We start from the raw sequence: 60,948 nt of genomic DNA, 5'->3' as shown, positions 1-60,948 counted from the left end.
CCTGCTGATGCTGGACTATATCAGTGTATTTTTCTAATGTGGTGCCTTTCCTCATTTTAGGTTTGCCCTGAGGTTCCTTCCTGACTCGACTTGTTTCCAGAGGCATTTTTTTTGCCTTTAGCACTGATGGAAATTACCAATCTAAAGACTTCAGTATATTAATACTGTGTATTTGTTTTTCTGCCTCTTCTTCTGGATTGAGGGGTTGCAGCTTAGCTCATGGTGGGGCTAGGAGAGTCTTTTCCTCTGTCTTTTATGTTTAAACAGGCACACTAAAGGAGCAGGCTTACCCCTCATTTGCACCTTTACTGCATCCCAAATCTGGAGTGATGATGGCCTCCTGCTGACGGACTGGGCTTGTCAGGAGCTGGCAGCATGGAGTGTTCTCTAGTGCTGGTCTAGCTCCGGGGAGGGATACAACAATGGGCTCTGAATCATAAAGACCTGTGATTTTTACCAAGAGGTGGTGCTGGGTAGAAATGCCAAACTCAGACTGATGTTTCTGTAAAAATGCGGGCAAGCTGGAAGGGGCTGGGGGGAGGGAGCACGAGTTATACAGAGCAGATCATTTAGTCCTGTCTGGCACTAGCAATAATAGCAACAATAGTAATATTCATCATCATCACAGCATTCAGATATCAATTTCCATCTTGCAATTTCTGTGTGTGCACTGACTCATTTATTTTCCCTGGTGAGACAGGGAGGAATTGTTAGCCCATGGCAGATGTAGTGAAGCAGACATCCCAAGCCCTGTGGAGTGGGCCAGTAGAGGGGTTTGGTCAATAAATGGGTCCCTGCCTTCTGGTTCCACATCCACAAGACTCTGTGTGGTAAGTGTCTACTAAAAGACGACTACTCTGTCATGGTACCCCAGCCACAAAGGACTTGGTGAATCAAAGTTACCATCTCTCTGAAACTATTTGAGATGATTTTTTTTTCCCTGGCAAAGCTGTTATGGTGTGTGGGCACATGGGAAGGTATTTATCACCACTGCAAGCTCCTGAAGTCACGTTACGGACTTTAATTTTCAGCACTGAGGCTCTGGCACCTCGCAGTGGGACTAAATCGGCTAAGAAGCGTATCTAACCACGGAGCCATCCGTGTGACGCATGAGCCACCGAGTGCAATGAAAGGCAAGCCCGTGGCTGAAGCCTTTTTCCCAGGCCAGCCTCCCCCGCTCCCAGCTGTGCTGGGCAGGACCCTCTTTGCAGCGATGGGACCGTTGCGTCTGCAGCTCCGTGTCATCGCCGGCTATGCCTGCGCGGATTCAATAGCAGCCATTGTCCTGGGGAAAGGTCACCCAAGCCAGGCACGCAGACAGCAGCGAGCATGGAGGCTGCTGCTGGAACAACTGAGCACGGGGAAGGGAAGCAGGGGCAGAGGGCAGAGGGGACCAAGGGGATGGAAGGGGCTAGGACGTCGGAGGAGGTCTGGGTTGCCTTCTGCTCAGGGGAGGTTTTGGGTCCATACGTAGTGAGGAATCGGCCAATTTCCACAGGGTTAAGCTTGTGTTTGTGTGGGCAGTGCCTGAACCCTTGTTGGGAAACATCTAACACCAGAAAGCTCAAGGCTTCCCTGGGCAATCTGCTTTTCCCATAACTGGCTGTGCTTTTCTTTTCTTCCCATCTTGAGCGCAGCACTTGCAGGTCTTTAATGGCTTTAGCACCACACCTACAACAGACATCATCTAGTCTCCTCTTACAGTCTCAGTCCCCAGACAAGTGCTGTGATTTAGTATGTCTGACCTTGTGCTTTGTGACATAATAAAGGAATGTCCTCTACACAGGATCCCATCACCTTTATTGTCCCAGTGAGGTGCTGTGTTTGCAATGCTAGGGATTTTTACGTCTGTTCAGCGAGACCTTCTCTCCCCAGCCTGTTAGCGTTGGGTCATTTTGTGCTTTTTACTGAAGTTTCACAGAGAAGCAGGGCTGGAGCCATTCTGGCAGTCATTTCCTTTCCCCTCATCCCCTCTCTCTGGAAAACACACTGGAATTTCTCTGACAAATATTCCTCCAATTTCACGATCAGATGTCTGGGCCGTGAGTCCCACCCTGGTTTCTGTAGCATGGCTTCTACCAGCCCAGGGTGGGCGTCTGACTCCACCAGTTCCTGCCTGCAAGGATATCCATGAAACCACTCGCAAAGTCAAAGCAATTGCCAGCATTTTTTCCTCATCTATTCATAGTTCTGTAGAGCTTTAGTCAATGTTCTGGAAGCATATGCCATTGGGTGATCATCTTGCATTTGAACAGCTGCTAATCTCTGCAAATTTGCATTCATTGGGGTTTTTAGCCTCCTTGTTAATCTCAGGGCATTTGGTTTTGGGGTTTCTGTAACAAGTATTTTTTTAATTTTCGAAAGCAGTTCTCTTCTCATTATCGGAGGGATCACCCTGGGACAATCATTCTCCAGGGAGAATAGAATGGAGATAAATTAGAGATACATTTAATTTTAATTCATTTAACATGCCTAAGATGAGCTGGAGGGTGGGCAGGGCGGCAGGGGAGAAAGAAAAGTGAGAGCAGTTTGCCCCCGGGTACCCATTAAGAGAGGCCTGGCTCATTACATTATGAGACATCCTCATTTAGGAAAGATCACAGACTTGGGTTTTTCTCCAGACCCTGTGGAACCTCGCTGTGCCCCTGGATATGTTTCCAAATCTCCGTTTTGGGATCCTTCTTCCCTAACTATCACTCCCCAACCTTCTCCTTGTCCTTCCTCTGCCAGGCAGGGACTAGGGGGGTGAAGGCAGAGCTACTTTTCCAAACTCTGCTTGCAAAAGGAGGTCCACCAAAGCACGCGGCCAGCAGGAGACCCCAGGAGAGCAGACTGCACAGTGCTGCTTGCACCGAGCTGGTAAAGCCTCCAGAGCCCAACTTCCCCTGGCTGAACCTGCTTGAACCTGCCCTTGCATTCTGCCAGGCTTCTTTACGTTGGCACCGGCTCCTCTTCAACGAAAAAATAAGGGGACTTTCCCAAGCATCCTACTTTAGTGGTACCAAAATGAGACAGCTCTGAGAGTGGACTATTCTCAGCTATGAATATCCCTCTGCCTTCACCAGGCTTGACTCTGAAAGGAGTTTTGGTGGCTGCTGCCGTTTGGGTCGGAGTTCCTCTCTTTGACTCATGTCTTCTTCAGACTCCAGTTATGATTTCTGGTCAATTTTATTCCAAATTAGCACATCAGCTGCAGGCATTTATAAATTCTCAAGACCTTCAGAGACATGCTTCTGTGAGAGAGCTCAGTTACTGAGAGAAGGGTCCTTGCAACCTCCAACATGAGAAAAGAGAACGGAAATATTTCCGCTTTCTTTGTCTTTGGCTCTAGAAAGAGTTTGTGCCCCATCCTCGTGCTGAACAGACCCTTTTATTTTGATTGCCTTATGACCACTTCTTCAGAGGTTTGTCTGTGCTACCTAAAATCCCCCTAACTGCTATCAGAAAAGGACCAAGCAGCAAAATTGAGTATTTTCTTCAATATATCCATAATCCTGGGACCTTGTTGCCGAAATGGAGTTGTTTAGAGCTATTTGAGATGTCTTAGGGTATTTGAGACACATGAAGGGGGCTGGCAGACCTGCCACGGGACTTACTGGAGACCAACACCCATCTGGAGTATCAGCCGGAGGCCAGGCAGGACATGCTACTGCATCTAGAATGAAACTGGATACCAATATTTGGGCAACTGCATCAAACCACAGCTGAGTGAGTTGCGAGTGCATCCACAACTCGAACGAAACAACCTCAGGATGAATAAAAATCCAAGAGCTGAATAAACATGGCACTACCAAGCCTTGCGAGCACCCTGTCTTCTCTGCCAAATCAAATCTGGTTCTTGCACTAACACTGAATCGAGCTGCTTGTCAGTTCTGCAACAAAATAATTTCATCCCCGCTCAGGCTGGCCATCTGTTCACTCTTTGGATTCACATGATTTTATGCCGTAGCTCTGTAACCTGATGATCAATAGCTTTGCCATTTCTGGCAGCTGGCATGCTGCATAATATCTTTCCCAAGTGCTCTTCTTACATGGATGGGTGGAAGGAGCCTTGAGATTTCATGATGATGTTAACTAGCAGCTTCCTCCTGCTGCCACCAGCATGGACCGTGGGTCTCTGCCATCTCTGCCTCTCTTGCTTGCAGTGGCATGGACTATTTCAGCTCTTCTGCCCACCCTAAAGGACCTTGCTGCTATAGGGGCATCTAACCACCTGCGGCTACCTCCTCCCATCCTCAGCCAGCAAGCTCCACCCATTCTGCTTCTGCTGGAGATTTAATTGACTTTGGTCACTGTGTAAGCGTGCTGCGACTCACTGCAGGGCTGATAAGAGCCTAAGTTTTATTTCTCGGCCTCAATTGCATGACGCTGATCAAGGTTGCGGTGAGTTATATCACTGTCACGTGGCTGGGGCCACCGTGTACTGCCTGTGCTGGCTAGCCAGCGTGTGCTGGGACCGGCACAAAACCATGGTACCCCTAAAGCAAAGCACACGGTTTTCTATTCCCTGGGGGATCTCTGGTGTGTTTGAGAGTTGCAAAACCCAAAGGCGCTGTGATGGGCGCTCAGGTGAGGGCAGAGGTGCAGGGGTGGTGGGGGACGTGTGCTTAGGGGTGCCTGGCGAGCTGTGGGGCAGGGAGTGCCGTGGCCAGGAGCCCCCATCGCATCCCCATGCGGTCAGGGGTAGGGGAGGAGAGGCCCCCTGAGGAACAACAGAGCATTGAGCTGCCATATCTCTCCGGGGCGAGGGAAGCGGAAAGGCGATAAGAGCCCTCTCGAATGAGGAATTCCTTCTCACTTTCCCCTTTCTGTTTGCCTTTCATCAGAGATAACACAAATCTCGGGCAGCTTACCGGGACGCCGAGCTGCCAGCACAAGAAGGGACAGCCGCAGCCACCCCTGCATCCCCCCCCCACCGGGAACGTGCCCACACCTGCCACTGTCTGCAGTGGGCTCCCACGGGAGCAGGCTGACCACAGCCTCCTCTCCTTCGTCCATATCTGACCCGTGTCCTCAGGTCCCCTTGCACGACGCCCCATCGTTTACTATCAGGAGCTGTAACTTGAGGAGCAATTCGGAAAAGAGGAGTGAGATTATGGGCAGTAAAGCCAAGGTTGATAAAGATGGCAGAATAGTTGGGTAGCGTTTCATTGCGGCACTACCTGCCTGGGGGGGGAGTGGGGAACATCTGAACGCCTGCCCGCACTGTCTCCAGCCTGGGCTGCCCACACCGTTGGGACAGTAAGTCCCTCCTGGCTCTCAATGTCCTTGAGCCCTCCAGCTGCATCACATGGTGATCGTCTTTCCAGTTAGCACTCAGCAGAGGCTCCTGCAAGCTTTGCCCAGCAAAGCCATATGCTGAATGAGGCCCTGAGTCCATCTCCTGCCTCCACAGATGTGGTGGGTTTGAAATAAGCAGAGCTCTGGGAAGAAAAGCCCAGAGGAGCAATCCTACCAAACCACAAGTTCCTTCTGTAACTACCTGAACCATCTCCAGAAGAAGAGGCTGATTTCCAGCTGCCTTTTCTAAATCTGAAGATGACCACTCTGACTGCTTAGTCCGATCCCCTTTTCCCCCACCCTGCATGACACAGTCCAGAAAATCTTGCTTGCCAAACCTTTCCCCTAGCCTATGTTATTGTGGCTGTGATACCTCCAGCAACCGACCCTAGCTGTGTGGCACAGCGAGGTACAAGCATGTTATGGGCTCAGTGGGAGCTCTCTGGGAGACAGGAAGAAGAGAAAAAGTTGCCAGTAGTCGGACCCAGTGAGGCTCAGCCTGTTGCCAATTTTCTCAGCTGCACGGTGCTCGGGAATCCCAGAGCATGACTAGGCTTGCTGGTTGCTGCCTCAGCAGATGTGACTGACAGTTTGGCTGGAGATTTGGGCTGCAGTGGTGTCCCAGCTCCACACCTTCCTGCCTACGCCCCTTTGCCCACAGTGGAGAGATTGGCCATTTGCTCTGGCACTTCAAGAGGAATAACCTGCCAACTCTTAAAGGTGGGCACAGACATCCAGGCCAGGGTCTACCCATTGGTGTGAAGAAGCAAATGAGAGAAAAAACAAGAAGAGGCTGGATGACAGAGTAAGGAGGCAAAAGCATGGAGCTGGTGTTTTATCCTTGGCCTGGGTACAAACCCTTGGAGCGGGAGAGGGATCCTTGCTCTGTCCAGAGCAGGATCTGGGAATGTTCCCTTGGTGCTGTAAAAGACTGTAGCTGGAATTCAGTCCTTTTAGTCAGGGACTCTTGAGTACGTCTTCCAGTGAGATGACTCGGAGATTTCTCTGTTCCCTGGGGTCACCAGCTCGTGCCACTCAGCAATGGGCAGTGCCCAGTCCTGTGGTGCTGCAGCTGGGACACAAACACTGGGATGCCCAGAGACAGGCTGCTGGTCCCTCAGCCATGACAACCTCTGAGTCACTCCTGCTGTTTGTTGCCAGTCCTTGCCAAAGGGAAGGCTGAGGAGAGCGCAGGAAGAGGGGGTGACTCATCCTCAAAGCCCAGGTGGCTGTCCTAGCCAAAGGACACCTGAGGGCTTCCGGCGTGGCAGGAAAGCTGTAGGAAGGCCAAACATTCCCGGAGGAGCCATGTGGAATAACTGCAGGAGAACAAGGGTTTCCCTGCCGCATTGTGTGCCTCTGCATCTGGGAATCTCATCAAGCCCACGCGGCAGAGTGAGCTCATAGCCAGCCAGGGTGGGAAGGAAAACCCAGGGCTTTGTCCACCCTGAAGTCCCCTCCAGCCATCGCTTTGGCTCCCTGTTGTGCTGCCAACGCTGGTAGCTGAGCTACTACCTCCTTGTTCCACCATGATGGGGGCGATGCCTCATTGTGGTGGGATAAAGAGGTAGGATGGTCCTCTGCAAGCATGCTCTTGAAGGTACAGGCACATCTTCAACAGCATCAGTCACCTCCCTGCCACAGCACACCCCTGTGCCAACACCTCCAGAGATCAAGTGGTCAGGAGAAGGTGGGGAGAGAGAGCACTCAGGAGAGCAGAAAGAAGGGAGGAGAGAGAAGAAGGTATGGATGAGGGCAGGGTAGATGGTGATCCAGACAAGGGAAGATGGAGCCAGCCAGGGAAAGCCTGGGACTGGGTTTTGGAGAAGTAGGTGAGATGGAGGTGGAACTGCTGTTAATGAATGCTGTATGAGACCTGGCAATTGAGATAGATTGTACAGCAAGATTAAAGGTCATGGAAAGTGTATTACAAGCCCTGCATTGCTTTTATTCACTGGAGACTGTTGGAAAAACAAGCAGGAAGGCAGCACAATGGGTTCCCCAGCTACGGACATCTCAGCACACATTTGAAAGACAATGGAGAAAACTATTAACTCCAAGAGTCCTCTATCCTGTCTCCAGTAAGATGCATGCCTTGTTTTGCCTGACTAGGAACTAGGCATCAAATGGACAATGCCAATTAAAAAAAAAAATCTCTTAGAAATTTCTTCAGGGGAAAAAGGGTGTGGGGAGAGGGGAAGAATGATGCAGCTCCGGGATTAAGCGCAGCCTGAGTAAGCTGGGTCTTCAGCAGATGTTGACTGGCAAGGGAAAGCAGGTTTGCACATAACCTGGCTTGCTGCTGTGGGATTCCTCGGTCCTAGATAAGGGGTGCTTTGTTTTGAGGACGTGGTCTGCCTACTTGTTCCCACGATCCCCAGGTACTGGTGACCAGCCAGGTCTGCAGTGGTGTCCCACCTGGCCATCAGCGATCCATGGCTTGGTCTGCAAGCACCATGTCTCCATCCCAGCAGAGGGGAGGGCTAGAAATCCAAGCGCTGTGGAGGAGAGGGCACTTAGAGAGAGTGAGGACCTCAGGAGCTCAGAAGAGAGAGCTGGCCGCGCTGGGGGACCGTGTTTCATCTGCCCCCCCCGGAGATGGGAGGGCAGCCAGTGGGACCAGGCAGTGGGGAGCAGCAAGGAGGGTGCTGGGGACCTGCAACCCCTCTTCTTGCTCTGGCACTCGGTCTTGGCTGAAAGGACAAGGTCAGGAGCATCCTTGCTTGACGTCTCTCCAAAGGTCTATCCAGGAGGGAAATTTGCAGCCTGTCACCTGTCTTAATTAGATTACCTAATTAAATTGCTCTTCCATTGGTATTCCTCTCTCTGATAACAGATGGTGGCTTCCTTTCCCAGGAACTGGGAAAGCTGTGCATCTCTCCTTGTGTTCTGCCACATCCCTGCTCAGGACCGCATCCCCTCGTCTTTGGATAACCATCGGCATTTCACAGGGCTCTGCTGAGGATTTTAAAGTTCACACAGTCACGTTTGTCCGTCGGGCAACCAGAGGGACCCTCAGGGCCTATACCACCTTCCCTGCATGAGGTGACCTGAGACCTTCAGCTGCGAAGGACTTGTCTGCAAACAGAGGCAGACCAAGAAGCACGAGTCCCCTTGGGATTTCTGATCTCCATGCTGGCAGGGCTTCCCCACACCTCCCTGGGAAAGCACCACTGGGGTTCACAGCTGGCTTGAGCAATGGCAAACTCCTGCTCAGGTGGGCAGTGGAATTGAACATGCTAATGTGCTTGTAAGGTCCCTCAAAGATGAGAAGGGCCTGGCATGATGCTCAGGCTGGCCTCTTGCTTCTTCTGCTGCCACGACACCAGCCTGTTTGCTCTTCCAAAAGTCCCAAGGCCCATCACATCGTCCCCATGGCCTCTCCCGGGTCAGCGATCTCGCCACTCTGCCACTACACCACTCCCCACTCAGTCCTGGCCCACATGTATCCTGTTTGCCTGGGCTGGGAAGGTTTCAATCGCTGGTTCTCGTGTCAAAACGAAAAACAGGGGGCAGGGGGAAACAAGCGCTATAGGCGGAAGAAGGCTAGGAGAAACAGAGGAGGTGGGAAGAAGTGTGGGGCAACCCTTCCTGGGAACACCTGCTGCAAGCAACCCCCTCACCACCATGGAGCCCCAGGGAGGTACCGTCACATCTTGGCTCTGGAGGAGAGGGGATATCCTTAACATCACTTCTTAAGGTATTTTGGCTGAGCATCCGGTCCCCTCTTCCTCTCCCTGAGTTCCTGTCCTCTGCAATGAGCAGTGACCTCAGCTCGCTCAACGGGTTGTTGAATTCAGAGATATGAGACCTCCCTGTGGTCCCTTCTGGGCCAGTGGGCTACTTGGTTCATTTCCTAAGTCTAGAAATAACCTGTTATTTCAGAAGATCCTTCCCAATCTTGAAATTAGCCTCCTTGAGAGTGCTATGTTTGCTGCTTTGACTCATATACCCTCTTCCTCCTCCTGCCCCAGCCTGGAAGGGTCTCAGCCTCTAATTTAACCACAGGTTGATGAGGTGCTATGATGTTGCAAAGAACTGGAGAGTCTCCAGTTGAGCAGGTCCTCTCTGGAGGAAAACAAAGCTTTACGCAGGATGGGGAGGTTTTGCCAGTCCCTACCTTCTCAGCTCTCCCTGGTGTACCTCAGCGATCCATTTCCATTGCCCTCTATCCCTCAAGCTTGTTTTTGGGGGGCACCTCTGTCTCTGAAGGTACTCTGAGTATCTACTCCATTCCCAGCACGGTCCCCAAAAGAGACGCCTTCCCTGATCCGACAACATCCCTGCTCTAACCTCCATTCAGTGCATGCCATTGCCGATCTCCCCTTCCTCTGCATGCCCTTCCACGTTTCCCTTCCCAGCCCTGCTCCTGGGCACGCGTGACAGCCCCAGGTCTGTTCTGCAGCAAAATGTGCCTCCATTCCTGCCTCCAAGACACACCAGCCCCTGGCTGCATCCTACTCCCTGGGAGCACCTTAGCTTCGTGATTCCCAGCCCCCCTGTCCTCGGCAGCCTCCCCCCGCTCCACCACCTGCCCCAGGAAATGCTGTTCAATATGAAGAGCAGCGGCACTGGATCCTGCTTCCACATCAGCATTTATCTCATGCCGGGCTCCATCCCTCAGTATCCAGCACACATCCTTAAACCTTTTGTATTCTGCATAAACATCTTTGCCTAGATCTTCTAAAGGGCCAAGCAAGAGAGGAAGCAATAGTCTACAAAGAGCATGAAACCTTTGCGTCATGGTCTTATCCATTCGTCCTTCACGGATGCAGACAAGTCCGGCTGTGCGAGACTGCGTGAGGCAGGGGCTGCACAGGGAGCAAACTGAGATATATAGGGTCTGAATGTGCTGTGAAAGGCCAATGTGTGTCGGTGATAGATGTAGATCCCAAATTTCCTGCTTCTTGAGTCCCCAATTTCCAAGCTGGGCCCCACAGAGCATCCCACAAGCCACCCCACACCTGCAGCATCGTTCCCATAACCGGAAGCCCAGGAACCACCCCACCAGCCATGGTTTTCCCTGCCTTCCCCAGTTGGCAGAGCCCAGTGGCCATGCCCTGCCTGCCGGGCAGAGCCTGGCTCCTGGATCCATGTACAGGGAGCAAACGTGGTCCATCCAGGAGGAAGAGCAGGTGCGGATAAATTTGGAGTGTAAGGAGGCGGAAGAGGACTCGCAGGCTGGCGGAAACCAGCTGCGGGTGCTGGGGTAGCTCAGAGGAGAGGCAGAACAGCAATACGGCAAAGGGCAGGATCGCAGGAGCTGGGGGGAGGCTCGAATGGGGAAAGGGGGGTGAAGCCGGTGAAGAGCATCCGGAGATGTAAGTGAGGTCAGGTAATTCCTCATATAGCAGTTCCTGCGCCGCTCTGGGAACAGACAAACAAGGCCTTCCTTCCTCCTGGCTTCCTCCTCCTCAGCAGCTCTCCTTTTCAGGAGATGGGGCCGGCCAGACCACTCCTCCCGCATCCCTGACTGCTTCCCTCGGGGTGACTCACCTGGCCCTCCCTGAGCTCCGCGGCTTCACACCTCCCTGCCCCGCCATGGGCCGCGCGGGCAGCCTGGGCAGGGGGGTCCTGCCTGGGACCCACGCAGGGCAATCACCCGCCGGTGGTGGCCCAGGGTGGCACAGAGCAGCCGGGCAGCAGCCAGCGTTGCTTTGGGCAGAGGTTGCAAAGCACCTGCTCGCCTCCCAGCGCGGTGAGGTCGTGGCTGCTATTTTAGGCTGGGAAAGTGCAGGAGAATAGACCTGAAATCTGCCTGCAAAGCCACGATGGGCACTTGACCAGGTGTCAGCTCCAGCGCTGGCGAGCCCGAGTGGCGGTGCTATTTTAGTGATGTATTCTTTCCCTCTGCTAGGGCTATTTTTGGAGGCCAAGTGGGTACCAAAAGGACCCGGATACGTTGCAGATAAGGGGCCGATGACATTTGGGCACTTGTGTTCTAGCCACAAACACTGCTCACGAAGGCAGTCCCTGGGGATAGCAGCACTCCCAGCAGCAGCAGCATCCTGGCTGCTCTGCCCTTGCTGCAGGCAGCAGGGTAGGGGTGCTGTGAGCTCCCCCCCACCAACAATGCTGCCCTGCATGGCTCCACAGTCCCCGGTGCTCTCCCTGAGGTGCTGAGCCTCACGGTGTCAATGATGGGAGATCCTTCCCCCGGCTCTGGAGCAGGGACTGCACGTGCCATGGGGATGGGGTTATGGACCAAGGAGGTCTGCATCTGTTGGGGCTGGGATGAGCTCTTGCTCCTCAGCCACGGAAGGTTCAGAGATGTGAGTGCTGCCCCCTGTAACACAGAAAAAGAGGGGCTTCGTTGCAGGCAGCTGTGGTACACGCCCTTTTCTTGGAATTAGGGATACAGGGACTGGGTGGGGGGAATTTCCTTGGTACAAGTGTGTCAAGGAGAAGGCTGTGACCACTGTCATTGCTTTCCACCATTACGAATGAGACCAGGGCTTAGTGAGCTCCCTGGCCCAGCCTGGCTGGGACACCCGCATCCCGCAGGGCCAGGGGCTGGGAGACACAAGGGCTTTGCCCCGTGGTGGGAGAGCGGGTTTCCTGGCCCAGAGCCGTACAGAAGAGCCCTTGGCACTTGGGATGCAGCACTGCTGACCCACATCTTCAGGAGCAAAAGTGCATTGGGGCTTCCTTGGGACACAAAAGGCGCAGCGGATGGGGACATGGACAGAGGCAGCTCGTGACTCTGCAAGGCAGAAGTTTGCACGTTCCTCCTGGCCCTGGGTGAGACTGGCGGCCAGGCCCTCTGGCCTTTTTACTCAAAGTTTCCATTTGTCCCTATGGGACAGAGGGCCCGTTGTGCATGCGGGGTGTGGGGACAGCCCCCTCCTGCCATTTCGGGGTTGGGGGGAGAGCTTTCAGACTGCAGCAAGGCTGATGCCCACGCCACCACTGTGCACTGCTCTATTCCCATGGCCGCCCGCGCTCCGCCACGCCAGCCGAAACTCCTGCAGCAGCTGCAGCCAGCATAGAGGACAACCCCCCCGGGTCACCCTCCCCAGGGTTTCTTCATGCCAAAAACATTGCCATTGCCTGACTGCTTCCTCCTCTCCCACCCTGGACCCCCCGAGGTCTCCTTGCACCCCAGAACTCAGCACGGGAGGCTCGGGCTGGGGGGAGACAGAGGCGCAGCACGCCGGAGGGACGGGAGGTGTGCCGTAAGCTGGGACTGAGACGACTTGTCCGGGCCGTCTCCGGCGCAAGCCCGTGCATAAGCCCTTCTGAATCTCTGTCTTTGTTCCCCTCGGTGGCGTCAGCGACTCTTCGCTCCCTCCAGGAGATGATTCTGCTTCCGTCGCTGCTGTTTCCTGTGTTTCTCTCTCCCCGCTTGCTCCTGTAGAGCCAGGCAACACCAGCACAAAAACAGGATTCGAGCTGCTGGAGAATTACCCTGATAACAATGGCTGAGGAGACAGTCCGCTGGATGGGACCCTCCCCAGAGCCAGACAGAGTGGGGGCCCCGGCTGGGTCACACCAACCTTTGGCACCCCCTCTTCCCCATCCTCTGGGGCTGCTGGTGCACGGAGGGGATTTCAGACAGGGGAATGAGCAGCCAGAAAGGGGAAATCCTGGGTGACCTGCTGCCTGCTGGCAGGTCCATCCATCCCCACACCTTGGCCATGGTGGCCAGGGAAAGCAGCTCCCATCCCCGCTGCGGGTCGGCAGAGCAGCAGGGACCATGCCATGCTCTTCCTTGCCAACCCAGCTCCATTTCCCAGGGGACAGAGCATTTTTGGAGAGCAGCTAAGGGCAACTGTGATCTGGCTTCATCCACGAGCAGAGGAGAAGGCAGCAGGCATCCTGCTTGCAGGCAGGATGGAGGAATGGAATGTCTGCAGACATGCTCCTGTGCAGCAGTAGCCCGGGACCTGCGCATCCATCCCTCCACCCCAGGCATGCCCTAGGGAGAGCTGGGATTGCTTAGCATCCCATACGGAGAGCTGAAATATGGCAACCCTCACCCATGGTCCAAAATCCTTGCCTGGATCTTCTGAAGGAGGTCCCATCCGTGGCTGCTGGCCACCGCTCCCTGCCAAGGAGCTGCCACCCTCCCAGCGTGCTGGTGGAGTCATGGGAGAAAGCATCACCCACTTTGCTTCGTGCAAAGCTGGCTGGTGCAGCTGAGGAGAGGGAAGGAGGGGCTTGAGCGAGCCTGGCTGACATTGCCTGAAGCAAGCCAGGCAGCACGTGCACGGACCGATCCGCGGGCAGGTCTGGAGGCAGCGACAAGCACTGCGAAGGAGCTGCAGAGCTGGAGCGCAGCTGGAGCCCAAAGAAGACATGTCTGCAGCTTCGCTCCAGCTTGTTCAACAAGCCAGGTCCGTGCATACACGTGTGTGTGCACCGTCCTTCCCCTCACAGATGCTCGCTCACCCCTAACCAAGTGCTCCCTTCACCTTGTGCAGTAGGGACCCACAGCTTGGGGGCAGCAAAAACTGACTCTGGGTGACAAAAACCACCCAAGTGGCCTGTCCCCGTCCCAGCTTTATGTCACGGAAACCACGCCACCATGCCCCACTTTAACGGGGTGCCTGGTTCCCACCAGGGCTGTGGACACCTCAGAGATGGCACAGTGCCCTGGAGATGGAGGAGCTCAAAGAAGTCCTGCCTGCTGCAATGCCCAGCAAACACCAGCCTTGCAGAGCGAAGCTGGAGTGGGACGCTATCGCCAGCCTTACTGATCCCTCCCGTCTTAGCCCTGACCTTGCTGTTCCAAGGGGAGATGGCCACCACCCTGTGCTGTAGATGCCCAGCAGATGCACAAGACCTCGGAGCAACTGGTGGGACCGAAGCCAGTCATAGGCATGTATCTGTCCTGCCAAGGCCAGGGGGGTGTAATCCCCTGGTTACCAGCAGTGCTGCTGATCTGTAAATTCCTGGTGAGGGAGGAAAAGCTGACTTTCGGCCAACACAGGAGGTCTCTGACCAACAGAGGCAGGAAATAGCTATGGTAGGTGAATAAATAAATGGTGGAACCGTAGCTCTGCCTTACATGGGCTTCATGGGGAGTTTTCCTTTGTTTTTCAGGTTGGCTATTTATACCACAGAGTGTGAAAATGGTGTCAGCAAAGGCTCTGCTCTTCGCTGCGAAGAAAACCAGCCCTGAGAATTTTTGCAGGACTGAGAGACCTCCTTGAGCAGTGAGACTCAGAGGCTGTTTGCAAGGCTGGCGGAGCTGGCAGGAAACCCCAGCTGCCATGCAATTCCCGAGGAGTCCCCTCTGCTTCCACACACCTGGCTCGGGGCGGGGGGGGGGGCTTGTCCCAAACCCATCCAGGATAGAGCTCTGCCCCTGTAAAATCCATCTTGCCTCCCATAACCCTTCCCAGAATGTCTCCAATTCCTTCCCAGCCTCCCGTTTCTCACTGTCTTTCTATTTTACCCCCTTTTTCTCTATCCCATTCTCCAACGCAGCCCTTAAGGGTTTCAGCTCCAGCCTGCTCATCCCAGTGGTGTTGTCCCAGGTCTGGTTTTGGGGATAAGAGAAGAAGGGACAGGGTGTCTCTCTCCTTGTGGGTCTTTGCCACTCCCCTGGGAAAGTCCAGGAGATATTTCGGAGAGCTGAGCTCCCAGCCAGGTCATGCCCACACTCACACGGGGTGGGAAAGCACAAGTTCGGCGCAGAAAAGGAAGGTCCACCAAGTTCAAGCTGAGCCTGCCCAGCAGTAGAGGAGGGCAGCAATGGCCCCGCTTTGGGAGAGAGGAGGAGAAATACACCCTCCCTTCCCACTGCGCTTGTCCTCTGCAATTAGGAGTGGTGATGATGAGCCCACAGGAGCTGTTTGGCAGCCAGCGAAGCCTCAACTGTCAGCCCCGGTGCCCGCAGGCAGGGGTGGCCGGCGGCAGGGTGGGAAGGGAAAAGCCAACGTGAGTTCAAGGGTTGCCGGTGTACTTGAGACGAGAAAAACTCTTGCTGGTGACACATACATCAGGTGTTTCCAGACGATAACAAAACCTGCCTGAGGTCATCGATATTTAATTAGCAATGGGCTTGGTTAAACATTATCCCGGGGGCAGGAGGGAGGGGAAAAGTGCTGAACTGGAGAGAGAGAGATTTAACTCTTTGCAGAGGAAGGGGAGGAGGAGGGAAGGCTGCCTACAAGGAGAAGGGATGTCTGTGGTTGGACCCCATCAGACTCTGACATTAGGCTGGCCAGAGGGAAGGGAAAGCTTTGGGGTACACATCTCTCAGGTGTCCAAGGGAAAGAGCTGCTTTGCCCATGGAATCAAAATAAGCTAAAATTGGAAGCTCAGTGCTCCTGCACCCCAACAGACTTGGGGTGGCAGAGCATGGCTGCTGGAGCAAAACACTGGTGAGCGGGCAAGGCCGGTGGCTTGTCTGGTTTCCCCGCTGGAGCCCTCCCGGCTGCGGCCGTGACGGCGGCTGGGGCACCGCAGCGTTTTTTCTCGGCTGGCTGAGTCATGGCCCTGCTACCTGCGTGGGTTCACACCTGGGCCCCTGCCTCGCCGCTGTCTCCTCTGTTTCCTCCGGTGCCTGAGCCCCTGGCACCCATCCCATGCCCCTGCCCTGGGAAAATCCAGCTCAGCACCCTGGGGCGAGGAGGAGGAGGAGGAGGAGGGAGGCATGGGGGGGCCTTACCTAGGGTTTCCTTTTGGGAGGAAGGCTTGAGTTAAAGAAGAAGGGATGCTGAAGTCTCAGAGTGTGTGTGTGGGGGTGTGTGTGTGCATTTTGGTCCTCCAAGCACAGTCTGACACCCCGGTGCACTCCTGGAGGAGATGCTGCAAAGGTCTGTCTCATTCTGGGGCGCAAGGAGCAAAGCAACAAGTGATGGAGGGGGAAAGATGTGTCGCCAAGGGAACGGCACTGCATCGGGGCTGCAGCTTTGGTATCCTCACGCTCCCTCCGCAGCCCTGGCCGGCACTGGGCAGGAGCTGTGTGTGTGCAGCAGAGGAGCTGTGCACAAGGAGCCATGATCAACGGAGCTGGATCATCCTGGTCTCCGCAGGCGTTGCATACGGCTGTGAGGGGAAAGCTGTGGACCCCGAAACAGGGAGAAGGCTCCTGGCTGCACGGGGCAAAGGGCTGCCAGTGCACCTCGACATGGAGCAGGGCAGGACCCAGGTGAAAGGGTGCCGAAATCCCACTAGCACCCACCCCACTCTGTCCTTCCCCAGCCCCTCACCGTTCCCCTGCTGCTCCCTCCCACCCCCCTCCAAAATCCCCTCTTGGCTGCCCCGAACCTGACACCCGTAATTACCCCTGAGATCACAGGGACCTGCTGAAAGACTGAGCGTGAGCCAGGCTGGAGGGGGGGGACATGAAAAGCAGCCGCAGCCCCTGCCCGCAGCCGGGCCCCCCCACCACGCCAGCAGCCCCCCGGCACCGCGGACACCTGGGGAAGGCGGCTGCCAGGAGAGGGGAGCGGGAACCTGCTCAGTGACCGGCCGGCATCCCCAGGGTCTGCTCCTGCCCTGCAGGGAAGCCCCGCTCAGAGGGGAGGAGGATGAAGCTGTCCCGCTACCCCTGCACCCCTCACCCACAAGCTCTGAAAATGGAGGAGGGTGGGAAAAATGAGCAAATCCCCCATTTGGGTGTAGAAGAAATAGCAGCAGCGACCCCGCCAAGTCTTCGAGTAAAGGAAGACACTGCAGCCCCGGGCGGGACGGAGCGGGGAGGCAGATGCATGGATTTCATCTGTGAGGAGCAAGGAAATGTCCCAGAGCTGTTTGATCTTATTGTATGGAGGGAAGCGGGAGTGGGCGTCCAGCCTTGCTGGAACCAAACAAAGATTATAAATACCTCCCGCCATCAACAGCTCCTCGCCGACCTGACCCATCAGGGCCCCGGTTGCTGGCTGATTCCCAAGGGGAGAAATGAACCTTGGTTTCCATCCAGCCCTCGAACACGGCGGTGGGTAGGAGCGCAGTGCACAGGAGACAGCTCTGGCCACAAAGCTGGGGGAGGAATTGTCCCTGTGGGATGATGTGCATGGGGGGGAGCCTCTCCCACCGGCTGCATACACGGCTGCGCACAGCAGGAACGTCCCTTGTTGGCTTAATTCAGTCTCTACCGCTGCTAGTGTAAGTTAAAAAATATATATTAAAAAAGCCCTGTGATGTGGCAGCTGGGTGTGAAGCAACACCTGAGTCCGGCGGACAGCCGTGGAGAAGTGTCCCCATGTCCCTTAGGGCACTGGGATGGATCCCGGCGTACGCCTTTTCCCACGTCAATCCTTGGGTTTGAACAAATGCCACATGCGTGACCAAGAGTGCTGCCTGGCATCGGGGTGCTTTGGGACTTGCGGGGAGCCGAGCCCCAGTGCTGCCTCTCAAGTGGCACCTGGGAGTCCTGGGGAGCCTGGCACAGCAGCTGTCCCCATCAGGGAGGGCAGTCCTACACTGCATTTTGGGGAAGTTGGTGGTAGGGGACAAATTTAGTCTTAGACAAATTCAGCCGCCACAGAAACACGTGATTCCCCAGCACTGCGCTGGTGGGGGTGGGATGAGAAGACTTCCCAAAACTCACGTGGGTTCCCATAAGCCCTGTGCCTGGCCAGGGAGCAGCGCTGCACTGCGACCACTGGCACCCAATGGTGGTGAAGCCGTGGTGGCCACGGGATGGGGGAGCTTCAGCCTTGCCTTTGCCTTGGCACAGGGAGCTGCCTGTCACCCCTCAGCCTGCGCGAGGAGGGCCTGACCTCCTCGAGGACCCATCTCCCCACCGCATCCATCCCCCCCCGGGTCCTGCAGGCACTTCTAAGGGTTGATGAGAAGCCAGAGAGTTGTCAGGTACGAAAGCAGTCCTCAGGCCGGTGAGGCTGCAAATCAAACACACGCTGCGTTCGGAAAAGCCCAGCGGAGCTGCTCCGGCAGAAAAGCTGCTGTGCGGTGCATGAACCCAGCCGCAGCTCCCCCGGGGCAGCTTCGTCAGCACCTCTCCCCTGTCAAGCATACTTGAAGCTCCCTGCCTGTCACTGGGATCAAAGGCAGGGGCCAGGACAGGAGGCAGGGGTGTCAGCTGGGCCACTTGTGAAGCTGATTGCAGGAGCCAAGACCTCCAACTTGAACCCACATTTTTTTTTCCCCCTCCAGGTGTCCTCACGAGCTTCTAACATCTCCGCTCCAGCATCGCAGCTGTGTCTCGTTTCATCTCCAGTGAGGGAAAGAGGCAGCGCCGGAGCCAGATGCACCCCGGGAAGCCTGGAAAAGCAGCTCCCCTCCAGAGGAACGCTGGGACCCAGCCCCTGCGCCACTGGCAGCTGGGGAGCACCGGGTGCCGGGAGTGAAACCCAGCCCCACTTCCCAGCCACAGACCTCCCAGCACCAGCTGGGATAGGGCACATTCCCACGGTGCCCAGCACTATTTCGGCAGGGTCAGGGCTGTGGCTGTCCTCCCACGGCTCTCGGGTTGGTCTGAGCATCACCGCGGCACGGGATTTTTTCCTGAGCAGACAGGGATGTTGTTGGCCATTTTGAGCAGGGAAGATCCACTCAAGCATCGCCACCACGGCACTTGGGGAACTGCAGGGGGTGAGACAACTGTGCCAAAAAGAAAAAAACTCTATGTTAAGAGAAAGTGGTTTAAAAAAACCCCGACAAACATAAGCCACCCTAAAACCAGTTTCTGGGCTCTCAGGAGCTGCTGGACCAATGTGTGACCTGCACTGATCACCTTATTGCACTGGGGACTGTCCCCAAAACAGAGGGAGGATGCTCTGCAGGGGGGACTAGGGCTGCCAGGTAGATGCAGGCATTGGGAGCAGGAAGCTTTGCCAAAGCCAGCTTGGCATCCCCTGGCTTCCCCCCCACACCTGGATCCCTGGAGGTCCCCAGTAAAGTGCTTGGGCAGCATCGCAGGGCTTCAGGGAGCCCTTTGGAGGGGCGGAGAGAGACCACATAGCCCCAGGTGACCTGGCCTCAACTCAGCAGGGTTTTTCTCCAGGCCAGCCCCACCAGCAAGCCCTTGGGGACAAGTGTCCCACACACCATCTACAGAGGGAGGAGCGCCACCTCCTGACGTTGGGTGTCCTCCTGTCCCCAGGATGGAAAAGGATTAAAAACTGCTTTTGTGGGTTTTTTTCTAAACCCCAATCCAGTGTTTTATCAGTCAGCGACCATTGCTTCAAGAGTAAACGAACCCAAGACTGGCACTGGGTCCCAAGCCAAAGCAGTTCCTCCTGCTAGATGCGTGCCAAGCATGTTCAACAAGGACAGCGTTTCTTCAGGACTGCTTCCGTCTACTTAGGTGCCAAATGTGATTGAAAATTCCCTCCACCACCATTGCCACTTCAGATACATTCACCAGCTCCTCAGCCCCCAATGAAGCCCTCACCACAAGGTTCGATTTGGTAAAAAGAGTGCTTTTACAGATTTCTATCAAGGTGGCACATAGCTCATCACAGATGCTCATCCCCAACCATTTAGCCCAATAATCCCAGTTCCCCCTGACACACCTAACTGACTTGAAGCAGCAGTAGCAGACAGGGCTGGCTTAGAGCTGGGCACTTGCTAGCCAGCTAGCACCTACATGGTTCAAAATGTCCGTCTCAGACCCAAGCAAAAAATATAACCTAAGGCTCCCTAAAGGGCAGGAAAACTTCAGTCTTGAGAGCTGCCGATTTGAGACTTGTGAAAAAATAAAATAAAATTAGTGGGTGAGACCTCTCTTGTTACACTTGGCTGAAATCAGGCAGCAGGTTCATGTGTTAAATGAGGCTGACAGCCAGCCAGCTTATGCAGTCATCGAGTCTGGTTTCTAGGGAAACAAGGTAAATGTTTTTCCTCCTTCTTGCCACCTTTTAACTCTTAAAAGGTTCTTACACATCACCCCAGGAAACACTCTCTACATCCACCTTTCCCCCATTTCAATTAGAGCAAGCAGCATCAAATCCAGCGCATCTCAGAGCGGCACCGCACATCAGTGTGTAGATCTGGAGAGTTATCGCCTCTACCACCACCACATCTCCAATTATGGTCAGCGAAGGATCCACCGGCAGAGTTATCTAAATTTACACCAGCCTCAGTCAGGCCATGGCCCCAAGCGCCAGTGATCTCACTGTTGCAGCTGGAGGCAGACAAGCACTTGGGGCCACTGCTGCCTTTATTGGTATAAGGCCTCAGCTCCCGTAACTGCAGCGCTTTGGTGGGGACGGGTGTTATACACAGAGCCGGTCCTGCGCATAGGCGCTACATCTTGTCTGCCCTTCACCATGGGACTCGGCTGGGAACACTGGCCAAACCGTCTCCCCAGGAGCCGATGGAGTATTTTGAGCCACAGTAATGCAACACCAGCAGCAGCCACAGCTCTGCCGCCTCCGCCTCCTCCTCGCAGGGGGGTGGGATGCAGAAGTCACTCACCCTCCTCCCCTCGCCGGCAGGCCTGTTACCCATCTCCAGGCAGAGCCCTTCAGCAGGGGTGGGAAACAGATTCAGGAACAGCGAGCTGCTGTGAGGTTGGGATTTGCCTCTCGCTGCTCTCAAGAAGAGCAACAAGCTGCACTTGCAGTGTGCAGGTTGCATCTGTCACACAGAAACTGGAGGGTTTCCATAGCAACAGCCAGCATCAGCCACCTACCTGAAATTTAGTGATGTTTCAACAATCTGAAGTAGTTTCATTAATTTCAAAACCAGTTTGAATCAAGGCTCTCTAGCCATCTGGCAGAAGATTAACATGTGGAATAACATCAGTAACTGCAAACACGTTTAGGGCTCTCGCTGCTTTACTCTCACACAAGCAGGTAGAGGAGCCTTGCTCTGCCCCAACATCTTTACTCTCTAAAAACAGCAATGGCAGCTTCTTCCTCCTTGCAGGAGCCCCGCTCCAAGTTGGATGCTCACTTGCTTCTTGGGCTGGGTTGGTACCACACATAGGGCCTGCAGCAAGAGTAGCAGACTTGACACAGCTATTTATAAACCAAGAGACCAAGTTAATTTCTTTAAAATATTTATTTTTTGGTCTGAGAGCACACAGGCCACAGAACACAAGAGCATTCCACATATTAAGCTGTCTCCTCTTTTGCAATTCGATCTTTCTTGAGTGGTCCCTGAAAAAAAAAAAAACCAACTATGTTAACAGCAGTCTGCACCAAACACCACATTCACATCCTAACTGCAATGCTGCAATTTCTTCTCCCCTTGCTGTGAAGGAATTAAGGCAAAAGAAGTCCTCAATACTGCAGCCTGCTGGAAATGCCAAGTCCCATCCCTACAGCTACAGGTTTTGGGGGAAAGCTGAACTCTGCACAGCCATACTGCACCAAATCCATGACTTCAGATGTAACACAGGAGAAATGCTGGTGCCACCTTGTGGGGAAGCTCCTGTGCAGCCCCCAAGCAGCCAGACAGCACTCTGACCAGGCGAGGCCCTGGCACTGAAGACTCCCAACCCGCTTTCTACAGCAAGTGACAAATTTCTGCCCCTGGCCCACTGCAAGCACCATCCAGAGCTGCTCTCAGGAGAAATGCAGAGCCGCTCCCTGCAGGTGTCAGATACTATTCAGTGCTTATTCCACACCTCATCACTGACTTGGTCCCAAACACAGCAACATCCCTCAGGCACCAAGCACTGTCCCAGGGGAAGCAAGACCCCAGCCCCTTCTGTGGTTATAACCAAACTAGCAGGATGAACCATCTCAAGTAAAGCTACACTTAAGTTTCACAGAAATTTTGGCCCTGTGGCAGTCCAAAGGTCAAGCTGCCAACTGCCATTAGCTGAAAGACAGTAGATATACAACACAAAGCTGTCAGCTTCAGAAAGCATCCTTACCATGAAAGCCTTCTTCTCTTCAGCTGTCTGGAAGCGGCCATGACCGAATTTGGAGGTTGTGTCAATGAACTTCAAGTCAATCTTCTCCAGGGCCCGGCGCTTAGTCTGCACAAGCAGGGACTACAAGACAGATGCCAGGTGAGCATGCAGCAGCACCCTTTCAGCCTGCTAGTTCTTATCCCCTCCATGGTGAACATATCCCCAGTCACTCTGACCTCATACTTCCAATATGCAGCTTCGGCCTTCATGGCTGAAGGCTGGTCAGCTCACACCAGCAGGCGAGCCCAAGTCTGCCTGCCAGTGTCCATAACAGCCCACGGGAATTCTCAACCCAAAAGCAGGCCCTTCACTACAACCAGCCCAGGACTGATTTAACTGGAGAAAGGATCTCGTACTACTCCCGAGGTCATTAATATGAGGTGGGTTTGCGTGCATGGGGCTTTTCTTTCTAGCTGGCTACGTGCATCCCCACAGCAGCAACCTGTACAAGAGGCAGTGCACTGAACTTAAGCTGTTCCGGCCTATTCGACAGCAGGTTGCACTACTCACCTTGCGCAGGGTTAGGACCCTCTTCTTGGTCCCCACAACACAGCCTTTCAGCATGATGAAGTCATTAGTCACCTCACCGTAGTGGACAAAGCCTCCCTGAGCAAGGACAGAACAGTTAGTGCTCTGGATAAAGCAGGACCAGTGATCACATCTGCCTACAGCTTTATGTTCTCACACCACTTCTGGGGCTTGGCCATTCCCACATTCATTGAAACCCCAATTCCTTTTGCTGGTCAAGTCTCTTGATAAAACAATCTACTTGTTGCTGTAGGACTTTTGCCAAGAACAGCAGCAACAAGAAGAGGCTGGCAAAACAGCAAAAGCTGCTCTCCTTGCTAAGTTATTCCTTATTTACAAGCATAATTTCTAGGTTTGTAACATCTCTCTCTACTATTGCCACATATCAAATGTAATTAGCACATTACACAAGTCAATACTGAGAATGACTAAGCACCACCACCTCCCACAGCAGCTGAGTTTTATCTCAAGAGCTTTTCATTCAATTATTTTGCAACTTATACCAGGCCCATTTGCCTCAAGATTGCAGCTCACAAGCAGACTCTCTCCAGAGAGCTGCAATAACTCACCAGAGGGTTAATGCTCTTGTCAGACAGGTCATAATCAGTTGATGCATTGTTTTTGATCAGCTTTCCATCCTTGATTTGGTAACCCTGGCCGATCTTGTAGATCTAAAAATGCCAAGAATTTCTATTTAGCAAAAGGTAGGAGAAAGAGCCTGTCATCAGCCAAAAGGCAGAGTTTTCTACATAGGAGTGGAAAACAACATCTGTTGCACTTTGAAAACATGTGGCCATACATACAAGAATTTTATAGTTATCCAACAGAATGGACTATGACTACTGCCCCAAGATGACATTCAAACAAACAGTGAAATGTCCAAAGCAAAACTCTCCACTCTATTCACTGTCGCACAGCGAGTGACCTTGGCCAGCTCCCATCTCCTCCCAGCAGTTCAGACACACAAACCTTCTTGTTTATTTCAGTCCGGTGGTGATAGCCCTTCTGACCAGCCCGGGCCACAGAGAAAGCCACACGAGCAGGGTGCCATGCACCAATGCAGGCCACTTTGCGCAGACCCCTGTGAGTCTTGCGGGGCAGTTTTTTGGTGTGCCAACGGCTGGTAACACCTGAAACAAGAAACAAAACAGCATTGCTAACTACTGTCGAGCTGAGATGTCACCAAATTGTTTAACCAGAATTTAAGCCACCTTAAAAGCTGCTGTCCCCAGGCAACAAAAGGGAAGCCCAAACCCAGCATCCCAGGAATTAACCACATTTCCTGGTGAAGCACCCTGCCCCTGGACCATCCACGCTCCCTCCCTGGTTGTCCCTGGGCTGTGTTCTCAGAAGGAAGGCAGCATGGAATGACTCCTCACGGATGTCAGGCGCTGTGCCCAGCGCTTATTCCATGGTCTCATCATTGAACCATGACAGCAGTATGAATTTACATTCTCAGCTCTTAGCCCACACACTTGTGAAACCTCAAGGCTCAGGGCTAGGATTTCATTAAGCTCTGTATCCCAATCACGGAGGAAAACTTCCATGTGTTTACCTTTATATCCCTTGCCCTTGGTGACTCCAATGACATCTATCATCTCATCCTGGCCAAAGACAGTCGACACAGGCACCTGCTGTTCCAGCTTCTCCCGGGCCCAATCCACTTTCTCAGCAACAGTGCCACCGTTCACCTGGATCTCCATCAGATGAGACTTCTTCTGTCTCAGGGGAAGCAAACGCATCTAGAAAACAGGAAGGATGAAATTTAGCTCCTGCTCTTCAAGATGGATCTTAATATTAACTAGCCCAGTATCCTTCTAGTCCTGGCCTAATCTGTTCACTAACTAAACATATCCAAGATATACAACTTCCACATACAGAAATAAGAGGTCCTACAGTAAGGGGAAAGGCTGTGGTGTGGCTCTAATAAGTCACAGTATGTGAAAGTTATATGCTGGCCACAAAATTAACAAGTGCTGCTAACCCCACAGCCACTAGCTGAGCTCCATCCAGGAAGGGCAGGAGATTAACAAGGGGCAGCGATTTTAACCTGAAAGAGGGTAGATTTAGGTTGGACATAAGAAAATTTTTATTATGAGGGTGGCAAGACACTGGCACAGGTTGCCCAGAGAAGTGGTAGATGCCCCCTCCCTGGAAGTGTTCAAGGCCAGGTTGGATGGGGCTTTGGGCAACCTGGTCTAGTGGAGGGTGTCCCTGCCCATGGCAGGGGAGTTGGGACTAGATGGCCTTTAAACGTTCCTTCCAATCCAAACCATTCTGTGATTCTTCGATAAAGCCTGCCACACTGAAGGACACTTTGGGTAGGGTCACATTTACAGTTACTTCTACTATATTTAGCACAGATACAAGTATCAGTATTCAACAGCAGCTGCAACACTACCTTTGCTGTCTAGTATGAAAATTAATTCTAGTGAAATTACCAATGTCATAACTAGATATCTTACTGCACTTACAGCCAACTCATCTGACTGCATTTCCCAAGAAAGTCTGGCAGAGCACTGACGGCTAAGGGAGACACCACCACACCACTCAGCAGTACACCACCGTCAGCTGAGCAACAGAAGCCACCAAAAGCCTCCTGAGTGTTTGAAGTCCCTATAGAATATAGCCTGAAGTGACACTGACCACACAAACCCCAAAGTTAAGTGTTCAGCCTGTTAATTAAGAGAGCCCAATTCTACATGGCATCAGCACAGGACTGAGCCCAAGAAGCTCCCACATCCTGTAAGCACATGCTTTGTACAGAACGAAGAGTACCAGTTATTTGTATCACACTTAACAGTAGGCATCAGGCTGCAGGGGAAGGCAGAAAACTCCCTACAGAGATGGATCAAGCTTTCTGCTTGATGTCTTAGTTGTTTCCACTGCACACTTGAGTCCTGCAGACACTTACCTGAGTGTGAGCCATGACTCTAATAACCTGGCAGTATTTCTTCATGCTATTGAAATCTTTCTCCAACTGCTTTTTGCCCTCCTCATCTTGCCATTTCTTGCAGTATTTGGTGAAGGCCTTCTTCTTGGACTTGTGCCTTCAGGAGCAGAGTAGAGACAAGGTTTGGCTAAGCCCTTCATCAATCCCCCTGGGAAATGGGGATGAGCGGAAGGAGCTGCCACCTCAGCTGATTTCGGCTCATTGCCAGCTTCTAAGGACTCTTTTCCACTGGCAAGCGGAGCCTGGAGCTCATCAGACAGTGGCAAAATTGCCAGAGCTGAGCGGAGCTGCCATGAATTCCAAAGCACATTAACATTCACAGTACAGAAGACAAAAGACTGTAGAGAGATGTCAAACAGTAACAGAAAAAAACATATCTTTAAAGTAATTGTCAGATGACTGCTATCTGCTTCAGAACACCATAATCTCCCCTCTCACAAGCCTGAGCTATGCCTGACAGTAAGGTCGTTACTGTAACACCCTTGAGATTGTTATTGCTCTACTCTGACGTCTTCTCAGCCTGCAAAGTTCATAAACAGGCTGTAAGCTCTAGACACACTGGAGCCACACTTGGGCAAATGTGCATACTTTGAATCACAACAACAGTGCCTGGAACAGTAATCAGAAGTAACACTTGTCTTCCCCTTTCCTGAGAAAACAGGGCTACAGTCAGGACTCGACACTCAACAACAAGCGCCAGAGGCGATTTCCTTATGTCCGCCCGTCGAAGTATCATCACGTGTAGCCTTTTAAGGAGATCTCAGGCAAAAAGACTGTCACCCCCACGCCAAGAAGGGCACTAGCTAACATTATGTTCTCACCTTCCCAGAGCCATTCCTACAGCCTATCCCATTTTTAGGCCAGTTTATCAAGGCCAAACACTAATTGTTGAAAAGGCTCTTCAAAAAGCTGTACCAGCATAATCTGCAATCCAGCAGAAAAAATAAACCATGGCATGAGAATAAGGCAACAAGGGAAAGTCCTGCTCTTACCAGTTCTTGTAGAAGCGACGCTTACACTCATCACTGATGTGCTCAGCAAAGATGGTCTTGAAGCTGCGGAGACCACGAGGAGTCTGCACGTAGCCCACGATGCCCACAATGACCATGGGAGGAGTCTCCACTATAGTGACTGCCTCGACCACCTCCTTCTTGTTCACCTCTGGACGAAGACGGAGATACAGCACAACAATTAACATCATTATTGGCTCAAACATCACCTGTTCTTCCTCACTCACAAATCCTTCACGTGAAAGGTTAAATGACTCAAAGTCTTTTCACAAAGGCAAAGATGATGCACGGAAACAGGGCCAACTGTAAGTGATAATGCCTTGCAAAAGTTTGAGGCTGGCTCAGTAGGAAGCATGGACAAAGCCTTCTAGGCAAAAATGGATTGTAGCGAATAACAGAACTACGTTCAAGATTTGACAATCAGCAAAAAGCCACCCAAAGGCAATTTACTTATGCCTGCCCATCAAGAAGAGGTCACCATAAGAAGCGTGTTACAATACAGCTAAACCAAACCGTCAGGCTCCAATGCAAGTCACTGCACGTCTCAGAAACAGGACCATTAACAAGACAGCCACCACTAAACATGAAGTCTTGCTGCTGGGATGTCACTCCCATCAAAGTGGGAGGGGTTTGGGTGTTTATATCCCGCCTACTCAAGGGCTCTGAACAGGGTGAAGTCAAGATTCAAGAAATCCAGAGCTACTAACAAACAGGTCATCTCCCACCATTCAAAAAGAAAACTACCTTCTGTAATAAGAGGAACATTAATACGTACTGGATCCAGGTCTGTCAACTTCACGGACGATGTGGGTCATGCCAGCTTTGTACCCCAAGAAGGCAGTGAGATGAACAGGCTTGCTGGGGTCATCTTTGGGAAAGCTCTTTACCTTGCCCCTGTGCCTGCTACTGCGTTTGCGGGGCAGGAAGCCCAGAGAGCCATGCCTCGGAGCTGAGAACTTGCGGTGAGACTAGAGAGAGAAAATAAACATTTAGTATTTGCTATAGAGACTCACTTATACCCATTGGCCAAGACCAGTTCTCTTCTTGCCTTGAAACATGAATACTATGTATATACAAGCTATTTTGCATTCTAGAAATTCTACTCAGTATCAGCTGTTTGGCTTCTGAATTCCATTATGTTACAAGAATGTAATCCTCATGCCCCAACCAGGTCCCTCCTAGATTTCCTCAACATCCTCCTCTCTCAAGCTTATTTTAAGACATCACCAAGTCCTACTCTAGTTAGGGAACCACGCAAGCTGTAGTTTGGCCGCAGCATGCCACAAGAATTTCAATGCATCCCAGAAGCCTAGAAAATGGAGAAGCACAGGTAACAATTTCCATTTTAAAACCTGTAGTAAACCAGTATTTCAACATCCACCTTTGAGTCAGTCACTTTGAGTGCAAGTGCAGGGTTTTTTTTCTAAGCTGTTCTCCTCAACTACCAGGCCTGCATCCTCCCTCTGCAATCCGAGAGCCAAGGCTGGGTTCTACCCAGAGAACTCTCTCAGCCCAACAAAGAATTACCCACCCAATCTCACATCCAAATTTAAGAAAAATATCGTACAGCTAAATGTGGAATAACCGACAGTTAAGAAATATGTCTGTCTCTAAAAAAATGCTCGACACAAGTTGCCTTAACCAGACAAAAGTTTACCAGCCCCAAAAAGGGCTTGTTATTAGGATTACAAATTTTGTGGCAGGGCCCAGAACTAAATTTTGACACCTACAAGAAACTGAAGGCTGCCAGCACAACACCTTCTCATACGAGTAACATAATCAAACACGAAACTTGATCCTACAGATGAAAGGTGCCAAACGGCATTATCAGCCTGACTGCTCCGTGTGCTCTCACCCCCCACCACGGCCTCACTGCCCTAGCAGGGGCAAACAAAGCCACGTCTCGCTCTGACCGCGCTCCTGGCCTTCAAACGCTCTGTGACCCGACTGCCCGGTCACGCAGCTCTCTAGAGAAGACCCCTCTCCTACAGAAAGGGACAGCAAACCCCGCCGCGGGCAAACCCAGAGACCCCGAGCACCAAGCAGGCCCGGCCGGCGTCCCCAAGGTAAAGCCTCGCCCGCCCACGGCGGCTGTCGCGGCCGATCCCCGAAATAAGCCCCGCGCCGCCTTCCTGCAGGGCCCCGGCACGGCGGGAGCGAGGCCGGACAGCCGCCGGAGGGGGGATGGCACCGATACCCGAGGGATGGCGCGGCCAGGCCCGGGCAGCGCCACCGCCCGCAGCACCCACCATCTTGTCCCCGCAGCGGGCCGGAAGGGCCGAAAGCTGCCGCGCGCGTGAATTTTATAGGCGCTCCGCCCCCCGGTGACGTGTGGCGCAGGTGCGTGCCGCGCGCCGCTCTCGCGAGAGCTCCGTGAGGCGGCGCGCGCGTGGCGCTACGGGTGGGGAGCGGGGCCAGAAGTGTGTGTGGACGGCCATCCGCGGGGTCTGCCCTGGGCCACGGAACTAAAACCCCACCAAGGCACATTACGCAAAGCCATGATGTCCTGGTGTCATCGCTTAGATATACGTAACGTCAGAAAGCGTGTCTCACTGCGGTCCTCCTCCTTGAATAGGATAGACGTTTCCTTTCCGCAAAAATAACGTGCTTGTTCCAAGCAGCTGCCTCGGCCGAGCAATGATGCACAGTAAAAACATGGCAGGTGCTAACGTCACGCCACAAAAGGGGAACTGAAAACCAGAATTTCTGTGGAACCTGCCTGGAGGCGCTGGCATTTGTGCCATTGTAGCCAAAAAGATAGGCCTGTAATGAAGGCCTGCTTGTATTATACATAATAAGAAAATGTAGCCAAGAAGAAAGGCCTGTAATGAAGGCCTACTTGTATTATATGTGATAAGAAACTACTCATTATTACTTTAGGTAGAAGGCTAACAATTCTTAGAAAGAGCACCTGCTACACATCATGAGAAAAAGGAGGAGCTCCAAGACACTTCAAGGTCCTTATGTACGTACTTTGCAGAAAGGGAGGACACTAATTGCCTCCAGCAACATCCTTATCTTTCTGAGGCGTATAGCAAACAATTACCAACACCGAAATACTGAGAAACTAGGGGAAAGGTAATTTGGGCCAGGGTCCCCACGACCACCGGCCCATAAGCCCCCTACCCAAATTATACCACCGACTCAAAAGATAGAGGCGGAGAAAGGAACTGAGCATGCCTTCTAGTTTGCATACTAGGCAAAGAAATATGAACCAATTATTGGAACGGGGAGTGTACCACTTTGTAATCTTTGTAACATTTGTGTATAAATATGACAAGAGAACCAGCATTAGGTGTGCCTGATTAGAGGAACTATCCTCCTGACACCCAGCGCTGCAATAAAGGAAATGCCTGCTTCTTAATACTAAATTGGTGTTAAGGAGTTTTCTTTCATTCCCGAATTTCGGTGACAGTTTTGGCGACCCAGATGGGACAAGGCTTTTGAATCTTGATGGATCCATGGGATCATAGGACCTCCAGCCGGCACCGAGGGATTCTCGGGGAGACCCTTCAATCCCCTGGACCGAAGAGTTCTGAGCACGTTCCCTGGGACAGGTAAAAGGCATTTCTCTTACTTTTTAAATGAAATTTAAGATTTTGGGTTAGAGGCCCCCTTAGCCTTCAAGTAAGCCATGGCGTGAGCTACGCGAGGGGCTATTGTACTGTGATTTAAGATTTTTGAAAAGAACTTTTGAAAGGTATTGATCAATCAAGAATTTGTCTTTTAATTGTTTTGTGTTGCTTTTGTCACCTTTGTCATTTGTCAATTTTTGTTCTGTGGGGTTTTTTTGTGGTATTGTTTTGTGTTACCTTTGTTACTTTTGTCATTTGTCAATTTTTGTTCTGTGGATTTTGTGGTATTGGTGTTACGATGGGTAACCAACCTTCAGTGGATGGGGGAATATTAAGGAAATCTCCCCTAGGGTGTATTTTAAAACATTGGAAACAAATAGGAGGGGACCCTCTCACAAAAGGACAACTAATCAAGTATTGTAATCACTGGTGGCCAATATATAAATTGGATGATCAGGAAAAATGGCCCAAGAATGGGACTTCGGAATATAATACAATGTTACAGTTGATATTGTTTTGTAGAAGGGAGAAGAAATGGGATGAGGTACCTTATGTTGATTTGTTTTTCACCTTGCGAAATCATCCTGAGTGGCAGAAGGACTGTGGTTTCATACCCCAGGACCCCCTGGTATTGGTGTTAGAAAAGGAGAACGAGAAAAGCAGGAGGTTGCGAAGGTGTTGCTCTGCCTGTAGTATAGGGCAACGGTGTTTGAAGTGCGGGCATGATGAGGAGAGCGATTTGGAATTAATGATTGCGCCTGGACGGAGGCAGGAAAGGGTTGAATTTGATTATAAAGAAGGGGGTAACCCTGAGGCAGATGTCCCTGCACCTAGGCAGGATAATCATTATGCCAGGGTAGAAGGATTCAGTCCGATTGCGGGGAGAACAAGGAAAAAGCAAGGGGAATCTAGTGAAGTGGTACAGGCTCCCCTGAGACAGGGAGTAGAGAATAATGGAACAGTAATGGTTAAAGTTCCCTTTTCCCCACAAGATTTAGACACGTGGAAGAGAAATGCAGGTTCCTATAGAGAAGACCCCGAGAGAGTGGCTAGAGTATTTGAGACTATCATCTGAACACAGGATCCCGATTGGAATGATATACAGGTGATATTGGATACACTGCTAGATAGTACTGAGAAAAGAATGGTTCTGGGTAATGCACAAAAAGAAGTAGAAAGGGCAGATGCTAATGGGGATTTACAAGGGACAGTAGATGAGAACTTCCCAGCCACAGACCCTAACTGGGACCCTAATCAAGAGGGACCCCGGAGACTCCTGACTAGATATCAGAAGTGGATATTATTTGGAGTAAGACATGCTATGCCAAAGGCTGTGAATTGGTCTAAACCGTATGAAATTAAACAAGAACCAGCTGAATCCCCATCTGCTTTTATGGAGTACTTAAGGGCTACCGCCCGGAGATACACGAATCTGGACCCAGAAGTGCCGGAGGAAGCAGTACAGCTAGCCTCTATTTTTATGGGACAATCGGCCCCTGACATAAGAAGGAAACTGCAGAAACTAGAAGGAGTTGATTCAAGAGATTTAGGAAAGATGTTGGAGGTTGCATGGACGGTTTTTAATAACAGGGAGAAAGAGAAGGAAGTTAGAGAAGAGCAACGAGAAAATGAACGAGAGCGGAGACAGGCACGGAGAGACAGGGAAAGAGACAGTAAACTGATAGCTGTGCTGCGGGGAGTGTCAGCAAATAACAACTTCAAGGGAAGACGACAATACTATGGGGGAAGAGGCGGGATCCCTCCAGTACAAAATACTAGGAATACCTTGGGGAATAATCAGTGTGCATATTGTAAAGAATCAGGACATTGGAAACGGGATTGTCAGAAATTTAAGGACCGTTTTAGGGGTCCTATTTCTATTAGTCCAGAGGTTCTGGAGGAGGCACGATACAATCAAGAAGCAGCTCCCTTTCCACGTCAGTTCCCCTTAACTAAGTCCTGAAGGAGACCGGGGGAAACCTCCCCAGCAGAACCCCTGGTTACAGTAGAGCTGGGAAAACAGAAAATAGATTTCCTTGTAGATACTGGGGCAACTTATTCTGTATTAAACACTTGTCAAGGAAAATTGAGCAATGATGCAGTAAATGTTGTGAGTGCCACAGGGAAAGCGGAACAGCGTGTCTTTTTCCATCCTTTAAATTTTAAGCTTGGAAAACAATGGGTAACTCACCAATTTTTATATATGCCTGAATGTCCTATATCACTCTTGGGACGGGACCTATTGAGTAAATTGGAAGCACAGATCACCTTTAAAGATGGACAAGTTCAACTATTAATCCCTGAATCTAAAGCCATTGAGGCAAGAGTTTTTATGTTGCAGGAACAACCTAAGACTAATGAAGGAATTCCCAAGGAGATGGAGAATACAGTAACACCCTTGGTATGGGCTAATGGGGTCCCGGGTAGATCCAGAAGAGCGGAACCAGTAAGAATTATCCTTAAACCTGGAACAAATCCGGTCAGACAAAAACAATACCCATTGAGGATAGAGGCCAAAAAGGGATTGGAAAAGATAATACTCAACTTTATAGAATATGGGTTGCTCATAGAATGTGAATCAGAGTTTAACACTCCAGTCTTACCCATTAAGAAACCAGGGGGTGAGGAATATAGGTTAGTACAAGATTTACGAGCTGTGAACCAAATTGCGCAGGACATTCACCCGGTGGTGGCAAACCCCTATACATTACTTACAGCCCTCAAAGATAAACATGAGTGGTTCACAGTCCTAGATTTAAAGGATGCCTTCTTTTGTATACCTCTCGAGAAACAGAGTCAGGCTATTTTTGCCTTTGAATGGGAAAGCCCGACCACTGGACGAAAAACTCAACTAACCTGGACTGTGTTGCCTCAAGGATTCAAAAATAGTCCAACAATCTTTGGAAACCAGTTAGCTAAAGAATTAGAAATATGGAGAAGAGACCATCCTGGAGGAGTTATGCTGCAATATGTGGATGATATCCTATTAGCAGCAGAAACCTGGGAGGAGTGTATACAAATGACTATAAGCTTGTTAAACTTCTTGGGACAAGGAGGATACAAAGTGTCCAAAAAGAAAGCACAGATTGCAAAACCAATGGTCACTTACCTGGGATTTGAGATTTTACAGGGCCAGCGGAGATTGGGAACAGATCGGAAAGAGGCAATTTGTCAGATCCCAGAACCAAAAACAGCAAGAGATCTGAGGGCCTTCCTGGGAATGGCTGGATGGTGTCGTCTGTGGATATCCAACTATGGACTGCTGGTAAGACCTCTTTACGACATCTTGAAGGAGGCACAGAGACAATATCTGCCTTGGAACCTTGAATGCGGGCAGGCCTTTCAGAGCCTAAAAAAGGCTTCGATGATGGCGCCTGCCCTAGGGCTGCCGGACTTATCTAAGCCCTTCGAACTATTTGTATATGAAAGGCAACATCTCGCTTTGGGAGTATTGGCCCAGAAGATTGGGGACTGGAAGAGACCAGCCGGGTACTTCTCTAAGCAACTGGACCTTGTAAGTAAGGGATGGCCGGGATGTTTGTGAGCTGTAGCGGCCACCGTCCTATTAATACAGGAAGCCAGGAAATTAACCATGGGGCAAAAGATAATTGTATATGCACCCCATATGGTTACCACAGTTCTAGAACAAAAGGGGGGACGTTAGTTATCCCCCAGCAGAATGCTTAAATATCAGGTGATGCTATTAGAACAAGATGATGTCGAGCTCAAAGTCACCTCTGCTGTCAATCCCGCTATGTTTTTAACCATGAATGAGGAAAGTGAGGAATCTTTGAGCCATGACTGTCTGCAAACAATTGAAGAAGTCTATTCCAGTCACTCAGATCTGCATGACGAACCTTTGACTAACCCTGATCTGGAGCTGTTTACAGACGGTAGCAGTTTTGTACAGGATGGGAAACGAAGGGCTGGATATGCTGTTGTTACAACTACAGAAGTTGTGGAGGCCGAGGCGTTAACCATCGACACGTCAGCGCAGAAAGTAGAACTGATTGCACTACGCCAGGCCTTGAGGGTAGCTAAAGGTAAACGGGTAAACATATGGACAGACTCCAAATATGCCTTTGGTGTGGTGCACGCTCACGGAGCCATTTGGAAAGAAAGAGGATTGCTGTCAGCACAAGGATCTTCTATTAGACACAAAGAAGAAATTTTACAACTTCTCCAAGCTATCCAGGAACCAGAAGAGGTTGCTATAATGCACTGCCGGGCACTCCAGCTTGGGCAATCCAATGTTAATATAGGAAACCATTTGGCAGATTACACTGCCAAGGAGGTTGCACAACAAGGTATTCTAGCACTGATCCCAGATAGAAGGATACAGCTACCAGGGACTAAGCCTTTTTACAGTGAAGTAGACCGTAAATTGGCATTGCATTTAAAAGCAACAGAAAATTCAGAAGGATGGCTGATAACCCCCAATGAGCAAGTTATTGTGCCACCTCAATTAATGACACAAATAGCTGAGGCCAGACATAAACAAACGCATTGGGGAGTGGAGTCTTTGATTGACAACCTCCAATCACAAGTACTTAGTGTTCAAATGACTAAGATTATAAAATCAGTTACACAGAAGTGTCCAGTCTGTTTAAAAAACAACCCTCTTTATCAAAGGAGGCCACCCCCAGGGGTTACGAGGCGAGGGAACTCCCCCGGAGATTACTGGCAAATTGATTTTTCTGAGTTGCCCAGGCAAAATGGCTATCGATATCTTTTGGTTTTGGTGGATACCTTTTCAGGATGGCCTGAGGCTTTTCCCTGTCGCACCAACAAAGCACGGGAGGTTGTTAAATGCTTATTAAAGGAAATAATAGCTAAGTTTGGTGTACCAAATGGAATGTCCTCAGATAGAGGACCGCATTTTGTGGCTGAGGTGTTGCAACAATTAAGTCAAACCTTGAATATTACATGGGATTTACATACTCCATGGAGACCGCACTCTAGTGGGAAAGTTGAAAGAATGAATCAGACTCTGAAGAGACAAATAAGTAAAATCTGTCAGGAAACAACATTAAAATGGCCCCAAGCCCTTTCTTTAGCACTCCTCCGAATTAGGGTACAACCTCGGACTAATAAAAAGGTCAGTCCCTATGAAATAGTATATGGAAGGCCATACCAATTACCTGCGTTTCCGGGAGCGGTTACTGTAAGGGGGAATGATGATTTAAGTGAATATTTGGTCTCTTTAGGAAAAACGCTTGCAGGTCTAAAGAGATACGTCACCTTATCTGAGCCTCTGACCCTTGATACCCCTGTGCATCCATACCAGCCTGGTGACCACGTCTACATAAAGACTTGGAACTCTGAACCGCTAAAGGAAAAGTGGAAAGGCCCCTTCCAGATTCTTTTGACAACCTACACAGCAATCAAGGTTGAAGGAATTGAACCATGGATCCACTATACCTGAGTTAAGAAAGCCCCCCCGGATCAGTGGCAAGTAACTATGGAAGGACCTCTAAAAATCAAATTGAATCGGGTTTGAAAAAGTATGATGTCGAATATGTAAGATGTCTTGCTCTGTTGGGACAGGTATGGTCCTGTTCTGGGTATTATTGGCAGTTCCTTTGCTCTCCAGTCAAGGAAACCAACAGGAGCTGTGGTCTCAAGCCCACAAACAACATACTGGTATAATGGGGAATGTAGGCAAAGCTACCTTATTGACAGTGGTAATACATGGAACTGAGGTGTTTTCAGAAAATGAATGGGGCTTGGAGGATGGCCATTGTGGGAAAATTCCCGTAATTAAGGGGAAAGTAGGGAAAGAAATTAAAATAGGATGTAGAATGATAAATGGATCTACACATCAGAGGGCAAATAAGATCACTGTACATAAGGCCACATCTTGTATAGGAGAAAGTCAAATTACAACCCAATGTATTTCTAGTACCTTAGATTGTTGGCACAATTTTACTTTGGTACAATCTGTGTACGTAATCTGCTTAGGCGTCCGTGATCAATTGGTGGCATTAACATTTAAATTTAAGATAAACGTTACCGAACCTAGCGTGACACGATCCCCTAGTCTAAACCCTCCCAAAATATCTAGGCCTGTGCCAACTGGACCCTCTGGACTGACTCCATTTACTTTTAGCATTGGTCCGTATGTCATTAAAAATGTGGGACAACAACAAATCTTATTAAATTCATTTTATTCCCTTAAAAGGGTAGAGTTGTCCCTACAAATCAATATTGCCGAACTAAACCCCTCATGTTCCCCATTCTTGAACACAGCCCATACGGGATGGCTGGCCTGGTTACATGGGCGGACTCCCACCTCTCGTAGAACACATTTGGGAACAGGAATGGGAATATTGAACAGTATAGATGCTGAAGTCCTCGCCAATAAGTTAGCTGCTGCCACTAAGGACGTGCAAGGATTACAACATCCTCTTCGATCCTCTCTTTCAGCTTTAGGGGCAAATCAGTGGCTGTTATCAGATATATTGCCTCAATGGAAACAAATTAATGAGAATGACCATGAGATAATCCTGGAGGCCCTCGGCACTGCCCAAAGTAATATCTCGTTAGCTCTTAGCTGTATTCAAGCCCAACTATGGGTCCAGTCGGTGGCCTCAGCAATCATTAGAGAAGGGCAAGAAGGGGTCTTACCTAGTGAAGTCCGTAAGGTCATTTGGGATAACGCAAATGAATTTGAAAAAGAATTCCAGTCTTGGTGGCAGTTAGTGAATTTCACCTACAATCCCACCAACCATAGTGCCACAGCATTTGTACTGACTATACGAAATGCCTCAGTACATACTATATACCCAGTAATTGCACTTGGACTAAACAAGAATGGAACTATACTTTATCCTATTGAACATAAAGTGTGGGCCCAGAAAAAAGGGGATACTTGGCAAACAGTTGATGTGGATGCTTGCACGGTGCATGAACAGCAAGGGTTTATTTGTGAGAGTAATATAGTTCAAGCCCAAGATACTTGTCTGGACACAGAACAAAATATTTGTCATTTTGAAATACGTCCAAACAACGTATATACAACCCTGCAAACTCTGGTTGTATATATAGGGACGGGGTGTGTGTGTATAAGGACTATGTGTGACGTGATTTTTGCTGATAACATGACTATAGAAGTCAGTAATCAATCTAATATTTGTGTTTGTAATTTTACTAATATTCAGGGATGTGACTTTAACTATTCAGCTCCTGTTACAACACATCAAGTACTGCAGTCTCACTATACCCTCTTTCAAGAAATAATACATACCCCTATAGGAATGAATTTAACACTTGTGAGAGAACTTTTACATCATCAAGACCTACAGGAAATTTTGCAGAAAGCTCGTGAAAACGGACAGAAAACATTGATAACCATCCACCACGATATTGAGAAAATCCATCAGGTGTTGGAAAGAGTGAAGGAAGATGGGGAGCAGAAGTGGTGGGACACTCTGTTTGGATGGTCGCCTAACGCTACTGGACTATTGAACAAAATGTTGCATCCGGTTATTGTATTGCTTTTGCTTGTCTTATTAGGCTTTGTTTTAACTACAGCTTTGTATATTAAACTTTGGATAGTGATGAAGCACATGATACAGCTCACAACATTTGCTAGAAGTACTGCTAATGTATCTACTGATTTATATATGGCTTTGATAGAAAAGGGTGAAGGTGAAACTTACAAGAATCTGAAAGGATCTGAAAAGTTTCAAAAGGGGGGAATTGTAGCCAAAAAGATAGGCCTGTAATGAAGGCCTGCTTATATTATACATAATAAGAAAATGTAGCCAAGAAGAAAGGCCTGTAATGAAGGCCTACTTGTATTATATGTGATAAGAAACTATTCATTATTACTTTAGGTAGAAGGCTAACAATTCTTAGTAGAAGGCTAACAATTCTTAGAATGAGCACCTGCTACACATCATGAGAAAAAGGAGGAGCTACAAGACACTTCAAGGTCCTTATGTACGTACTTTGCAGAAAGGGAGGACACTAATTGCCTCCAGCAACATCCTTATCTTTCTGAGGCGTATAGCAAACAATTACCAACACCGAAATACTGAGAAACTAGGGGAAAGGTAATTTGGGCCAGGGTCCCCACGACCACCGGCCCATAAGCCCCCTACCCAAATTATACCACCGACTCAAAAGATAGAGGCGGAGAAAGGAACTGAGCATGCCTTCTAGTTTGCATACTAGGCAGAGAAATATGAACCAATTATTGGAACGGGGAGTGTACCACTTTGTAATCTTTGTAACATTTGTGTATAAATATGACAAGAGAACCAGCATTAGGTGGGCCTGATTAGAGGAACTATCCTCCTGACACCCAGCGCTGCAATAAAAGGAAATGCCTGCTTCTTAATGCTAAATTGGTGTTAAGGAGTTTTCTTTTATTCCCGAATTTCGGTGACACTGGGAACTCGCCCGCATGGGAGCCAGCACCGGAGCGTCTCTTTGGGGTAGGGGCAAAGCAGAGCCGAGGTGAAACCTGAACAGGGAGGGATCTGGAGGACAGGAGATAAATTATTCACTCTCCTTCCATCGATGCTGGGAAATCGGATAGGGCCCGGCTGAAGAAGCTCCCTCAGACTTCGCTGGATCGGGAACTTTGTGAGCACCTCGCGGGACAGCTGATGTGATGCACGGCTCTGGCTGAAACGTCCCCTGAAGCGGCTCCGGTCCTTGGCCAGAAATCCCGCACCTCCTGGCCGAGGAGGGGGAAGGAGGACCACCCCAAAGGATCTGGAGTGGACCCACACGTGAGGGGCGGGAGGGGGTAACGGGGCCAGGCAGAGCTGCCCGCTTGGGCTGGGCTGGTTAGAGACCAGATGAGGAGGTATCAAGAAAGTCTCTCAGGACCACCATGGGTTTGCATAGGGGCAGGCGCCCTCCCGGCCTCGCGAGATGCGCACCCACTTTTTCACGTCGCTGGAGACACAGGACGCACACCCAGCAGCTGGGAGAGCCGAGGGCTTCATCCAGCCCATGCTCCAGCAGCCGAAGGCCGGTCCCTTTGGAGGAATCACTCCTGGCTGCTCGGTCAGAATGTTGGGGCGTCATGTTGGCTCTGGGTCAGCCTGGGAGCCTCAGCTGAGGTAAGTAACCCAGGTGAACCCAGGCTTCGGACAACTGGCACAGCATTAGGCATCCACACGGCTGGTAAACCCAAGAGCCCAGGCAGCTCAGCTGATGGCCACATCCATCCTGCTACCTACAGCCCCTCTCTGGGGTGAGGATGCAGGACATGAGCAAACTGAGGAAGCCAACAAAGCCCCTGGATGGTTGAGATGGTGTTAGATATATTCACGATGTTATCTGTGCAAAATACCTGAACTGCTGAATAATAGGATCCACTCCCACCACATGCAGAGGCTGAATTAATTGGGAATAAGAACATAAATCTGCATTATTATAAAGAACATGGGTCTTAATCCACCACTGCCTGTGGTATGAAAGGGGATGAAACCCAAGCCTGTGAAGATGGCAGTACCCAGAGCTGGGAGGGCTGGAGCTGCCCACGCACCAGGCACCTGGTGTTTGCCCTCAGGATCTCCCTGGGGCTTACAGGAAGGTTGTGTTTGACAAAACACCCAGATGGGAGACCCCTAACACTGCATGGAGATTGGTGCTCCCCAGGGGTAGCTCCTGCCCTGCCTCCTCCCTCCTTCCCTGCCAGGGACCGTGGCACCACGTGGAACCCATTGGAATTCCCACCGCAGGGATGCTGACCTGTAACACACAATGTATGTGCTGCACGTTATGGTTATATCAAGTTACTGCAAACATTAATTAAACAGTTTGAGCAAACACCACCTATAGACCCAAATCCTGCTGCCAGCCATGCAGGTGTAAGAGAGCTAAGCCATTCAGTGCAGGGAGGCTGGCTACCCAGCTAGCGTGAAATAATTAAGGAGGGCATATCCAAGTGTTAAACATGCTTAATCAACTCCCAGAGACCTTCTGTCACCGAAATTCGGGAATAAAAGAAAACTCCTTAACACCAATTTAGCATTAAGAAGCAGGCATTTCCTTTTATTGCAGCGCTGGGTGTCAGGAGGATAGTTCCTCTAATCAGGCCCACCTAATGCTGGTTCTCTTGTCATATTTATACACAAATGTTACAAAGATTACAAAGTGGTACACTCCCCGTTCCAATAATTGGTTCATATTTCTCTGCCTAGTATGCAAACTAGAAGGCATGCTCAGTTCCTTTCTCCGCCTCTATCTTTTGAGTCGGTGGTATAATTTGGGTAGGGGGCTTATGGGCCGGTGGTCGTGGGGACCCTGGCCCAAATTACCTTTCCCCTAGTTTCTCAGTATTTCGGTGTTGGTAATTGCTTGCTATACGCCTCAGAAAGATAAGGATGTTGCTGGAGGCAATTAGTGTCCTCCCTTTCTGCAAAGTACGTACATAAGGACCTTGAAGTGTCTTGTAGCTCCTCCTTTTTCTCATGATGTGTGGCAGGTGCTCATTCTAAGAATTGTTAGCCTTCTACTAAGAATTGTTAGCCTTCTACCTAAAGTAATAATGAATAGTTTCTCATCACATATAATACAAGTAGGCCTTCATTACAGGCCTTTCTTCTTGGCTACATTTTCTTATTATGTATAATATAAGCAGGCCTTCATTACAGGCCTATCTTTTTGGCTATACTTCCACCTCCCCTCCCCAACGCCGATCACTGCAGGTTAAGTAAAACCCAAGGCTGAAGGTTTTGCTGGAGGGACTCTGCATGCAAATCTGTGTGAAAAAGCCACTACAGACCGAGAGGTCCTTCGTTTGGAGGACACTTGCTTGTCGGCCCCAACCTGGCAGACAGCGGGAAGGGAACCAGTACAAACTGGAGGGTCCAGCCTTGCTGGCACTGCAGCTTATCTTCCCAAAACAGAGGTGCCCCATCCCTGGAAACATTTGAGATCAGGTTGGACGCGGCTCGGAGCAACCTGATCTAGCTGAAGATGTCCCTGCTCATTGCAGGGGGGGGTTAGACTAGACGACCTTTAAATGTCCCTTCCAACCCAAACCATTTTATGATTCTATGGCTGGATGTGATGGTGGAGAGTCCCCATCCCCTCCCTCCAACCTGCCCCTCAGAAGGTGCCCCACAAAGGACAAGGGGTGGTTGCTCACTTCTTAGGGCACTACTCCTAATGGGAGACCAAGGGTGGGCTGTAAATGCTCTTTTATCTCTCCCATACATTTGCCTCTTGCTCCTGCACTGAGCTCTCGAGTCGCGGAGCCGATTCGTAGACTCTGCCAAGAAAATAAATTTGGACTCGGGCGGAATGAAATGGTGCTAGAGGGGGTTCAAGCACGTTCCCCATCCCACTGCTCCGCCCTTTGCTCGATTGCTGCTAACCTGGCTCTCTGCGTAAGTGTGACCCGGAGGCAAGCGGGACGTAAGTCATCCAGCCGGTCATTCTGCTCTGTCAGCCTGCCTGCTGATGGTGGGGTGCAGCACCATCACTCCGCCTGGGTCCAGAGCGGAAGCAGCTGGTTTTGCTGCGTACCTGGCTTGTTTGGCCAGGTCCAAACCCTGTTCCTCCAGAACACCGGAGCATTTTGAACACCTATTTAGCAAAACCAAACCTCTCCCCTCTTCATTTATCTCCCCTCTTTCATTCATCTCCCCCAATTCATGGGGTTTTATCTTTCAACATGGGGAGTTTTGTATTTCTGGGCCCTTTGAAAATGTCCTGGTGCTGTAAGACCTCACAGAGCGCTCACAGCGTTCCCACCTCGCCCTTCGGCCGGCTGCTTCCAGCAAAGCTGCTGCCTGGTTTGGGTTGAGTATCTCCATAATGAAGAGCTAGAGATGTCCCGTGGTATGCCCGGTGGAAACGTGGTGCAGAGCGTCTCTGCTCAGCCGAAGCATTTGAGCAGTTGGGCTTCAGTTGTGTTCAGGCTGAAGCAGATACGCGAACTCAAAATGGTTTTGGGTTCCGCTGCTGAGCTTAGGGAACCACGTTACAACCCAAGGGCTTGCTTTTAATTTCGGTGCTATTAGTATAGATTAGCAGGGACCCTGCAGAAGCCAGCGGATCACTGGTACGCGGTTACTCTCCGCAAAAGGCGCAGGCCCGGGAGTTTGAGCCGCCCCTAAGGCTTCTCCCCGGGGCATCCCTTCCTGGCTGTGCCAGCAGCCACGGCGGTGCGAGATCCGTATCTTGCAGTCTCTGCCTCCCGGAGTCAGAGGGTGTCCCCAAAATCTGGACTGCCCGTGTTTGCAAAGGGCCTTTTTCTAGCTGCCCCCTCCCAGGGATGTGGTGTTTGTAGGGTGGGGGATGTTAGAAATGAGAGCCCGAGGCTTTGCCGCAGGGCGATTTTGAGGCTCACCAGGCACCTCTGCCTGGGGGCAGGCGCCCGGTGGGGGTGCTACCCTGGGAGCACCACTCACTGCTCCCCTGGGATAACCGGGTGTCACCCAGGGGGGCAGCCTCACCCCTCTGTGGGGGCTGCAAGCGATGGAATACTTACACTGGGCTGCGTGGCAGAGGGGTGACGTGGCAGAGGGGTGACGGGGGTACAGGGCGGATGGGGGGCTGGCCCTGCACTTCTCCTAGGCCCTACCAAAACAAAGCGGGGCAGCACCCCTGCCTGCCTCTCCCTTTGTGGTGGTGGCGGGGTGCCTCTGTACTGGGGAGGTGCTCACATACCCCTCACACCCCCATGCTGCACCCGCCCCCCAAGCACCCCCTCCTCACACTGCTGCCCCACGGTCACCCCACGCCTCCTCCCCAGTCATACCCATCCCTTCCCCCTCCCCACCCCGCGATGTGGCGTGGGCGGGGTGTGTGTGTGGGGGGGTGTGTGTGTGCGCGTGTGTGTGCGCGCGCGCGCGCTCCCGGCACGGCGCGTCCCCGTAGGCGGGAGCGCGCGGCTCGTCGCCGCCGCCGCCGGGCTGCCAGGAACGGTTCGGCGCGGCTCGGCTCGGCTCGGTACGGCTCGGCTCAGCCCGGTACGGCTCGGTGCAGCCCGGCACCGCCCGCCGAGCCCCCCGCCCGCCTCCCGCCCACCCCCGCGCCGCCATGGACGGGGGCGCCTTCGGAGCGGGGAAAGCCGGCGGCGCCTTCGACCCGCACGCCTTCATCCGGCAGCCGTACACCCTCCTGCGGCTCCTCTCCTGGGTAAGGTCCCGCCGCCCCCGGCACCGGGGTGGGGGGCGTCCCGCCGGGCTGCGGGGGACGCGGGCGCGGGGCTCCCTCCGGGGGGGCGGCCACCACCGGCCCCAATCCCGACCTTTCTCCGTACCTGTGTGTAGATATATAATCATTATATCTTATATGCCATTATATGTTATTGTAATTACATGCTATTATGTATCATATATTTTATATATATGCTTGTGTATGCATATGTATCCACATATATAGATATGCATATGCCCATTGATATGTCTCCACACCTCTAGATCTGTACACACACACACATATATATGTATATGCCTCCATAAGCATTTATGGCTATATCTTCATATATATAGGCCTGTATGTCTGGATATATGGATCTATCTCTGGGCTTATATATCTCCATATGTATATATCTCCATATATACCCACATATATGTGTGCACACACTGATGTACATATATATCTGTATATATGGATATAGGGCCATATGGGGTGAGAGCACTCTGGGGTTTCTTCCCTGGGGAAGGAAGGGGTGAGCCGGCTTGGGTCATGACCCCTTCTCCCTCTCTGCTGTTTTGGGGGTGGTGGTGGGGTCTTCTGCTCCCCCCCCCCCACCTCCCCATGCTGGTGGGTTTATGGCTGGCACAGGGAGGCAGCGGGATGTGGGGTGACGGGGGGGAAGTAGGGGTGATGCTGCAGTTCTGGCATGGCTCCCCAGTGGGTGGGGCTTGGGGGTGCTGGGCTCTGGCCATGCCAGGGCGAGTTGGGGGGGGCTATGGGGGCTCAATGTCGCTCTGCGTTTTATCCTCGTCCTCCACCCCCCTCAAGCTCCTTTCCCTGTCATGCTTTCCTCTCTGTAACTTGTGGGAAGGGGACAGGGGGAAAGGGGGGTCTAAGGGGGCCGTGCGGGGGGTGCAGGGTGCCAGGGGGAAGGTCTCTCCCTTTACCCATGGCGCTGATCCCATGGCTGCCCGTGGGGCCGGCGCGTACGTGCAAGAAGGTCATTGGGATTAAAGGAGCGAGAGCTGCAGCACTGAGCCGGCGGGGAGAGATTGAGGTCTCGGCCAGGAGCAGAGAAGGGAGGGCAGGGAGAGAGAGCGGAGGAGACACATGCGCAGCAGAGCAAGGAGGAGAGGTGTCAGGCTGGCTTTGGGAAAATAAAATAAAAACAGTGCCAGGCACACGAAATGAAGAAGGAAAGGGAAGGTGGCCCGGCTTGCTGCGGGCAGTGGGGAGGCAGCCCTTGTGCTCCCGGCTGGGTGGGTGGGTGGGTGGGTGGGGGATGTCCCCTCTGGGTGATGTGACTTGGAGGGCAGCCAGAGAGCCCCAGCACAGCTGAGGATGAGATTAATGCAGGCGGTCTGTCCGTCCATCCATCTGCCCGGGTTTGTTTACGGTACAGCACATCATGCCGGGAGCGGGCTGGCCGCACCGTGGCTGCTTCTGGGCGCCAGGCAAGGGGGTACGTGTGCCCCCCACTTCCGGGCGGGTGGAGCAGAGCCAGCCTGCATGCTCGGGGATGATGGACGTGATGTGACCTACAAAAGCTCTCCCGTTGCTAATCTCTGTGGCAGGATTTCCTCTTTCTCTCTCTCCCTCTTGGTCTGGTGGTTTGTTGTTTTTTTTTTCCCCTTCATCCGAGCACTGCGGGATTTTGGCTTCCCAGAGGCACCAGGTGAGGGAGAGAGAACAGGAAATATGTTTATTTTTTAATTAGGCACCTACTCTGTTTTGGACTATCTCAGACGCTGTCGGCTCACTCACTGAACTCAGTTCCGTGCCCCACAAGATCTCCCCAGGCAAGGAGCAGTTCCTGGGGGCTGGCATCTCCTTGGGACCCCGCATCGTTTCCCCCTGCCCATCTGACCTTGACAGAGGACAGGACAGGATTTACCCCAGGCACTTCACTTGGCCATGGAAATTAAAGTCCTTTTGCAGGAGCTGGAGGTGCTCCAGGTCAGCGGTCCAGCAAGGGAGGCTGACCTGGCCATCGTGAGTGCACCTCTTCTCTCACAAAATACGAGTTCCTTCTCCTGTTTTTCCACCGGCTTGGTCCTGTCTGTCCTCCCGAGCATCTCTCCCTCTGCAAAGCCAGGGAGCCACAAGCTTACCCCAGATATTTAGTTGTGGTTTTGGTCTTTTTTTTTAACTTGAGACCAAGAGGGGTCCTCACGGGCACTGAAGTCCTATCTCAGGCTGTCACAAGCGTCAGACCCTTTATGGCCCTTTCCATAAATTGCTTGAACTTTGCTGAAAAAAAGACTGGTTCATGGAATTTTTGCCCTTCTCACTCCCTCTGGGAAAGGGTTCAGTGGCTCCAATGGTTAGGGCCTTCCACCATAAATCTGTTCATGGCTGGGCTTTAATCCATTTGCTTTTGTGCTCTTGTGCCCTTCAGTTTAAATGGTGTTTTCCCCTGGGTGTATTTATAGACTGTGATTGCATCTGCACTTAGCCATTTTATCGCCAGGCTCTATGAGGCAAACTCTTACGGTGGCGAAGGGCTCTACCACCCCATGGTCTCTGTGAGAGTCCTTCCTTTCACCCACTCTAGCACGCACTGGAAGCACCTTGCCTTCCATCTCTTGAGATCTCATTTGCCTTTATTCTGCTCATGGAGTCAGTGGTCCATCATCTCCGCGGGGCAAGCTGGAGACTCCTTTCCGGCCGTTTCACGTGATGAGCTTTCACTGAGAGCAGAAATTCTCGTGATCACTTCCCCCAGGCAGTGACCTTGTGCTCGGGTCACACTGCCTTTTAGCAGACTTTATGATGGCACGGAGGTGCGTATGGCTTTCTACCAACAGGCAGCAAAACTGGCTCCTGCCCATGGAGTTTGCAGCCCAATTGAGATGGCGGCAAATCTCCAAGGAGAGCTGCAGGATCAGGAGCAGATGGGGTGACTGAAGGTTATTTATATTGCTCCTTGCTGAGGAGGAGATGGGATAGGTTTGACAAGGAGGATGCTAACCTAGGGAATGAGGTTAGCAATTCTGGAGCATCTGTCTGCCGTGACAGTGTTGTGAGGCAGCTCAGGTTTCTTGGGTGCTTCGAAGGTCAGGCACAGCAGAAGAAGTATGCATCTTCCTATAGAAAGATTGCCTGGCATCGGTGCTGGCAAGTGATGGTGGTCCTGCAGATCACCCGTGTCAGATCTGGATGGTCAGCCTCAGCGTGAGCCATTTCTCTGCTGCTGCCTGCCCCAGATACACTTGCCTGGATGAACAGCACCTCGTAGCGTGAGGAGGCAGCCCTATGGAGCAGTCCCTCCTGAGCATACCTGCTGAGGATGCCTCCAAGGGCATCTGGACCTTGCAGTGAGGTCACTTGTCCAGTCTGGCTAGACTGAGGCTTGCACAACAAAAGCAATGAGCTGCTGGAAGATCCCAGAGGCTTCCTCACCTCTCTGTGGGGAAGGGCAGAACAATTCCCTCTTTATTCCCAGCGGTGGTGGTGAGAAGACAAGCAACTTGTCCTGTTGCAATGGGTGGCTGGGGTTTACTCTGAGTCCTGGTCTTTCAAGGCATTGCTCCACGCAGTGCCACTTCGCTTGCCACCGGTTGCAACGCAGAGGCGTGCTCTGGGCTGAGCTGCATCGCGCAACTGGTGCCCCACAGCAGACGAGACGTGGGTGCATGGGTGGGTTTTTTACCACCTTGACATATATGGACCTGTCTTCAGCCTGCTTAGATGAGCCAACAGCTGGAGCTAGTGGAGCTAGGTGACCCACACCGAGCTGCAGTTGTGCTACGGTGCGTGGCTCCAGGATCATTCTTGAAATAAAGCAGGCGAGCGTGGGCACATCCCTGCGTAATCCCGTCGCGCCCTGACCCGCAGCGCTCTGCGCAGCCGGCGTGGGGGAGCTGGGAGGCTCCTTTGCGACCCGCGGGCGTTGGATGTAGCGCTGACGCCATAAATAAGTAAAATACTAATTGAAACAGGTTGTTCCAGGCGCTCCTGACTGCTTGGAAACCTGCTCGCTGGAGAAACGGAAGAGTTGCTCGATGTAAAAGCCTAACAAGGCAAAAGTAACTTGCTTTTTGGAAGCAGGCCCAGCTAGGTGGCTTGAACGAGAGTATTTCCAGCTGCAGCCGCGCAGGCAAAGCAGCCCATTAAAACTTGCCACACGGATTGAGACACCAAATCTCTCTCTGACACCAAGGGCACTGCTCCTCCGAGGGAGGTTCGGTGAGGAGAGGCGCTGCCTGCCCTCCACTTCCTCCTCCATCACCTGCTGCCATTGCCACCATGTCGCCTGGCTTGTGGGAGCGTGCAGACGTTTCGAGCCAGGACGGGAAGCGCCGTACCCTGTCTCTACAGGCACGGCACGTCCCAGGCAGCCCCGGCTGAGCAGACAAGGCAGGTGAAGGACAGGAACCATGTCCCCAGCCTCACCACGATGAGCTGGAGGATGGGGTCAAGCCCTGGCCTGGCAGGGAGCCCTGTCTCCTGCCTTGCTGGTGGGTCCTGGCTTACCATGCTGATGCCCCCTGCTTATGGCACCCCTTGCCTCTTCCCCCCACGCCACCCTTCGCCGTACAGAAAGGACACCCGGCGTGGGCTTGCGGTGGCAGTTAAACCGAGCCTTAGAGCCCAGGGGCCGTGTTAGTCTGAAATCAGCTGTGGCCTCCACCTTCTTTCTGTCCCTGCTAAATTTAGCTGAGATGTTCCCCGTGTTCCTGGATCATAGCTGTGCTCTCTGCCTCTGCTCCTCCATGTGATTTTTGCCCCAGCTACTGTGCTCGCTGGCTGCGTGCGTGTGAGATACGTTGGTGCACGATGAAATGCAGCTTTGAGACAAGCCCTAGGTACGGTTCTTCATGAGAACCCTTCCCTGTGTTGGCTTCAAAAGGTTTTTTTTGGGATTGCTGTCACTGGGATTGAGTGAGAGGCCAATGATGAACAATAAATGTGCATAGCCGCAGGGTTGGATTCGGGTTGGAGATTCAGGTTGGAAATTCAGGGTTGGATACAGCAGGTCACGTTGTTTCCAGCATAACATTTCCAGGAAAGATCTTGGAGCAGGAAGAAATTTCTCCTTAATGGAATTTGCCAGATAAAAATCTGAGAAATAGCACATACAGTCCAAAGACAGTCAGAAATATGAGAGGAAAAAACCCAGACTATCGTATGTAATCTGTTGTTTCAAAACATGAGAGGCACACAGGTGAAGAGCAAAGAAACTGCATGGTGATGAGAGATGTCTCAATGTTTGTGGCAAGACAAGGCAGCAGAGAGGACTAGTGTGGCGGTGAGAGGAGCAGGTTCTCCATCTAGTTTTGCATAGCCAAGGATGGAGAGGTGTGTTGCTAGAAAGAAAACTGAACTCTTCCTCATGGAAAAAGATGTGACTTTTGGATGGTCACTTTGCTGAGCAGTGACCTGGTGATGTAGGGACCATGTTGAAAGCACAGAAGGACCCGGATACCACCATGGAGATATGGCCATGGGGAGCTGTCACTAGGAGTGGTGGGACAGCAGATGCTGTTTGACCATGGGAAGAGCGTGAGACCTGCAGGATGGGATGGAGCTTCCTGAAGTCGCTCTCTGGGACACAGCTCCCTGTTACACCAGCGGACATCTTCCCACAGGAAAGCTCTTCCTCCCTTCCTGGGGGGACACACACAGCTGCTCAGCCAGAGCCTGGCTGCTGTTGGAGGCTTCCTGGCTGCTGGCTCCCGGGGTGCCCCAGCATCGCCCGGGGCTTGGGCTGCTGCGGGGGAACAGATGAACCAGGGCTCCCAAGCACGGGTCTGGAGGGAGGCAGAAGGGTTAATGGCCAGACTTTCATCTGCCAAACCATGTGTGAAAAAAGCTGGCTGGTGAGAAATGCCTGTCCCAGATCCCGTGGCAGGAATTAGGGATGCGGAGCCTTTCTTCCCTCCGTCACCTGCTCCGGCTCAGCCCTGGCTAGATTGCTGGTGCCACGTGGCTGCTGGCCAGGGAGGGCGAGCTGGGAGGGAGGTGCTGGCACACCCGTGCTCTTCCCCCGTCCCACGCTCACGGGAATCGGGTACAAATGGGTGCGGGGAGGCTGGTCCCCTCCAGCACCCGCATGGGGCTCAGACACGCCATCGAGACCGTGGGCAGGAGTCGTTCGCTGCCTCATGGTGCTGGCGGGAGGGAATAAATAGAGGCCACCTGTTTCCAAGCTGCCAGTCCCATGCGTATCAAAAGCTGCATATGTTTTCTTCAAAATGAACTAAATACAAGTAGATTTAATGATAATAATAATAATAATCTGTGTCTGTGCAGGGCTGTCGAAAGCTTTCCAGAGACTCCATTTGCGAGTGGCTGAATGAAAATGAAAGCCAGATCATCTCTGCCAGTTTATCGTCTGCACTCTTCCCTGCTCTTGCTTTCTTTTAAAACAATTTTATTCCTGTTCATTACCAGATCAGACACAGAAGCGGTTATTGCTTCGTTCTGCCCAAGGTGGATTTGATTTGAAGTCCCACAAGGAATATTATGTCACCAAACTATTTCCTCTGTATAACAGAATGAAAAGGGGGTTTGAGAGAGGGAGAGGCAACATGCAGTACAACAGCGCCTGTGACCGGAGGGCACCGCAGCGAGCCCAAGCAGACAGCCCGACAGAAACCCTCTTCAGCCTCATCCCCGCTATGACCGTCATGGGGACCTCAGGGGATGAATTCAGGAGCCAACGTGACAAACTCCTGGGATGAGGTGCAGGAAAATCCTAGTGCACCGCCGGAGGCTGGCTGTGCTGTGCATCCGTCACATGATGCTCAGGAGCGTCTGATGCGCGGCTGGGGACGGGCAGCGTGGTGGAAAGCCTCACGTGATGCTCAGGAGGTTTCGCCTGGCTTTCTGCAGGGCTGAGCCTGCACTGGGGAGGTGGGGAAGGAATGGAGAGCCTCTCGTCTGAGGGTTCATTGCTCACCTTTGCCTCTGGCAAAATCAGATCCCCCAGTTCAGTGAGAGGGGGGAAAAAAAAAAAAAAAAGTCTTTTATGGTGGGATGCAGCCTTTTGCTTATTCTGCACTTTTATTGCTGAAGTGAGCTCTTAAATGCCTGTAAAGGCCAGCACGAGCCCCTCAAGAAACCGAGGGAGGAAAACTCTCAGCCTCTCCCTGTCTCCTCCCCCCAGCGCCTAGCATTAAGTTAATTTTGCCGCATCTTTTGGCAAGTTGCTCTGTCTCTGTCAGCTTTGCAAAGTGCCTGGCTCTGGGTTCCGCTTGGTGTCTCGGAACTTTTTGATGAAAACAGAAGTCTAGGAAAATCATTGCAACAACTGTGTGACTGTGATGTTTAAGGAATGATGTAGTCAAGAAAAGCCGGGTCCCAGCAGCAATGCTAAGTTGGCCAGATGTTCTCCAAGTGTTGTTTTCTGTCCCTTTTTCTAGTTGACAGTGTAGCTGAATATCTTACTGCTTATTAAACGCGCACCTCCAGACAGGCTGCATGCCTACCCAATTAACATTGCTCTTGGAGGCTTAAGGAAACCCTCTCACCCTAAAAATCTAGGTACTTCAAGACCCGTTAACTGACTTAAGCAGCCTCGCTGAAGAAATGAGGCCGCTCAGGCGCACAAAGCTGGGGATGGCTGGCTGTTTTTTGTCACTGAGCACAGGAAAGCGGCTAATGATCTCCCTCTGCAGAGCGGAAGGATGGGCTGCCTTTGGGAGCGTCGGGAAGGAGTGCTTTACGTCTGCCTCCTGTCAGTCTTCGGACAAGTCACTTCCCTGCATCTCTGTGCTCAGACAGAAGATTATCGCCATCTTCTCCTTGCCTCCTCTTTGCAACAACTGGCTGCGTATTTTGGACCATTTTATTAGTGGCTGTAGGCAAGACTTTGTGCGGTGAGGATTTGCTGTGCCAGCTGGGGGTAGAGAGAACAAGCAGTGGTAACGCAGGGGGAAGAGGCTTGTGCCGTGCTGCTGGTAGCTGGCATTTCTTGAGAGGTGATAGGAACGGGAACATAAATGCTTTATCCTTGCAAACTTGGTGCTTTGTTTATAATCCAGGCAGACTTTCATACTGCACCTGCTGCCTGGATAATCTTTGCATGGGCACAGATTGTGAAATCAAGAAAATACAAAATACTTGTTCTTTCTAAGATGACTTGCTACATCCGTGAGCTTCCATCCACCCACCTCCTTGCCAAAAGGAAGTAGCTGCCATGGATTAAGTGTGCAACAGGTTCTCCTGACGGCTGCGAGATCCGGGCTTTCATAATTATAATTTTTTTCTAGAAAATTGCTTGTCTGTGCACCTGTCCCAACAGTTTCTGGGTACAGACATCACAGGGATAAAACAGGCAACGCTGCCTGTCAGCAGCAGCAACGATTGCCTCATCTCCTGCTGTCCAGCTCTGCCTGTTGGTCTGAAACTTCTGGTTTGGGCTTGCCGGGGAGTGGAGCATGTACCAGAGCTGATACCAGTGGCGAGGAAAACATGGAGGAGAGAAGGAGACATCCCTTGACCCACTATGCTTTGGTCCACAGAAGGCTTTCCTAAGGACAAAGAGTATTTTGGGGAGTTTGGGCTGTTTTAGGACACAGAAGATAAGCATCTGCAGCAACTTGTTCTGCTCAAGAGTGAGAATGCCCTGAGTGGAATCTTCCCAGAAAACTCATAAGATCATCTTAAATAAGATGCTCGCCAGTAAATCATACCGTGGGCACCTCCAGGCTGCAAAACAGGTTTCTTTTCAGAGGAGAGAAGTTGTGGCATCTTGTCTGACTGAAGATGGAGAAAGGAAGTTAGAAATGCTACCTCTGCTTGAAAATTAGGGAGAGGGAGATGTCTGTCTGGTCTCATGACTGACCTGTGCTGACAACGTGCCAGCATAAAAAGGTATGAAAGAGCAAATGCAAAAAGGAATTATTCTGCTGCTTTCGCTTGCAGATGACAGCTCTTCCAGGCCAGCAACAAACCCAAAAAGCAGAGGGAAGATGTGTATCAGGATATGAGCAGAGTAAACAGAGGTGTCTCTGGAGAGAGGCCATTACAGAAGTTCATTCATCCCAAGTGAGTAAGCAGAGACTCACAATACAGCTTGTTGCAAGTGTTGACCTGACTCAGGGAATCAACATTTTGCCAGTTTTGAGCCCTAAACCAAAACCGAACACCAGACTATGCCACTTTTGAGGCTGTTTCTCATCTTCCAAAGAGAAGATTGGGATGTCACGTCAGGAGCCTGTCGGCTCCCCCTTGGGTTAGAGGAACACAGTGTTACTGCCAGTGTCCTGCGCAGCCCGGTCAGCCCAGCCCGTTGTGAAGGTGTGTGAGACTTCCCACTGAAAGAGCCTGGCTGTAATTGTGTGCAATTCCACTGCCTTTCCAAACTGTTCAGGCTGAAATTTTGAAGACCAGACCTTTGCTTCAAGCAGAAGAGATTTTTATTCATTTTCACGGATAATTTCTGCAAAGTATGATCAATCTCGATTTTCAAGAAGGAGGAGAAGGAGGACAAAACAGTTGTTTTACTTCCCAGCTTAAAAAGCTCTTGTGAACTTTCAGAAAATCCATATACAGTCACCATGCTTAGGAGCACAGGCTTCCAGCTTTTTTAGTTTGTTCTAGTGTGTCAAAAATATGCCCAATGTCAGCAACCCATGTGTGACCCAGTTCTGAGCCTTGGGGTGAAAAAATAATATTGGTGTCGGTAGATACTTGTTAGAGTTTGGTGGCTGAAATGTGGTCAGCACTGAGTTTCTGCCCAAGGGCTGTCGGGGACCATGAGTAAGGTTTTTGCTCTGGTTCCTGATGCCGTGGGTCAAACAGCAGAGCTCTGTGCTGTGGATTGGATAGATGGTGTATCAGGTTGGTATTAATCAACAGTTAATTTTCTATGCATTCACAAAGCTGTTTCTCCACTTTTGAGGTTGTCTGCCATGTGCTCTCCCGTTGAGCTAAGTGGTACTGGGGTCCTTCTGACCTAGCAAACCCTCAGACCTACCTCCACTCCCTGCAGGAGACTTGCCCACCTCATCTTCTTGTGTGCTGCTTCTCCTTGGGGACTGGGTGGTGGTTCCAAGGGTACCAGGCTCCCGTTCCTCAGACAGCTCCCAGGCTAGCAGAGTGCTCTGGTGACATCCTAGTGCACGTCATATGTACATTCACCCCATGCTTGAGGTTTCAATTCCTGTCTTTATTTCACTCGCAGATGAGAGCTCTTCCAGGCCAGCAGCAAACCCAAAGATAAAAGCAGAGGGAAGACGTGTATCAGGATATGAGCAGAGTAAACAGAGGTGTCTCTGGAGAGAGGCTGTTACAGAAGTTCATTCATCCCAAATGAGTAAGCAGAGACTCACAATACAGTGAAAGAAAGACAGGGAACTACTGGGGAGAGTCCAGCGGAGGGCTACAAAGATGATGAGGGGACTTGAACATCTCTCTCATGAGGAAAGGCTGAGAGAACTGGGTCTGTTTAGCCTGGAGAAGACCGAGAGGGGATCTTCTCAACGCTTATAAATATCTAAAGGGTGGATGTCTAGAGGATGGGGCCAGACTCTTTTCAGTGGTGCCCAGTGACAGGACAAGGGGCAATGGGCACAAACTGGAACACAGGAAGTTCCATCTCAATATGAGGAAAATCTTCTTCACTTTGAGGGTGACCGAGCGCTGGCACAGGCTGCCCAGAGAGGTTGTGGAGTCTCCTTCTCTGGACAGATTCGAAACCTGCCTGGACACCATCCTGTGCAACCTGCTGTGGGTGATCCTGCTCTAGCAGAGGGGTTGGTCCCAGAGGTCCCTTCCAACACCTACCGTTGTGTGATTCTGTGATTCTGTCTGCCTGGGGCCCTTGCAGGCAGCCTCCAGACAAGCTGTTCCTACTGAGGGTCTCAGGATGCCCTGCAAAGAAAAATCTGTATGTGCCGCCTTAATCTTCCCCTCTTTCTCCTGTGGCTGCGAGGGGAAGCTGTTCATTTGAGATGCAGGACTGGGGCTGCTGTAAATAGCTCTCTGCTTTGGTGAACCTGCTGTGTCAAAGAGGGACGGCCTTGTGGTAGGTGACGAAGGCTAAGCCCGTGAGCAAAGATTAGACCAGCAACTGCGGATTACGGCATTTCTACCTGGACTCATCCTTAATTCTACCTGATTTAAAATAACATGCAGCGGCAGTGGTGGTGACGGGTAGGGAGGACTCATGGTGGCCCTGCCAGGTGGACCTGGGGGGAAGATGTTTGGCCCATTAAATCTTTGGGGAAGGTTGGGTGATGTCGCTGTACGGGTGAGTGGGCAGAAGGATAGGTGGTGTCATGGGCTGGGCTGATGGAAGACTGGTGGAGAGAGGTGTGTGATGTGTAGGGAGATGGGGAGAGCGGGAGCACAGCAGAACAGAGCTGCAGAGCTGCGGATTGTGGGAGGGTGGATGAGTGGATGGGGAAAAGAGCGTAGTAGCTGGATAGATAAAATTAGTGAACAAATGCGTGGTAGAAACAATGAATTCCTAGAAGGGAAAGGAGTGGGTGGGAGAATGAGTGCAGACTAAGAGGATTCCCACTACCTGGAGCCGTCGTACACAGGCAGCTGCAGCAAAACCATATCCCAATTTACACTCCATGTTGCCCCCCTGTGTGTCTGTGGGAAGCCACCTTTACTCCAGACTGCAACTGCTTTACCTCACTCTAGATCAGATGGATAAAAAGGCTCAATCTAAAAGTGTCCTATTTTAAGTTAATCCTCAGAAATAAAATGAGACCATCTCCCCAGTAAATTCCCCGTGGCTACAGCCCAGGCAAGGCAGCGGGACGGCAGCTCAGCAGAGCAGAGAGGTGCCTGTGAAAGGTGTCTGTCCCCTGCAAAGCTCTGCTCCTTTGTGCTGGTCCAGAGAGATGGGGCTTGCCCTGACGTGTCTCCTGCCTTCCCTCCCCACCAGGTGTTCTCCATCGTGGTGTTCGGCTCCATCGTCAATGAAGGGTACGTGAACCGCCCCGACGAGACACAAGAGCACTGCATTTTCAACCGCAATCGCAATGCCTGCAACTATGGCATTACCGTGGGTGTCCTCACCTTCCTCAGCTGCCTTCTTTACCTGGCTCTGGATGCCTACTTCCCGCAGATCAGCAGCGTCAAGGACCGCAAGAAGGCAGTGCTCTCGGACATCGGAGTCTCAGGTGAGCTTCCTGGCCAGCTGGCCATAGTGCCCCTCTCTGCCGCCGGCAAGGCAGAGGGAGGGAGCTTCTGCTGCCTCGCAGGCCAGGTCCCTGCTAGCAGGGGGGTCTTTGGGTTCCTTACTCTCTCAGACTTTCTCTCTCTATCCTTTTCTTTCCCTTTCTCTTCTCAGCCAATCTGGCTGATGCCTCTCTGCTGTTCTCCATAGGTGTAGCTCAGGGAGCCCTTTAGGGTCAGCAGGTCTTTCCTCCCTGCATGCTTGTGCTTGCTAAGGCCAAGTGTTGATGCCTCTGGAGATGGTAATTCCTTCTTTTCCAGCTCCAGCTGATTGATCCCTATATATTTTCATATAAAAAACCATTGAGGGTTTCATGCAGGCTGACTAAACCAGTCTTCCGAGGTTACCTGGCATTCCCCATGCAAATAGCTGGACCTCATCCAGCCCCGAGGCTTATTCTAACTTATAGTTAGGTCTCTCTGTCCCCAGTAGTGCGTTGAAGTGACGGAGTGATGGTGCATGTGTACGTGCATGTGTAATGCCAGTCAGCAGCATCATGAGCAGGCGCTTTGCTCTCACGTTGCGATCCCGAGTCGCACTCCTGGCTTTCTCCAGCCACACAGGCAAACTTCTCCACATCAGGGTCCCACCCCCGGTTTGTCAAAGGGGCCACGAGTGGAGCGAGGGCAGGATCAGTTGCAGGATCTGAATTTGTACACAGCAGTCCTGTGTACAGCTAACAAAAGAAGGGGAAGGGGAAGGGGCAGAAGAAGGGGAAGGGGAGGGGTAAGGGGAAGGACCGATCCCTGTTTTGCCCACTTAGGAATGCCCATTTCCCTCGCTGCTTGGGTATCTGGCTGCGCCTGGCAAAGAGGAAGAGTCCCACTCCTCCCCACCAGCTGCCAGTCTGGACTCAGGGCTCCCCCCCACCTTCACCCCTTTCCCAGGGGTGCAGCATGTTAATGATCCTTCAGCACCTTTCCCCAGTGTGAGTCCCTTAGCCTCTGCTGTCCTGAGCAAAAGCTGGTCTCTGTGCAACTGCAGGCTGGCTGCTTCCCACTCTCCTGCAGCTCCCTTGGAAGGAGTTGCTCTTTGCTTGTCCTTGCAGGACAGGCTTGTGAAGCAGTGGCTGTTTCACAGAGCCCAGGTGATTGCTCCTGTACTGGAAGCCCTTCAGGCTCCCCCCCAAGGCCAAATGCAAGTCCTGTGATCAATCCAAACGTAAGCAAATGAACTCTCCTGAGGTACTTTCTGCAGACACCTATTGTCACCTTGACAATTTAGCTGTCAGCCAGCCTGCCAGCTTGCTTGGGCTTGGACAGGCCGCGCAGTCAGAGCTTGGCCTCATCTGCAACACACTGGTAGGTCTCGTAGGGTTGAAGTTTCCAGAGAAACATGATGTATTTATGTTCTGTTCACACATTCCTTCTTGACGTCTCTTCCCTTCCCCTTTGGCATATTGGTGGTGGTCCATCCCAGCCTTTTTGGCATTCCTCTGGTTCGTTGGCTTCTGCTTTCTGACCAACCAGTGGCAAGCTTCAAAAGAAGAGGACAACCCAATGAATGAGGGAGGGGATGCAGCCAGAGCAGCCATCACCTTCTCGTTCTTCTCCATCTTCACTTGGGTGAGTACAGCAGCCATGATGTTGGATTAAGTGTCCTCTGCACTATATTAGCTTGTGGGGGATGGAAGGTGACCGGCTAAGAGTGATTCCTTCTGAGATCTCAGTTCACATGGCTTCTGAGAAGGAAGAGCAGGAGGGGAGGTGGTTAGGAGGTAAACTTGGGACTCAAAAACTTACATGGAAGAAGATGCTAGAGCATTAATAAGCACAATGGGAAAGAGGGTCCTATATGCCAGTAAGGAGTGTCCTTGACAAACCATTAATATGACCTTGGACAAGCCAGCTGCCCAGGCATCATTTTCCCTGTGCGTCAGAGGATTTTAACAGCATTTTCACCTCACAGACCCTAAGCAGAGAAGAGAGCTCCAGGCTGGGGGTTGCACCCATCTCCCTCCCTGCTTTGCTCCCATCACGTGAAATGTCATCAGTGGCCACAAGAGGCTGTGAGATCGGCGTCCCTCTGGGCTCTCTTCTGCACCCACGACTGCAGCGCCGCCTCACTGGGTCACCTTAGGAAGGTGATGGTGCTGGCTTTTAAGACTGCCCTTTCCCTGGCAGTTCTTTATTGCTAGTTTCCTGGAAAAACTATACTGTGCAATATAAATATCCCCCACGATTTCCTCATGTCTCTGAAAGCACCAAGCCCGAGTGATTTTTGTCTGAAGTGACAGGATAGTGCCAAGCAGGAAACCATTTTAGGCCAGTCTCCATGCATAAGTCCTTGTGGCTTTATCTTCTCCTCTCCCTACGGGCCTCAGCATTGGGTAGGGGCCAGGTAGGAGGGGTGCTGTAAGACCACGAAGCTGTCAGAGAGGAAGGAGGGGCTAAAAAAGGTTGTGTGGTCAGCACCCTCACCAAGGTGGCACCAAGTGGGGACAAGGGACAGCAGCGTGTGTGTCCCCTACACAAGCTGTGCCCGATCTCGAGTGCTGCCGAAAGCCCCTTGCAAGCTCCAGCAGAAAGTGTGACAAGGAGCAAGGCTTTTGCAAGGGATCCCCCAGGACCCTTTTTGAGAGGGATGTCCTCAGCAGAGGTGCCACCAGCTGCAGTGGTCCTCCCCAATGCACGGGCTTGCGAGTGGCTGAATAGGCATCCTCTTTCCCTGGTCCCTTGGGGTTTTTATTTCAGTCACACACTCTGGTTTGCTCTTCCTTACTGATTGTCCTCCCCACATCCCTCTCTCTCCTCACAGGGCTTCCTCACGTTTCTGGCTTTCCGGAGACTCAGAGACATTACTTTTCAGGAAGAATACAACACCCTGTTCCCTAACTCGCCATCCTTGCTGCCTTAGTGCCCCTCGCTGACGGGGGAATTTGGGGGAAGGGGTAGAGGGCTGCAGCTGGAGGAGGTTACTGAGCACAGACGGTTCCAACGCCCTGACCATGGGTGTGTGGTCACTGCAGGGTGTGGGGTGGGAAGAGGTGGGCCATTGAGCCTGAGTGGGGTGTCCACTGAATGGGGGGGGCAGGGGAGAGGTTGTCCCCTCTGGGGAGTTGGAACTGGCAATTTCTCCTCCTCCTCTGCCCCCTTCTCTCCCTCACCCGTACACTAACTAATGCTGCATAAAACCGCTGTGCCTTTTTTTTGGTGACTGCTCAGACCTAATACTTCAGCCAGGAGATGCCCTCTGCCCCCACCACTGTATCTCCTCCATTTTGCCCAGCCCTCATTCCCCAGAAACCTCTAACCCATCACCTACTAGACTGCTTACCTCTATCAGGGATGCTCTGGAATGACAAGCCGTGCCTGCTGGGGTCCACGATGCTGAACCCCATGCCTGGGCTCCCTCCGTCCACCAAAGGGCGTCCTGCCTGCAGTGCCTGGGGCAGGAGGCAGCAGTATATTTGCTAACTGTTGCCTGGTCTGGGAAGCAGCCGCCATGCCTCCTGCTGCTCCTTCTCGAGGTCTGTGCCGCACCGTACAGACATCGGCCAGTGAAGGGGTTATGGGGGGTGACTACTACCTCGCTACTCCAGGTCAAATCCTGCTCCCCTTCCTGGCCTCTGCAGGCAGAATGGCTGCATACATCCAGCCTGGCAGACAAACCTTCTGTGGTGTAGCTGAGGCAGATTGCCTTTCCCAGGGTCTGAATGGGATAATCGCAGGCTTATCGCTGAGCCTCTGCGACCTGCGCCATGCTGGTGAAACCCCACCGCTGGGCAGGAGGTGCCCAGCACATCCCGGAGGCAGCAGGGAGCCCCGGCAGCCTGCACGCAGCCAGCTGGGCACGTAGCCATCCCTGCCCAGCCCTCCTCTCTCCAGGTGGGCTTGCGCTTTCTGTGGGGCAGTCTGAACCTCCTTGTTCTCGAGGGTTTTTCACCAGCGATCTTCCAGGTGGGCTTTGCACACTAATCCATAACCACTACTAACCCCACTTTTGTTTGTTTCTCTTTCTCGGTACGTTCCCCCTCTCTTTCTCCCCTCCTCTCTCTGCTTCCCATCTCTTCCCTCCACCTCCTCCCTTAAAGGTGGGCCAGGCATTCCTGGCGTATCAGCGTTTCCGGCTGGGTGCCGATTCGGCCCTCTTCTCCCAGGACTACATGGACCCAAGCCAGGACTCCGGCATGCCTTATGCTCCCTACACGAACGAGGAAGATGCTACAGACGCGGTGGGGACGTACCAGCAGCCCCCTCCAGCAGATGCTTTCGACACCGAGACACAGGGGTACCAAACACAGAACTACTGAGCCACCGATGCCCCTTTCCCTTCCCCCTTCCCTTCTGCCCCCCATTCCCGCTGCCGGCAGAAAGCCGAGGCACAAACCAGACACGTGCGTAGTGGCACAAGAGGTGGCTCTCAGCTATGCTCCAGCCTTCTGGGTCATCTGTTTTTATTTATCGTTTTTAAAAAAGGAAAAAAAAGAAAAAAAGGTTTCCCCATCACCTCTTCCTTCTCCTCCCCCCAAAACTACCCGCCAGAACCAAATTCTTCCAAAACCTGTCACCGTGTTGTGACAGGAAGGTCCCCCCTTCCCTCCTCTCCCTCTTGCCTTGTGGAGGGCAGTCTGGTGGGCAGGAGAGGGGCGATGGCACCAGCTGGGCAGGGGAGAGGGTGCTGGAGGCAGAAGGAAGGGGGTGAGAGGGACCAGGGACCTTCCTAGAAGAGACGGTGTCGCTAAAGGCTGAAGTAGATGTGGGAGCATCCAAACCAGGCCAGAGGGCCTGGTGGCTCAGGGAGGGGGATGGTGTTGGAGTCAGCATGCAGGCATGCAAGAGTGGAGGGGGGCTGGAAGGGACAGGGCATCTCCTGTGCAAAGATGGGGGGGGCTTTTCTCTCCCACCCTCTAGTGAGGGAGGGGTGCTTTATTTTTAGAGGGTTTGGGGAGAAGTGGTATTGGGGGGGGGCACAAAGAGATAAATGGGAGGGGAAGGAGGAAGATTTGCAGGTACAATCAAAACCCACAGGCACATCTGTAGGTTACAGCAAGAGACTGGGCAGAGCAGAGGGGCAGTGCCATGAGAGTCACTCCTTCCCCAGCCCCCTCGGATTGAGGTGGAGGTGGTTCCCCTGGCCTGTACGTCCTCCTCACCACTCTTCTCAGACCAGTGTTTGGTGAGGCAGGAGGGAAGACATGCCCTGGTCCCCAGGTGCAGTCCCAGTGGGAGGAAGGATGGAGGCAGTGGGCTTTTAGGGGGCCCCAAGAGCCCTCGTCCCCAGCCGGACTGGTTTGAGGGGGAGAGGAGAGCTTTGCCATTTCACCTTGGGCAGGAGGAGGAGAAGAAAGCCAGTTTGCTCCTCAGGTCCTGCTGAACCCTCCTCTGTTCCTCTGCTACCATAGTGCAAAGCCTCTTGCTGACACTTTCTTTGTAGCACACAGGAAGAGAGCAGGACTCCCCTTGGAAGGCAATACCACTGCTGGGATGGCCAGTTTGCATCTGACTCTTGCGCAGGGGTGCAACCAAGCGGGGAAGGGTCCTGCCCCGTGTGGCTGCGCTTTGCCTCCCACTCAGATGGGGAGGAGGTCTTGGTGTGCAAGAGAATTGGTCGGGGCCAGATTG

General features: G+C 51.8%; 3 protein-coding genes and 1 non-coding gene across 6 annotated transcripts; 2 read left to right on the top strand and 2 right to left on the bottom strand.

Annotated features, from left to right (window-relative positions):
• Nucleotides 1-21,185: 21,185 nt before the first annotated feature.
• Nucleotides 21,186-28,939, bottom strand: RPL3 (ribosomal protein L3). Its single transcript, XM_075752340.1, has 10 exons — nucleotides 28,804-28,939; nucleotides 27,330-27,522; nucleotides 26,537-26,705; nucleotides 25,506-25,641; nucleotides 24,147-24,333; nucleotides 23,561-23,721; nucleotides 23,161-23,262; nucleotides 22,574-22,669; nucleotides 22,025-22,144; nucleotides 21,186-21,302 (listed from the first exon to the last, which is right to left on the bottom strand). Exons 1-10 carry the CDS (start codon nucleotides 28,804-28,806, stop codon nucleotides 21,258-21,260), a joined length of 1,212 nt encoding a protein of 403 aa, XP_075608455.1. The 5' UTR covers nucleotides 28,807-28,939; the 3' UTR covers nucleotides 21,186-21,257.
• Nucleotides 23,931-24,022, bottom strand: LOC142600228 (small nucleolar RNA U83B). The gene has a single exon (XR_012833668.1). It is a non-coding gene; the product is annotated as a small nucleolar RNA U83B (small nucleolar RNA).
• A 6,699-nt stretch (nucleotides 28,940-35,638) lies between the features above and the next one.
• LOC142600094 (uncharacterized) lies at nucleotides 35,639-40,094 on the top strand. Its single transcript, XM_075742911.1, has 3 exons — nucleotides 35,639-35,649; nucleotides 36,194-37,736; nucleotides 40,065-40,094. Exons 1-3 carry the CDS (start codon nucleotides 35,639-35,641, stop codon nucleotides 40,092-40,094), a joined length of 1,584 nt encoding a protein of 527 aa, XP_075599026.1.
• A 2,854-nt stretch (nucleotides 40,095-42,948) lies between these two features.
• SYNGR1 (synaptogyrin 1) lies at nucleotides 42,949-59,760 on the top strand. 3 transcript variants are annotated; one of them, XM_075752321.1, is made up of 4 exons: nucleotides 42,949-43,239; nucleotides 55,091-55,328; nucleotides 56,804-56,949; nucleotides 58,142-59,760. In XM_075752321.1, the coding sequence occupies exons 1-4, from the start codon at nucleotides 43,141-43,143 to the stop codon at nucleotides 58,238-58,240; spliced, it is 582 nt and encodes a 193-aa protein (XP_075608436.1). In that variant the 5' UTR covers nucleotides 42,949-43,140; the 3' UTR covers nucleotides 58,241-59,760. The 3 variants fall into 3 exon arrangements, with proteins under 3 accessions (XP_075608436.1, XP_075608443.1, XP_075608427.1); XM_075752328.1 differs by having other exon boundaries at nucleotides 42,985-43,239; nucleotides 59,418-59,760; XM_075752312.1 differs by having other exon boundaries at nucleotides 42,986-43,239; nucleotides 59,484-59,760.
• Nucleotides 59,761-60,948: the final 1,188 nt, after the last annotated feature.

The sequence above is a fragment of the Balearica regulorum genome, chromosome 1 (genome assembly GCF_011004875.1).
Source record: "Balearica regulorum gibbericeps isolate bBalReg1 chromosome 1, bBalReg1.pri, whole genome shotgun sequence".
Classification (NCBI taxonomy): Eukaryota; Metazoa; Chordata; class Aves; order Gruiformes; family Gruidae; genus Balearica; species Balearica regulorum.
This window is presented reverse-complemented; position numbering and strand designations above follow the sequence as displayed.

What these genes read in the sequence shown, in the direction of transcription:
- RPL3 (XM_075752340.1), bottom strand. An exon ending in GAGTCATGGCTCACACTCAG is followed by an intron (nt 24,334 to 25,505) that starts GTAAGTGTCTGC and finishes CCTGTTTTCTAG; the next exon opens with ATGCGTTTGCTTCCCCTGAG. An exon ending in GGGTCCTAACCCTGCGCAAG is followed by an intron (nt 22,145 to 22,573) that starts GTGAGTAGTGCA and finishes TCTGTCTTGTAG; the next exon opens with TCCCTGCTTGTGCAGACTAA.
- LOC142600094 (XM_075742911.1), top strand. An exon ending in TTGCTAGAAGTACTGCTAAT is followed by an intron (nt 37,737 to 40,064) that starts GTATCTACTGAT and finishes ATCAACTCCCAG; the next exon opens with AGACCTTCTGTCACCGAAAT.
- SYNGR1 (XM_075752328.1), top strand. Translation starts at nt 43,141, where the DNA reads ATGGACGGGGGCGCCTTCGGAGCGGGGAAAGCCGGCGGCGCCTTCGAC. An exon ending in TCCTGCGGCTCCTCTCCTGG is followed by an intron (nt 43,240 to 55,090) that starts GTAAGGTCCCGC and finishes CCTCCCCACCAG; the next exon opens with GTGTTCTCCATCGTGGTGTT. An exon ending in CTCGGACATCGGAGTCTCAG is followed by an intron (nt 55,329 to 56,803) that starts GTGAGCTTCCTG and finishes GGTCCATCCCAG; the next exon opens with CCTTTTTGGCATTCCTCTGG.